The 72089-nt window shown below is 41.8% G+C and overlaps 1 protein-coding gene and 2 pseudogenes across 1 annotated transcript, besides 8 other annotated features; 1 reads left to right on the forward strand and 2 right to left on the reverse strand.

Moving 5' to 3' along the window:
• Nucleotides 22411-34792, reverse strand: Uba1y-ps1 (ubiquitin-activating enzyme, Chr Y, pseudogene 1; annotated as a pseudogene).
• Nucleotides 47663-48850, reverse strand: Sry (sex determining region of Chr Y). Its single transcript, NM_011564.1, has one exon. The coding sequence runs from the start codon at nt 48848-48850 to the stop codon at nt 47663-47665; it is 1188 nt and encodes a 395-aa protein (NP_035694.1).
• Nucleotides 48850-49674: a promoter, noted in NCBI's record as "promoter fragment defined by coordinates 7480-8304 on accession X67204.1". NCBI's record gives its function as "drives expression in gonads" and the evidence as "EXISTENCE:transgenic organism evidence [ECO:0001131][PMID:11784049]".
• Nucleotides 48850-50522: a promoter, noted in NCBI's record as "d2Sry-CRE 1.4 kb fragment spanning HpaI site to translation start codon". NCBI's record gives its function as "drives specific expression in gonads" and the evidence as "EXISTENCE:transgenic organism evidence [ECO:0001131][PMID:12492513]".
• Nucleotides 48850-52560: a biological region, named in NCBI's record as "Sry promoter region". NCBI's record gives its function as "regulatory_interactions: Sry".
• Nucleotides 49166-49185: a protein binding site, noted in NCBI's record as "mSRY WT1 site 1". NCBI's record gives the evidence for it as "EXISTENCE:protein binding evidence [ECO:0000024][PMID:18445271]".
• Nucleotides 49229-49248: a protein binding site, noted in NCBI's record as "GATA site B". NCBI's record gives its function as "positive regulation of promoter activity" and the evidence as "EXISTENCE:protein binding evidence [ECO:0000024][PMID:18445271]".
• Nucleotides 49339-49358: a protein binding site, noted in NCBI's record as "GATA site A". NCBI's record gives its function as "positive regulation of promoter activity" and the evidence as "EXISTENCE:protein binding evidence [ECO:0000024][PMID:18445271]".
• Nucleotides 49490-49628: a transcriptional cis regulatory region, noted in NCBI's record as "AccI fragment spanning -0.5 kb to -0.4 kb". NCBI's record gives its function as "promotes stage and tissue specificity of expression" and the evidence as "EXISTENCE:transgenic organism evidence [ECO:0001131][PMID:16182245]".
• Nucleotides 50439-52560: a DNAseI hypersensitive site, noted in NCBI's record as "region defined by coordinates 4593 to 6714 on accession X67204.1; contains two hypersensitive sites; the nucleotide coordinates are approximate for this feature". NCBI's record gives the evidence for it as "EXISTENCE:in vivo cleavage assay evidence [ECO:0001075][PMID:12589650]".
• Nucleotides 64374-72089, forward strand: part of Gm18798 (predicted gene, 18798) — a 9851-nt pseudogene continuing 2135 nt past the window's right edge.

Genomic DNA, 72089 nt, shown 5'->3' on the forward strand with positions numbered 1-72089 from the left:
CACATGCAATAATTTGTAGGTGTGTATGTGCTAATAGATCTACATAGAAAAGTGTAATATGCATCCTCATTAAAAATTACTGTTATATGATACCTGACAAAAATTTAAAGGAAGATTTGAAGTCTTTTTTTTTTTTTTACTGAAATAACAACTGGCAACACCATAATTTTATTGTCTAATATCATGAGGGAAGGCACCACCTGGACCCTGATAATTAAAAGTAGGGCTCTATAATCTGTGTCCAAGTATCCAATATTGGTTCTCAGGCCCTTGTAGATATGAAGATATGATTAATGCTTAAATCCATTACATAGAGTAGTGATATATTTACTTATGATATACACCCATTTTTCCTATATTTTATCTTAATATCTTGTTTGAACAGGAAGTTGCTATAGTGCCTAGACTGATGTCATATTTGGTAGCTGAAGTGATTCTCCTATGTCAGCTTCCTAAATATCTGGGACTACAGGCATGTACCACTACACGTGTATCTTCCCTATAATCCATGCCAGCTACAGGTCACTTATAAACAGCACCATGTAAATGGAATGTCAATAGCTTTTCTTCCTGATTGTTTAGAGAAGGATGAAAAAGAATTATACTTCTTCAGTGCAAACACCGTTTTCTAACACTTTCAGGTTGAATTGTAGATGGAGAACCTGCACATAAGAATCCTATCCCTACTTATGTTAGCATGGTTTCCTCTACTAAGATTAATAAGATTAATAAGGCTGAACAACACTTTCCCTTTGACTTTCTCCCTGTGACTTGTTAATACTGATGTAGCAAAGTTAATTTCTCTAACATTGCCTCTTACAAGTTGAAAGAACAAACGTTCTCTTTCCAAGGATCCTTTGGAAATCTTAGACAAGTTTAACCATGAGAGACAACATGAATTTTAAATTCATGTCATAGAAAAGCAATATAAAGTATGTTTTAGCACTTTATGATAAGAGCAGATTACTACCCCAAAACTGTCATTTTCACAAAAAGAAAACCAGTTCAAAATGGTCATTTTCTCAGAAAGGCAACCAGTTTTAAGGTTTGTTTTAATAAAATCACCAAATGTGTCTTTTGACTGTCTTACTAATAAACCCAATACAAGTAAGATAGTTTTGCCATTTTCAACTCTTAGTGGTTGTGATACAAGAACTGTACAAGATTAGTCTATCACTATCTCCTCATGGAGGGAGCCTGAGGTCTTATAGGCAGTTGAGCAGGATGAAAGCTCCCTCCCCTCCCTGAGAAATACAGGTGTTTAATTCTTGCTGAGGAGGAGGAAGTCAGTTACCTCAGTAGTTTAGACACTGGTAAGTTAACCTGTGGTACCACAAATAACTCTTTATGCTTTTTCTTACACATACAAAGAGACTAAATCAGGTTTGGCAAAATTTTAGTGCCTATTTGTGCTCCTCTTTTAGATTCCTTTTCCATAGACCTTTTACAGTTTTCTATAATGGTCAAATTTGTCATTTACCATTCTTCCCTTTTCACATTGTAGAGCAGCAAACCACTGTACTTTAGGGCACACACAGTATCTTTTCTTCCCATAAGATATCTTCCTAGCACTTAGAAGGCTGAGTGAAGCAGGAAAATTGCCACAATTTCAAGGCCAGTCTGGAAGACAGAAATCCAGCTCAGCCTGAGCTATACTGTGTGACTGTCTCAAAAATAATAAGCCTTATCATCTTGAGATTCCTAGTATAACTTCATTCACATAACTTTTAAGGAGCTTCTTGTGGTTCCCGAGATAAAGAAGACTGGTGGATAATTAGGAGTTTCTGTTCTTCCAACAGACTTAGTCGGTTTCATGGGCACACCTAGTGCATTCTTACACCACTTGTTGCCATAGCCACTTTCATAGCATGGCAGAAAACAGTGTAGTCATTTACAGACCCAAAGCTAGAACCTCTTTGTAGTGTGGGTGTTGGGTTTGACAGCCTATTCTCAGTATCCTAACTTACTTGGAAATTATCTTAAAAAGATACACTAAATATTTTGTCTTTAGTTCTCTAAAAACCTCAGAAATATTGATCAAAATAACAGACTGCAATAATTCAGCAGAACAAGATTCATTTTCTTTCAACATAAATTTATGCTTCTTATCATCTTAAATATTTGTTATGAGTAATTCTCATTCATTTAGTCATGAATATATATGTTTTTAGGAAAACAATTCTAAGAACTTAAAATGCATGTTTTGTATTATTATGTATAACATTGGCAAATTAGAGAAGACATGCTCATTCAGGTTAAACTCATGAATCTACTCCTATTTACTGACTATTTTAAAGATCAGAAACCTCCCCAGTCAAGATCTTAAACAGCTGTTCTGTATGCCATGACATTTTTAGTAGATATTTAACTGTATTAACTGATCTACTAATGAGTAGAAATCTGACAGACCAGATTCTCTGTTCCTTTTCACCTAATGACTCTATTCAATGTAAACTATGACTAAAATTAGAAAAATACCAAAACCCTAAAGTCAAATCCTTACCTCTTTCTACCAGTCATAGGAAATCATTTAATAGCTATGGTAGTGTAAGTCTGTAATCCCAGCACTTGGGAGTTGGATGCAGGAGGATCAAGGCCTTTGACTGTCCATAGCTACATGGTGAGTTTGAGGTCAGCATGAGTTATGTAGGACTGTCTCAAAGAAAGCTGTCCCCCACTATCAAACAGAAACATAAAGTTAGCATAAAGACATAAAAATAGTAAATATGAGTATTCTCTTGGCCCTCTGGATTCACCTGTACAAGCCAAGAAAGAAATTCCTGGACAGACCTTTCACCTTGGATAATGTGTACTTGTCAACAAGATCTGCCTTCTATGTGATTCTATATTATGTGACTCTATGGTCATTTTTTTTCCTGTGTTGCTAAGTGCTTAAAAGGCACTATTTCTTTAGAAAGGGTACAATCATGATACCTGTATATATGCTACTTATCTATTCACGAGGAAAATGGCAGATATAGCCAGTTTAGTAGGAGAATGTTGACCAGATATACTAAAATAAATATATAATTAGAAATAATTCTGTTTAACTATTTAGTTGAAGGGAGTACTATTGAAACCTGGATATCCATAGAGTTGCCTGTTTAGATCTGTATCCTAACAGCATATAGCCCAGAACTGGTAAGAAGCAAGGCTTAGACAATCACAGGAGTTGCCTTTCCCCAGACTTTGGAGATGGCAGCAAATAACTGTAAGAACCACCTCATATTTTAGTTGGAGGCAGTACAATTACTGATGACATGTTCTAATATAGTTAAAAAAATACTAATACGTGTGATTTAAATCTTTACCAGGGCCATTCTAGCCCCATCCTGGGACAAAAGCACAACACAGCTCAGAAAATCATGGTGATGCCATCATCAATGGTCAGACTTTAAATCTATCAATATGCTTTGAACTTCTCTCATCTTCTGGTCTTTTTAGATGGTGGTATTTGTGAGACATCTAAACAAACCGTAGGATTAGGAGCATGCTGTGTAGAGTTGGGAGTGAATATATAGACAGGAGAGATAAAATGGGAAGCATGTCAGATCCTTGTATAGCATGAGCCACATATCCTTGCAGCTGTGGTAAAAGATTCAATGCAGATTGCCAATACCCACTATGAGCACTACCCTAGCACACACTACAGTGCTTTCTTTTCTTTTTCAGGGTTTTTACCTGTGCCAGGGAATGTAGCTTGGGTACTCCTGGGTGGTGAGTGGAAGATAACATTCATTGGATCAGTGCAAAGCTAAGGGAGCTGGTAGTTAATAGGCAAAGCTTCAGACTACATCCTTCCAATGGATAACTAGGTACAGTCTAGATGAATTTCTGGATCACCAGGAGACATGAATAGCAGGCAGTATATCAGAGTAGTAACCAGCTTAATGATGCTTCTGTTGCTCTTGTGTCTTTCCCTCTTCTGCCTCCCATAAGTTCATTCTGCTTTCTTGGCATGCCTCCCAAATGAACATTTTTGTCTTAGACTGTGGTATATGAGAGGGGTTGTCTGAATAGAGATGATACATTGAGCCATGGCATGAACAACTGTGGAAATGGAAACCATCCAGGGGCAAATGTTGTAAGATCTACATAGTCTGTGAAAAAGTGAAAGCTTTTGCTTTCTAAAGGAGAGTGAATGGAGTTTTTCACTAAGCTGGAAGGGGGGCAATAAAGGGTTTATTTTACTTCAGAGTTTAATGAGAATTAACCAGAACACAGTTAAAATCATTTAAAAACCCTAAAAAACCCCTAAAACATTAAAGCAAAAACTAATACCCTTAAAAACCCTATAATTCTTAAGCAAACACTAAAAGAGCCATAAAACCCTCAAAATTTTTTTAAATTCTTAATAAACATTTGAAAAACTCCTAAAATTCTTAAAAAAAGAACCCATAAGAACTCTAAAAACACCCTAAAAAATTCTAAAGCGCCCCAAAATTTTAAAACTCTCCAAGAAGTCTAGAACCCTAAAAAGACCCGAAAAACCATAAGAAAAGAAAAACCTGAAGAAAACAACAACAACAACAACAAAACGCTATGGCCTTTAAAAATCCCCAAAACACTGAATAAAAGCCAAAATCATTTTAAAACTAAAACCTAAATCCCTAAAAAAATCCCTAAAATCCTTTAGAAAATGTTCTAAAGATACATCAAAACTCTGAACCCCCCCCATAAAACCCTGAAAATCCACCTAAAGAAATACCTACAAAACCCTAAAACCCTACATAAAACCTGAAACCCTAAAAAGGAAAGGGAAAACCCCTAAAGAAAACCTAAAATTATAAAAAAAACCCACAAGAACACAAAAAGCCCTTAAAAGACCTAAAACCCACAAAAAAACCTAAAGCCATAAAAAAAAAAAACACATAAAACCTAAAAAAAAATTCTAAAATCCTTTAAAAACCCTAAAAACCATAAAACCCTAAATACCTTAAAATTCTAGAAGTAGGGGCTACCTTGCCAGCAGAGTCTTGCCCAACACCCGCCAGGGCCCACACGGGACTCTCCACGGGATCTTAAGACCTCTGGTGAGTGGAACACAGCGCCTGCCCCAATCCAATCGCGCGGAACCTGAGACTGAGGTACATAGGGAAGCAGGCTACCCTGGCTTGATCTGGGGCACAAACCCCTTCCGCTCCACTCGAGCCCCGGGCTACCTTGCCAGCAGAGTCGCCTGACACCCGCAAGGGCCCAAACAGGATTCCACACGAGATCCTAAGACCTCTAGTGAGTGGAACACAACTTCTGCCAGGAGTCCGGTTCGAACACCAGATATCTGGGTACCTGCCCTGCAAGAAGAGAGCTTGCCTGCAGAGAATACTCTGCCCACTGACTAAGGAGAGTGCTACCCTCCAGGTCTGCTTATAGAGGCTAACAGAGTCACCTGAAGAACAAGCTCTTAAGAGTGACAACTAAAACAGCTAGCTTCAGAGATTACCAGATGGCGAAAGGCAAACGTAAGAATCCTACTAACAGAAATCAAGACCACTCACCATCATCAGAACCAGCACTCCCACCCCACCTAGTCCTGAGCACCCCAACACAACCGAAAATCTAGACCCAGATTTAAAAACATTTCTCATGATGATGATAGAGGACATCAAGAAGGACTTTCATAAGTCACTTAAAGAATTACAGGAGAGCACTGCTAAAGAGTTACAGGCCCTTAAAGAAAAGCAGGAAAACACAGCCAAACAGGTAGAAATCATTAAAGAAAAACAGGAAAACACATCCAAACAGGTGATGGAAATGAACAAAACCATACTAGAACTAAAAGGGGAAGTAGACACAATAAAGAAAACCCAAAGTGAGGCAATGCTGGAGATAGAAACCCTAGGAAAGAGATCTGGAACCATAGATGCGAGCATCAGCAACAGAATACAAGAAATGGAAGAGAGAATCTCAGGTGCAGAAGATTCCATAGAGAACATGGACACAACAGTCAAAGAAAATACAAAATGCAAAAGGATCCTAACTCAAAACATCCAGGAAATCCAGGACACAATGAGAAGACCAAACCTACGAGGATAATAGGAATTGATGAGAATAAAGATTTTCAACTTAAAGGGCCAGCTAATATCTTCAACAAAATAATTGAAGAAAACTTCCCAAACAAAGAAAGAGATGCCCATGATCATACAAGAAGCCTACAGAACTCCAAATAGACTGGACCAGAAAAGAAAATCCTCCCGACACATAATAATCAGAACAACAAATGCACTAAATAAAGATAGAATATTAAAAGCAGTAAGGGAGAAAGGTCAAGTAACATATAAAGGAGGGCCTATCAGAATTACACCAGACTTTTCACCAGAGACTATGAAAGCCAGAAGAGCCTGGACAGATGTTATACAGACACTAAGAGAACACAAATGCCAGCCTAGGCTACTATACCCGGCCAATTACCATAGATGGAGAAACCAAAGTATCCCACGACAAAAACAAATTCACACAATATCTTTCCACGAATCCAGCCCTTCAAAGGATAATAACAGAAAAGAAGCAATACAAGGACGGAAATCACGCCCTAAAACAACCAAGAAAGTAATCATTCAACAAACCAAAAAGAAGACAGCCACAAGAACAGAATGCCAACTCTAACAACAAAAATAAAAGGAAGCAACAATTACTTTTCCTTAATATCTCTTAATATCAATGGACTCAATTCCCCAATAAAAAGACATAGACTAACAGACTGGCTACACAAACAGGACCCAACATTCTGCTGCTTACAGGAAACCCATCTCAGGGAAAAAGACAGACACTACCTCAGAGTGAAAGGCTGGAAAACAATTTTACAAGCAAATGGACTGAAGAAACAAGCTGGAGTAGCCATTTTAATATCGGATAAAATCGACTTCCAACCCAAAGTTATCAAAAAAGACAAGGAGGGAAACTTCATACTCATCAAAGGTAAAATCCTCCAAGAGGAACTCTCAATTCTGAATATCTACACACCAAATGCAAGGGCAGCCACATTCATTAGAGACACTTTAGTAAAGATCAAAGCATACATTGCACCTCACACAATAATAGTGGGAGACTTCAACACACCACTTTCTTCAAAGGACAGATCGTGGAAACAGAAACTAAACAGGGACACAGTGAAACTAACAGAAGTTATGAAACAAATGGACCTGACAGATATCTACAGAACATTTTATCCTAAAACAAAAGGATATATCTTCTTCTCAGCACCTCACAGGACCTTCTCCAAAATTGACCATATAATTGGTCACAAAACAGGCCTCAATAGATACAAAAATATTGAAATTGTCCCATGTATCCTATCAGACCACCATGGCCTAAGACTGATCTTCAATAACAACATAAATAATGGAAAGCCAACATTCACGTGGAAACTGAATAACACTCTTCTCAATGATACCTTGGTCAAGGAAGGAATAAAGAAAGAAATTAAAGACTTTTTAGAGTTTAATGAAAATGAAGCCACAACGTACCCAAACCTATGGGACACAATGAAAGCATTTCTAAGAGGGAAACTCATAGCTCTGAGTGCCTCCAAGAAGAAACGGGAGACAGCACATACTAGCAGCTTGACAACACATCTAAAAGCCCTAGAAAAAAAGGAAGCAAATTCACCCAAGAGGAGTAGACGGCAAGAAATAATCAAACTCAGGGGTGAAATCAACCAAGTGGAAACAAGAAGAACTATTCAAAGAATTAACCAAACGAGCAGTTGGTTCTTTGAGAAAATCAACAAGATAGATAAACCCTTAGCTAGACTCACTAAAGTGCACAGGGACAAAATCCTAATTAACAAAATCAGAAATGAAAAGGGAGACATAACAACAGATCCTGAAGAAATCCAAAACACCATCAGATCCTTCTACAAAAGGCTATATTCAACAAAACTGGAAAACCTGGACTAAATGGACAAATTTCTGGACAGATACCAGGTACCAAAGTTGAATCAGGATCAAGTTGATCATCTAAACAGTCCCATATCACCTAAAGAAATAGAAGCAGTTATTAATAGTCTCCCAACCAAAAAAAGCCCAGGATCAGATAGGTTTAGTGCAGAGTTCTATCAGACTTTCAAAGAAGATCTAATTCCAGTTCTGCACAAACTATTTCACAAAATAGAAGTAAAAGGTACTCTACCCAACTCATTTTATGAAGCCACTATTACTCTGATACCTAAACCACAGAAAGACCCAACAAAGATAGAGAACTTCAGACCAATTTCTCTTATGAATATCGATGCAAAAATCCTCAATAAAATTCTCGCACACCGAATCCAAGAACACATTAAAGCAATCATCCATCCTGACCAAGTGGGTTTTATTCCAGGGATGCAGGGATGGTTTAATATACGAAAATCCATCAATGTAATCCATTATATAAACAAACTCAAAGACAAAAACCACATGATCATCTCGTCAGATGCAGAAAAAGCATTTGACAAGATCCAACACCCATTCATGATAAAAGTTTTGGAAAGATCAGGAATTCAAGGCCCATACCTAAACATGATAAAAGCAATCTACAGCAAACCAGTAGACAACATCAAGGTAAATGGAGAGAAGCTGGAAGCAATCCCACTAAAATCAGGGACTAGACAAGGCTGCGCACTTTCTCCCTACCTTTTCAACATAGTACTTGAAGTATTAGCCAGAGCAATTCGACAACAAAAGGAGATCAAGGGGATACAAATTGGAAAAGAGGAAGCCAAAATATCACTTTTTGCAGATGATATGATAGTATATATAAGTGACCCTAAAAATTCTACCAGAGAACCCCTAAACCTGATAAACAGCTTCGGTGAAGTAGCTGGATATAAAATTAACTCAAACAAGTCAATGGCCTTTCTCTATACAAAGAATAAACAGGCTGAGAAAGAAATTAGGGAAACAACACCCTTCTCAATAGTCACAAATAATATAAAATATCTTAGCGTGACGCTAACTAAGGAAGTGAAAGATCTGTATGATAAAAACTTCAAATCTCTGAAGAAAGAAATTAAGGAAGATCTCAGAAGATGGAAAGATCTCCCATGCTCATGGATTGGCAGGATCAACATTGTAAAAATGGCTATCTTGCCAAAAGCAATCTACAGATTCAATGCAATCCCCATCAAAATTCCAACTCAATTCTTCATCGAATTGGAAGGAGCAATTTGCAAATTTGTCTGGAATAACAAAAAACCTAGGATAGCAAAAAGTCTTCTCAAGGATAAAAGAACTTCTGGCAGAATCACCATGCCAGACCTAAAGCTTTACTACAGAGCAATTGTGATAAAAACTGCATGGTACTGGTATAGAGACATACAAGTAGACCAATGGAATAGAATTGAAGACCCAGAAATGAACCCACACACCTATGGTCACTTGATCTTCGACAAGGGAGCTAAAACCATCCAGTGGGAGAAAGACAGCATTTTCAACAATTGGTGCTGGCACAACTGGTTGTTATCGTGTAAAAGAATGCAAATTGATCCATACTTATCTCCTTGTACTAAGGTCAAATCTAAGTGGATCAAGGAACTTCACATAAAATCAGAGACACTGAAACTTATAGAGGAGAAAGTGGGGAAAAGCCTTGAAGATATGGGCACAGGGGAAAAATTCTTGAACAGATCAGCAATGGCTTGTGCTGTAAGATCGAGAATTGACAAATGGGACCTAATGAAACTGCAAAGTTTCTGCAAGGCAAAAGACACCGTCAATAAGACAAAAAGACCAACAACAGATTGAGAAAGGATCTTTACCTATCCTAAATCAGATAGGGGACTAATATCCAACATATATAAAGAACTCAAGAAGGTGGACTTCAGAAAATCAAATAACCCCATTAAAAAATGGGGCTCAGAACTGAACAAAGAATTCTCACCTGAGGAATACCGAATGGCAGAGAAGCACCTGAAAAAATGTTCAACATCCTTAATCATCAGGGAAATGCAAATCAAAACAACCCTGAGATTCCACCTCACACCAGTCAGAATGGCTAAGATCAAAAATTCAGGTGACAGCAGATGCTGGCGTGGATGTGGAGAAAGAGGAACACTCCTCCATTGTTGGTGGGAGTGCAGGCTTGTACAACCACTCTGGAAATCAGTCTGGCGGTTCCTCAGAAAATTGGACATAGTACTACTGGAGGATCCAGCAATACCTCTCCTGGGCATATATCCAGAAGATGCCCCAACTGGTAAGAAGGACACATGCTCCACTATGTTCATAGCAGCCTTATTTATAATAGCCAGAAGATGGAAAGAACCTAGATGTCCCTCAACAGAGGAATGGATACAGAAAATGTGGTACATCTACACAATGGAGTACTACTCATCTATTAAAAAGAATGAATTTATGAAATTCCTAGCCAAATGGATGGACCTGGAGGGCATCATCCTGAGTGAGGTAACACATTCACAAAGGAACTCACACAATATGTACTCACTGATAAGTGGATATTAGCCCAAAACCTAGGATACCCAAGATATAAGATATAATTTGCTAAACACATGAAACTCAAGAAGAATGAAGACTGAAGTGTGGACACTATGCCCCTCCTTAGATTTGGGAACAAAACACCCATGGAAGGAGTTACAGAGACAAAGTTTGGAGTTGAGATGAAACGATGGACCATGTAGAGACTGCCATATCCAGGGATCCACCCCATAATCAGCATCCAAACGCTGACACCATTGCATACGCTAGCAAGATTTTATTGAAAGGACCCAGATGTAGCTTTCTCTTGTGAGACTATGTCGGGGCCTAGCAAACACAGAAGTGGATGCTCACAGTCAGCTAATGGATGGATCATAGGGCTCCCAATGGAGGAGCTAGAGAAAGTACCCAAGGAGCTAAAGGGATCTGCAACCCTATAGGTGGAACAACATTATGAACTAACCAGTACCCTGGAGCTCTTGACTCTAGCTGCATATATATCAAAAGATGGCCTAGTCGGCCATCACTGGAAAGAGAGGCCCATTGGACTTGCAAACTTTATATGCCCCAGTACAGGGGAACACCAGGGCCCAAAAGGGGGAGTGGGTGGGCAGGGGAGTGGGGGTGGGTGGATATGGGGGACTTTTGGTATAGCATTGGAAATGTAAATGAGCTAAATACCTAATAAAAAATGGAAAAAAAAAGAATGAAAAGAAAAAAGAAAAAAAAAATTTTAGAAGTAATCAAGAACCTTCAAAAAACCTTAAAAACAAACCTCAAAAAAACCTAAAGACCGTAAAACAGAAAAAACACAAAAAATTTTAAAACCATAAAAACCTTAAAGCCCTAAATAATTCTAAGGCCTTCAAAAACCTCCCCAAAGAACCTGAAAACTCTAAAAACTAAAAAAACCCAAAACAAACCTAAAACCTTAGAAAAAGTAAACCCTCAAAAACACTAGAATCTTTAAACAAACACTAAAATAGCCCTAAAAACAAAAACATAAAACAAAACAAAACAAAAAACCCTAATACTTAATAAGCAATTAAAAAACAAAAAACCAAAAAACCTAAAATTCTAAAACAAAACAAAACAAAACAAAACAAAACAAAACAAAACAAAACAAAAAAACCCTATAAGCCAGGCAAGCATTCAACTCACAGACATCATCCTGCTTCTGAATGCTGGTATTAAAGGGGAATAACACCATACTTGGCTCTTTTTGTTTGTTTGTTTGTTTGTTTACTTGTTTATTTGTTTACTAGAGGATTTTAAACAATTATCTCTATGGTGTGTGTGTGTGTGTGTGTGTTCCAAAGAGGTCATCAGATTGTCTAGAACTAGAATTGCAGGTGGTTGTGAACCACCATGTGAGTGCTAGAAATTGAACTCAGGCCTCTGCAAAAGCAAACAGTGTTCCTAAGCAGTGAGCCATCTCCTCATTCCCTTCTGCTTGCTCTAATCTCCACTTCACTGTTCATCTTGTCCAGATATGTCTTTAATTCCTACTTCTTCTGTCTGTTTTAATTTGGTGAATTCCCCTTTGCTTTTCTCTTTTTTCTCCAATTACTTCACCAATATTCTGCATTTCCTTTTGTTTTGGAAGATTCTCACCTCATCTTAAATCCAGACTTTAGGGCAGGTATTTAAATTTCTTGCTGGTGGTTCTGACAACGGTTTCCTCTTGATGTCACCATTAGGGGACTGATTTTTCTCCTCTGCTTCTCATTTGGTGAATGGTCATGGTGTAACAGTGATTTCCATTTTGACCTCATTTGTCTAAGATGTCAGCATGCCCTGCTTATAGACTGTGGTACAACAGCTGTTTAACTTCCATAACTTTATAACTTTTTTGTGATGTTTTGATTTTCTTGGTTTGCCTGATTGAATGAAGGGGATTATTCCTCCAGACAGGACTAGTAGTTCTCAATCTTCCAAATGTTGTGATTCTTTAATACAGAGCTCCCCAACCATAATGTTATTTCATAAAGACTTCATAACTTTAATTTTGTTATAGTCATGAATTGTAATGTAAATATCTTATAAACAAGATATATGATATGTAACCTCTGTGAAAGGGTTGTTTGAGCACTCAGAGGAGTCTAAACCCATGGTTTGAAAACCACTAATCTGGACACAATGGGGCTACCCTTATCAATGTAGATTGTTTATCCAGTGTTGCTGGGCAGAAGTCTCCATCCCTTGAAGGCAAAGGGTGTTCCAAGAACAGGCTTCTTCCGAGTCCCCAAACCTGTGTCCACACCTATACACCTTGCTGATGATCACTGATGTATCAGAAGACCATACTTAGCAAATTAGAGTAATACTGTTTTCTTTTACATCCTAGAAAATGGGGATTCTAAAAATGGTTCCACTAGCTAAAAGCAGTGGCTGGTGCTCTTCCTAGGGATCCCTTACATAGTGTCCCTTTATATCCCCAAGGCCAACATTAGATAGCTGAGTTCCTCCTAGATGGTACCTCTCTGATCTATACTCACCCTCTATGCGGCTTTCTTTCATGAAGAACACACATGATAACACTGAACCCATCTCATCTTCAGTCAGAACAAATAGCCTAATTATTTTCCCCATATGGCCCAGTTGCTCAGGATTCTGAGACATAATCATACATGTTGTATTGACAAACAGAATGACACTGATTGGCTAGTATATAATGAAGCATATTTTTTATGACTTCTTTTCAGGAGCCTGGAAATTCAAGATGAAGACACCATCAGCAGATGAAGGAATTCTTGTCAGATGTTGTCATCACAGAAGGGATCCAATGGGCTAGAAAGACAAAAGAGGGAGCCAAACTCCCTTTCATAATTAAACCTTTTCTATAACAGCACTATTGATTTTTTATTTGTTGGTCATATCCCTCCTGACCCAATCATTTACTTCCAAATATATTCCCACCTGGGAATTAATCTTCAGAAAATTACTTTGGGGGAAACACATTCAAACAAGAGATGAAGGTGAATATTTCAACATCTATAGTAGTGTGGGGGTATTATTCTTCCTACCTCATGTACCCTTAAGATCTCTAGCTACCTCCTTCCCTGTGATAGTCTAGCAGCTCACTGACTGACATGTGTTTTTGATGATTAATGATATACAAAGACTGAAGCAGCTTGCCATATCCTGTCACCCATATCAAGCTCAAAATAGCAACAGCCATATGTGAGTAGAAAAATACAAATAAATTTTATAGTGTCTTGAAGCTAAAATCCCCAATTTAATCAAAACATTTAGACTTGTTACTTTATACCAATGTGCTTTAAGTGTACAAGTCACTGGGCTTTGTGGTGACTCTGCACAGGTTTATAGTGTACTTTAACCATCTTTAATCTCCCCACTATTCTTCATTTCCATCTGCTCACCCCTCCCCCCTGCTGCTGCCCTTACTTTTCCAAAATACATCCTTTTATTTAATGTCCCTTATTAAAATTATAATTTCACAATTGCTATTTTGAGGTTCGCTTGTTTCACCTAACATGTTGTATTTTACAGTTCCATCCATTTTTTTCCCTGAAAACAACTCTTCACTATTACACATAGATGAGAAATACATTAATACATCTCTCTCATTTTTTAAGCCATTCATCCAGTGGTTGACATTTAAAGTTACTCCATAGCTTGTCTATTTCACACAGTGAGACAATCAACATTTGTGATATGGATGTGTAGTGGTCCTTGTTAGATTTTTTTGTCAACTTAACTCAACTTGGGAAGATAGACCTCAGCAGATGAAGAACTGCCTCCATCACATTGGCCTGTGGCCACATCTGTAAGGAATGATCTTTTTTTGATGGCTGATGTGGAAGAGTCTAGCCCACTATGGGTAGCATCATCCCCTATGAAGAGGATGTACAGAGTGTGGTGTTGGGTGTGGAGGGGACTGAAAAGAATTTTTTTTTTTGAAGAACTGAAGATCTATGTGGCATGAACAATTAAAGTGCCCTCTAATTTGTAAGTAAATTCCATATTTACCTGTGTCCAGAATTCTGTCTACCCATATTTCAAAAGTAAAATTACCTCATCTATTTCATCCTGTTTTACTGCATTTAATCTACGAAATTCCTTGTAACCAGAAATGCTAGTAAATTTTAAAGACCTTTAATATGACTGGTAGATATCAGGTTTGTTTAAGTTTATCTCAATTTTGTAAGCAGGCCCAAGAGCTAATTTTTCCTCGTAGTTTGCAAAGAATCCATAATTCATGATTGCCATTGGCTTCAATACAAGTATTTAATCCTGTCAAATTCCAGCTTTGTTTGAATAAAAATGGTCCTCCTCTAACTGTGGGTTTTCATAAAGAGAATTTTGGTGTGCTATCCTGTGTGCTGCCTCAAAGAGTCTGGTAACATTTCTGATTCGAAGAACAGCTTAAAGATAACCAAAGGAAAGATTGGAACAGGGAAAATGACCACCAAGGATGTTGGTGAGTCAGAAACCAAAGACTTTCACAGAAGGAAAACAAAAACAAAACAAAACAAAACAACAAAACAAAGCACAGACATACAAGAAAAACGATTCAAGAGTGATCTACTTGGGCAGAATGTGACTCAGGTCATCAGGCCATTTCGGTAGGGATTTTATTTTGGATATCTAGGAGGCCATATGAAAAGGGAAAGCCTAGATGCTGAAAGTTACTGAGTGAAACTAGGGAAGGAACCAACCTGAGAGGGGTTCTATGATGTAAGCTGAGCTAGGGTGGTGTCACAGAGCACTGGCCGGAGGTTGCACATCTTTTCCACTTGGGGACGCTAGAATCCCTTGAAGGTTGGTTGAATATCTTCGCAGTGGTGTGTGAAAGCCAGGACAGCTCCTGAACCACAAAGTTGTTCAACAGGCTTTTAGTGCCTGGCCTGTTTCAGAAGACAGAATCTTGACGAGTAGCACATTTTTTGGGTAAGTACATTTATGAAGTAACTGGGACCCTCATAGCTACAGAAAGCTAAAAGTTTTCCCTCCTACAGTGAGTAACTGTACATTCTAATTTCTCCCATGTTTGGGAGCTAGGCAGATGGATCGTCTAGGTTAGTCGATCTCCTGATATCCTGATATCCTTGCTAACAATATCTAGTTCACAATTCCACTAAAATGCCAAAGCTCCTCTTTGTCCGTGTGCATTTTAGAAAATATTAGTTCTAAATGGCTGATATTGCCTCAACTTGTTGAGTTCTTATTGAGTTCAGAGATGCAATGGCTTCACCAAATAATTCTGAGGCTGGGTCAGGAGACACAATAGAGAAGGCCAGTGGTGTGCTGAAGATATTTGCTGGCCCTTTAAGTTGAAAATCTTCATTCTCATCTACTCCTATTATCCACAGGTTTGATCTTCTCATTGTGTTCTGGATTTCCTGGATGTTTGAGTTAGGATCTTTTTTCCATTTTTCATTTTCTTTGATTGTTGTGCCGATGTTCTCTATGGAATCTTCTGCACCTGAGATTCTCTCTTCCATCTCCTGTATTCTGTTGCTGATGCTTGAATCTATGGTTCCAGATTTCTTTCCTAGGATTTCTATCTCTAGCGTTGCCTGATTTTGGGTTTTCTTTATTGTGTCTTCTTCTATTTTTAGGTCTAGTATGGTTTTGTTCATTTCCATCACCTGTTTGGATGTGTTTTCCTGTTTTTCTTTAAGGACTTCTACCTGCTTAGTTGTGTTTTCGTGTTTTTCTTTAAGGACTTGTAACTCTTTAGCAGTGTTCTCCTGTATTTCTATCCCATCCTGCGGGATTCAGTTATTTGTGGGTGTGAGGGGGACCGCAAACCTGGAAGGAGATGGGAGGAAGAAAAAGAGAAATAGGAGACCAGGAAGGGTACCTATCGAGGTCTCGTTTATTATGCTGAGGTGCCTTCTTTTTAAAGCATACATCGAGGGAATATGGGAGGGGTCGAGGGAGAATTATACAAAGAACAAAGAAGTGGGCATCTGCTGACATGGGGGCCGAAGTCAGGCGCCAGGCAGTGGGCACTCTGCATCCTATCTCCGGAACATAGATCCTCCTCGACAGCCTTGGGGTGTCAGGCTGGGCTCAGGCGTGACTCATGTCCTTGGATGCCATGGAAACTCAGGAAGAGATAGGGAAGAGGGGACTATAATTCAGCTTTTACAGCCTCAGGTGCCAGGAAGGGAATAGGGAGGAAGGGGGTGATAACCAGCTCTTAGCACGAGGCCATTTGGCCTGTTAGGGAGATTGTGAAGGGCTCACTTTCTCACGGGATGGTCTCTGACATCTCCCCCTTCTGAATTAAATATAATAAGGCCACAGTTAACTGAGGTGATCAAATAATCTTTTCATCCTTAGATGAGTGGGCATTACCATGGCTGGGGGGACATTGACCCGATTCCTCCCATGGGTGCTGTCACAGACCCACACTTGTGGCTCTTGGTATCTTTTGGGGAGGGGAGGCAGAGCCTTAGAAAAATTCTTTACTTGTAATTGAAACTAGATACCAACATCCGTCCAAACCGGGTTTGTCTCTCAGGGAACTCAGAAACAGTCTATTTGGACCCTCCCCTGCAATACTTAGTTTGCACCCATGCTGGGCCCATACGGGATTCGTATTTATCACGAAGCAGCATGCACAGTTCTGAGTTCTGTGCAGCTCCCGTAGGAGAATTGTCAACCTCAGACTCAGTAAGGCCTCTACAAGAAGTATGCCAATTGTAACACCACAATTTGTGGCTCTTAAGCTATTGTAGGAGCTGGAGGTCACCCTTTTTCATCCCTATTGTCTCCAAAGCCTGAGAAACTAAGGGGACTCTGCATTAGCAGCAAGGGTGGAAAACTGGAGACGTGTTGTTGTTTCTGCCTCAGTGGGAGGAGGATCTTCTTCGTCTGAGTCCTGGATATCCAGCTGATGGTAGTGGACTGCAACTGCCTTACTTAAAGCAGCTTCAATCTGTGACTTAACAAAACTGGTTAATTTTCTAAAGGCCCAGGGGCCAAAAGACAAAAGCAGCAAAATACCCATGAAAGGTCCCAAAAGTGTGGGAAGTAAGGTGGTGACCCAAGGAGAAGTAGAAAACCAATTTTTATACCAATATTCTTGTTTCTCTCTGTTGCATTTTCTCTCTTCTAAACTAGCTCTAACTTTGTCTATGCTATCTTGAACTAAGCCAGTCTTGTCAGAGTAAAAACAACACTCTTCTAACATCTGAAATTTCTGTTGTTGTAGCCTTAATATTTGTTATATCCTGTCTTATTGTTGAGACCACTACTTCTAAGACATTAACCTTTGCCTCCAATTTTTTATCTACAATAAGTTGCTAATATTCTTATGCATATCATTAACAAAATGATCAGTATGCAGCTGTTGATCTAAAGCTGTGGTAGATATTGAAGTTAAAATTGCAATTAAAGCAGTAAATCCTAAAATTGCTCATTTGACCTTTTTCAAGTTTGCATTCCCGGATTTTTAAACCAAGGATCATTTCCTAATTCTAACAGGCAGCAAAACATATGTAAGTCTCTAACAAAATCATAACAGCAAATTCCTTATCTAAACTAGGATCTACACGATTAGTTAATTGACAACAATTACAATGAATATGAAAAGACTTGTCAAGATTGGTGATCTTAACTCTTAAAATTATCTAACAATATAGCATATATGTAAGGTACAAAAGCTTTCACAGCTATAGGGGAGTTGGCCTGAATGGCCAAAAACAGTGTCTCTGATGAAATCTTGTTAAATACACTGTAGCAGTCCCTCTGCCTCACGGCATTATTTATAGTTGTCCTCAAGTGGACACCAGGTTGGCTCTCCTTGCTGTAGCCCATGGCGAAGATAGGAAGTTTCTTCATCTTGTTTGTGAGTGGCTGCTCTCCCTGATTCCTCTTTTTTTGTGCACTCAACACAGCTTTCTTGTCATCACTGCCAGGGCACTCATGAACTCACAGGTCAGTCTGTCAAACGAATCATTCTGGAAGCTAACATGCTTTCGCAGTATTCTGTAGAAAAAACAAACACTGCCCCCCTTTCCCCATAATAACCTTCTGTTCAGGATCATGCCATGCGTCAATAAGTGGATCCTTTTCATCTCACCTAGACATGATTATGTCTAGTTTTAAGATACTATGAGGCATCTATTAAGTTCTTTGACATCTGAATTTCAAAATTCTTAAAAATAAAAGTATGATTTAAATAATGTGCATGGGGGTATAATTTTTCAAAATTCTTAAAAATAAAAGTATGATTTAAATAATGTGCATGGGGGTATAATTTCTCCCCTATTTTGTTTGTTTTTAAGAAGATAGAATTTTTAAAGTTCTATAATACCTTGTCTTTGAGAATTATTAAATTGTTGACAAAACCACTTAAATACTGGACTGTTATAGTCGGTTTTAATATAACATGGGCAGTGACTAATTAAACTTTCAATTGTTTCTCTTGAAGAGAGATTGTAACTAGAATGCTTGAAAAGTTATTATAGTCACATGTGTATAATATATTTATTTATTAATCAGAAATAAGATAAAGTGTTTAAGTTTTTTTCTGCGAATAACTATCTTCTAGAGAAAAACAGCTTGATCAGTAAGTCTAAAACCCAAATAATTATAAGGATCCTGAGTTTGTATCTTTTTAGGAGCTATCTGTAATCTTTATCAGTTAAAGCTTTATGTAAACCTCTATAACACAAAAGCAAATCCTGGGGGTCTTTTTCAGGCAACCCAGGACAATTTCTTAACTGCCCAAAAACAACCTTCTTAAAGGAACAGTACTTTTTCTTATAAGTTGCATAAGCAATTGCAAGCTCTGAGATATAATATTGACTATTAATAAACAAAGTAAAGTTTGATTGTTCAACATTTTTAAACACCATCTACAGTACACAATTTAATTATCTGTGCTGAAAAAGAATAAGCATGTAATTCAATTCACATATACTTTTCTCTCATATAAAGGCTATTTTAAACACAGTAAATGGGATGCATGCATGCATGAATTTATAGAAGATATAGGAGCATGAATAAAAACAATTTTTAACTTATCTATGGAATAATGATTATCAATTTTACTTAATATGATGGTATATGCAATAGATCAAACTTCAATATTCTGCAATAACCAAATTAATGGCTGTTTGGAACAAGGAAAAGACACTTATGCATATAAGCAAACTCTGTACACTATAACTTTATATAAAGTAGGCAAGTCAAATCGCAATGTCTTGATAAATTTCACACCTTGATTGACCTTTTATAAACTTTGAATTTAAATTTTATTTAGAACAACATCTGGCTAGGTCTGTAACAAGGCTCTAAGAAGTGCCACACAAGCCGCGCTGAGGCTGCTTCCCTCGGAGCTCAGCCTCAACCCAAATGCAAACTTTTCTCAATCTGAACACTCTGCCAGAGTCCTGGCCCAAAGATTGTCCCTATTTTGAAGTATCCTTAAAGACCTGTTTTCTTGTGTTTGTTCATGTTGTTTAGAATGACTCCAACCCTGAGTTCCCAATTTTAAGCTAACTTTCTGTTACAAGCAAAAGGCTGCCTGCCCCTTTAAGAGCTCCATTTGCAATCGGCCCTCAGCGGGGCTTTTTCAGCTGTACTTGACTCCCAGCCACAGTGCAGTTAACTTATCAGTTTGTGCTGTGCAAATTGAGACTGCTTTTTAAACAAGTTAAACTAAATCAAAGGATGGACAGCCAGCAGATAAAGTTTTAACCATTTATATTTTTCAACATGAAACACAGAACAACAATCATTCAAACAACAAAACAAAAACAAACATGAATTGACAGACCTATGGGCAATTTGGTGCACCAAAAATAGACAATAGACAGACAGGGAATAGAACTTGATGTCTCAAAAGGACCCCGATATCCTAACCAGAGCTAAGAATATCTCCATAAGAGCCAGAGAGGAAGCAGGATGTCTCCCGTTTTCCTTCTGTTCCTAGGAGAGCTCTGAAATATCTTACTTTTATTTTCTCTCTTTTTTGCTAAAAGATCCCAAACAGGGGATAACTGCTTTTCTAAAACTTATTTTCTCTCTCTCATGTTCAGAGTCTACTTCCTTATCTCCTTCTTCTGAGAATACTGCCAGAGAAGGGAGAGGAGGCACAGTGGCTGCTTCTGATAGTTACTCCTCAATAAGAAAAGACAGTTGCAGGGACCACATCGGGTCAGAAAAGACAGTTGCAGGGACCACATTGGGATCCTCATTAACTAGTTTATCATTTAAATCTCTACCTACTTTTGACCATTTTTTACAATGTATCTCTGCTTCATCTATAATAACCATGGACATACCTGGTCTATGAAAATAAAAAGTCTATCTAATCTTTCTTTTTAACTCGTACTCCTCTTTCCCTGAGAGCTATCTTTAAACCTTTGATGAAGGCTGCCTCTTTAGATAGCTTATTTCCCATAACCTGAAGTGGAATTGACTCAACTCACCAAGAACTTCTCACTCTTCTGTGAGCAGCAGAAGGTGTCCTTCACTACTTCTAAATTCTTGGGGTCGTGACGAACTTCTCAGGAACCTCCACGGATAGGAAGTACGATCTGGACCTCGTCCCACGCTGGACACCACTTATCCCGTCCTGTGGGATTCAGTTAGTTGTGGGTGCGAGGGGGACCGCAACCTGGAAGGAGATGGGAGGAAGAAAAAGAGAAATAGGAGACCAGGAAGGGTACCTATCGAGGCCATTTGGCCTGTTAGGGAGATTGTGAAGGGCTCACTTTCTCTCAGAGAAATATGTCTCTGACATATTTCTTTAAGTGAGTTATTAAAGTCCTTCTTGATGTCCTCTACCATCATCATGAGATATGCTTTTAAATCTGGGTCTAGCTTTTTGGGTGTGTTGGGGTGCCCAGGACTGGGTGAGGCGGGAGTGCTGCATTCTGATGATGGTGAGTGGTCTTGACTTCTGTTAGTAAGATTCTTACGTTTGCCTCTTGCCATCTGGTAATCTCTGGAGTCAGTTTTTATAGCTGTCTCTGGTTAGAGCTTGTTCCTTTTGTGATTCTGTTAGTCTCTATCAGCAGACCTGGGAGACTAACTCTCTCCTGAGCTTCAGTGGTCAGAGCACTCTCTGCAGGCAAGCTCTCCTCTTGCAGGGAAGGTGCCCAGATATCTGGCATTCAAACCTGCCTCCTGGCAGAAGTTGTGTTCCACTCACCAGAGGTCCTAAGATCCCGTGGAGTGTGCTCTGTGGACCTTGGGGGTGTCTGCTGACTCCGCGCCTAAGGTGGCCCAGTCGAAAAAGGTTTTCAAGGATGGTGAGGTGGTAGAGAATGGGAGAAGTTATTCAAGGGGCAAAAGAGTTTAGTTTTGTAAGATGAAGACGATAGAGCTGGGCAAAGTGATTTAGATTAAGTTCACAGGAGATAGAAACTAGTTAATGGAAAGAAATGTCAAGCAAGGGGAGAGGGGAGAGACACACTGTTATGAACAGTGAATGAAGGAAGGGAAAGTCTGAAAGGAAGATTGTTGGTCAAATATCACTCAGGAGGAGACAACTACTCTGAAAGGGAAACTGAGGAACTGTATCAACTTGGGAGATTTGTACAAGAGAACAGATTCCTCAGGGAGATCAGAAGAGAAAACAGAGTGTGTGACACAGGAGTGCAGAAATCGAGGTGTGCTTTAAGCAGATACAGAGAGGACAGGAACACAGAGGGAGAATAGAGGTGACCTGTTACCAAGGAGACAAAGCAGCAAAGGTATCAAGACACCCAAAGGACAGGGAGCAGTCAGGTTCTTTTTGCATGAAAGTAAATAAATCAAGAAGAAACAAGAAGGGGAATTCTATAAAGTCCTCACACAAGGAAGGGGATGAACCATTTCCATAAGTCCATATTGCAGAGAAATGAGATACAGAGCTTTTGTTTGTCCACCCATCAACCCTTAAGCACAGACTACGTAAATCTCAGAAATATAGTGAAAATCCTGGCCAGTGGCAAACACCATAGGGAAGGCTGAGCAGGACAGAACACAAACAGATGACTGCTGAACGAATGGTGAAGCATTCTCACTGATGGTGGTGGCACTGGTACTCTGCAGCTCCTGCTCAGAAACATGGATCCTGATGCCAGACTTGGGAGCAAACTTGGGGACCGGCAGAGACTGCAGGAGTTTGGCCACCACAGCACAGTCCTGGGACCCTCCTAGTCCGTATATCTGAGCAAACAGGTTGGCAGCAGCCATCACATAATCCAGATGCAGGGGCTGAAAGAAAGCCATGGCAAAGGAAAGTCAGCTTAACAACCACAGGTTAAGAGTAGAGAGACCCACTTCCCACATACCCACCTGGGAGATCCCAAGGACACTTACATTGTTTATGTCAAAGGTGAGCAGATGTGGACAGCGTTTTGGTCCTGACCAGAAAAGTGATCCAGAGCTTGTAAGCTAGGAGAATGCAAACGCATGAAGAGGACCCAGGGAGAAGCACTCTCAGGCAGTCCTCAGGCCAAGAAGCCTAGGTTCACCATTCTTGGGAAATTCACGATGAGTCAAACACACGGCAAGTTCAACTTACCAATTTATATGAGGCAACACTAAGAAATGCAAGTTAGTCCTTTCTAAACACCCACAAGCCACCTACTTCACAGATATGGCTTACGAAGACATTAGGCACGTCACAATCCAGTGTCAAACACAGCTGGGACTTGAAACCCACGGATCACTGCATGCTTAACTGTAAAATTTCTCACTTACAACTACAGCCCTCAAAGAGAACTCAGCTGTGACTCAGCCCACAAGTGCACCTGGGAAGGAAACTAAGCCCCTTGCCTGGCTGACTGAAGTAGGAAAACACAAATCCTTGCACCAAGTACTGGCCTACACCTTGCCTTGAGGTGCCTGTGGCAGCTAGACTGCCTGGAAGAAGCCATGTACAGACAGAGGACAGTAAGCATCCAATTTCCTGAAAATGTGCTCAGCCAAATAAATCCACCAAGTATGTAATACCTGAGCTGGAGGAAAGTTGTGCAACAACTGCTGGATGTTGTGAGAATACTCGGCGTGTCAGTGCTGGTAGGCCCAAGTCACACAGTCGTCGGCCCAAGTCTGTGGCCTCTGCAGGACCAGGCTGCAGTGTATGGCCTCCAGTACTTACAAAGGCTGGGTGCCAGCTAGCTGCAGTGTCTGCTCCATGAACTTGGGGTCCCTATCCAATACAAAGACCTGGATTACTTCAGAGGCCTAGAAGTAAAGTTTCTGTGCAAGCCTTCTTTCTCCAGGGAAAATGTCAATCCTGACCATTTTCCATCATCCTCCACCAGCATAAGGCTCAATCAACCACTAGTTATCCAAAGCATCCACCGTGGATGTGCCTGAGGAGAGCAGACAAGGATGCCTTTGTTGACTGCCTTCTGTCCACTGTTGGTTTGTCTGTTACTTACGTGAGGTATTGGTTAATATTTTCAGCTGACTGCTTGAAGAGCTCTTCAAACTCATCCCGAGCTCACTACAGTCAGAGCAAACAAATGCATGTCAGCAATAGCCAAACAAACAAACAAAAACAACAACAAACAACAACAACAACCCCAAAAAACCCCTTCTTGTACACATTAGTGAGACAACCAGTTAGTAAAGACTGTTCTGGGTGAAGACTGTGTTAACCTGTACAATAAGGATACCCACGTGTTCCAGACCAGAGGCCATACTTTGCAGCCAAGTATGTATGTGTGAGAATCTGGAATGTTCGTGGCAATACAGGTGTGATGTGCTTGGATTATAAGAAAGAGAGACAGAAAGGAAGAAGTCACACTTAAAAGAACAATGACCCATTGGCAGTTACTTTTAGTACTGGGCAGAACAGTACCCAGGTCTCAACAGGAATTCCTCTAGTTTGTTGTTGTTGTTGTTGTTGTTGTTGTTGTTGTTGTTTTGTCCCCACCCCACCCCACCCCCCCGCCCCCCAAGGTTTCTGAGAACTAGGAGGTCACTGCAGAAATGGTCTGGGGCATGTACACAGACACTGGACCATACAGGTTCTAAATTCTAACTCTCACACATACTTACCTGCTTTTATGACCTATTGCAGTGGAATAAAACTCCCCTGTAGCCAGCTGGTTGTTAAGTCTCTGATGTAACTAGCATTTACACTCATCAAATTTAGTGTGTGAGCACATGCATACTGCAAGACTGAGTATGGTGCCAAGTACAAACCCACTGCTAAAAATTTTACCAAAGTATATTAACAGCCCATATCCAGCCTAAGTGCTTTACAAAATCTCCATGGTAGGTATTACTTCAATGCACATTTTGCAGATGAGGAATCTGAGGACCAGATAGGTCTCCTCCTACAAAGTTACCGAACACATTCTAAAACCTTTTGTGCCTCTCTGTCTGCTGTGCAGACTCAGAGACATTTTATAACTTTGAACAAGAAACAGGATAAAGTAATTTGGTTGGAACTCTCCAGTCCCTTCCTTCCTGATCTCCACCTCCTTGCAATGGCCTCAAAGTACTGACACTATGAGCCTAGGAGCAAACAGAAACTAAACAACCCACCACCCAACCTCCCTGGGCCCCATTGAACTGGAAGAACACAAGCAGAACTAGGCTATGGGTTTAGTTTCCAGTAGAGCATTCATTTTGTCCAGCCAGAGGACACACAAGATTATGTACTTGACAACACAGTCAGACGTCACACTGAAAAACCAGTTGTTTTAACTTTTAACTTAACACTTTGGGTAAGAGTTTAGCACACCAAAAATGCACTTACTATTACAGGTAATTTAGAAAATCAGCAGAGACAACAATAGCTGATTTGTGTAGCAAAAAGCATTGCTTATGGATCATTCTCACTGTTCAGACACAAGTCCAACTGATGTTCTCTTTAACTCTTTTGAAATTAGAAGGTAAGGTTAATTATGGTACTTAAAATGTTTTCCATACAATATAGTTTGATTGTATTTTTTTCCTTCTGCCAACCCCTCCCAGAACCTCCTAAACTCCCCAGCCTCTTAACTCACGTGCCATCTCTCAAGAAAACACTATAAAAAGTAGAACCCAAAAGAAAGAAAGAAAGAAAGAAAGAAAGAAAGAAAGAAAGAAAGAAAGAAAGAGAGAGAGAGAGAGAGAGAGAGAGAGAGAGAAAGGGAGGGGGGAGGGAGGGAGGGAGAGAGAGAGAGAGAGAGAGAGAGAGAGAGAGAGAGAGAGGAGAGAGAGGAGAGAGAGAGAGAAACCCACCAGCAAGACAAATAATACCAAAACAGAAGTGCACAAGAAAAAACCTGAGGTCCACCTGGCCACCTTCTCCCAAGCATGGAGCCTACCCTGGAATGAGGTTGATAGATGCCATTAACATCCCATTGTAGACATTGGTTTTGTTTGTTTGTTTGTTTGTTTTTATATTTGTTTTTGTTTTTTTCCTTTTCTGAGCTTGGTTAGAACTGGAACTTTGTGTGGACTTCCCCTTCCTTGTGTTGGGATTTTGTCTGGCTTAAACTTGTACAATTTTGAGTGCTGTCAACCAGAAGTGGATGACCCCAAAGAAACCATGTCTGATACATAGATACACACTTGGGCTGATACACATACGATTGATATAAAGACATGGACGTGTTGTGGATACAGAACACATCAAAAACTAGAAATCTGTAGCATGAGACTGGCAAAGGCTCAAGGACCTAACCCTTCCACCTCCCATTCCTCCCAAGGTTGATCACCTGCAGAGTGTGCTCAATGGCATTAGGGAAGATCTTCAGTGAGCAGATGGGGATGGATTTCTCAGGTGGGTTCTGGCTTGAGCTGTAAGATTCTGTCAAGAAGGGAACAACAACCTGCATGTTGCCCTTGGTGCCCAGCATGCCTGATTCCAGCAGAGGCTTATGATAGCAAACACAATGGAGGTCCACGTATAATCCTTCAGGGAGATGGGAAGAAATGGCAGATGAGTAGCAGGCAAGCTTACCTAAGACAGGGACACAGGTCAGCTTGGTCTACAGAGTGAGTTCCAGGACAGCCGAGGTTACACAGAGAAACCCTGTCTCGAAAAACCAAGGCAAGACAGGAACACAAGAACCTCATACATACACTCTATCCTGCTCTTGCCCTCCTCACTCAACTCCAAACTTAGAAGCATCCACATTGTCTAGGGCATTGGCCACACCATCCAGCTTTTGAAAGAAGTCATCATCATACATGTGTTCTGTCTCCAGGCCTACTTGATTCTGGTGGCTGAATACCCAGTGTGTGGATTTATGTCATGCACTACTGCAGCAGCAGTCTCAGACTTTAATTTCTGGGTGGGAATATGAAAAACAGAGCTGTTTCCCACACACTGAGGTGACCAAAGTCCACAGAGATATCCCACGATTTATCTCATAAAAGGTTAGGCTCAAAGTCAACCAGGCTGGAACAGTGCCAATACCATCCGGCTGAGCACAACAGATATTATAAAGGACATTAGAATGCTCTTTTATGACAGCTACATTTCTATTAATTCATAAAATTCTGTCTTCTTTTGCTTTAAGGATTATAAAGGAAGGGCTGGAGGGATGGCTCAGCAGTTAACAGCACTGACTGTTCTGCCAGAGGTCTTGAGGGTTCAAGTTCCAGCAAACACATGGTGGCTCACAACCATCCATAGTGGGATCCAAAGCCCTCTTCCAGTGTGTCTGAAGACATTGACAGTGTACTCAAATATATAAAATAAATAAACCCTTTTTTTACAAAAAGGATTATAAATGATATTTGGCACCACACAATATTTTGAGTACTAAAACAAGAAACAAGGTCAGAACGGCTACTCTACTTTCAATTAATGACATCCAGAGTAACCAGAATAAAACCACAGACAGACTGAGACTCCTCTGGTTCTACTTTCACTTGTGGTATAAATGGGTTGTAGCCTCCTCCACCTAAGTTCTGTTCTTTAAATATCACACACCCAAATGTCATATCTTCCCTCAGGCTTCTACTACTTTTGCATGGTCAACTGTCTGCCCACATACTGGTACTGTTTCACCATGGATAGCTCCATTTCCCTAGGAGAAAGCCTTCATAAGCACTGAAAACAAGCCCTCCTGACATTTTCGAATTGCTACTTCTCTGTTCCTCTTTACTTCTCTTACACGTTTGAGATTCTAACATTAGCCATATGCCACTTACTGCAACAGTAGGCCAACATGGTCAAGCAAGAGTCTCCCAAGAGCTTTTGGGAGTATAGATCATAAGCACCACAACTTCTTATGTTAGAATCTTAAGCAGAATATTTAAAAGTGTTAGTGCACTTAACACACTAGGTCAAGAACAGGTGAGCTAAGCGTAAGCATTTACCAGCAAAAGAAAAAAAAAAAAAAAAAAACAGAACACCCCTGAGGACTCAGACTATACTCACATCTTATAAATATGTTTTAGGTTACATACTCTCTTACAACAGCTGAGTGTATGTGCCTGTATATATGTATGTGTACACACAAGTACAGGTGTATATAGGCACACACAGCATATATGCAATATGTAGTACATGTATGAATGAGTGAGATCCTAGAGTACTAGTAGTACTAGTCCATATACACTATGTGCAGCTCTCTTCCTTTTTTTTTTTTTTTTTTTTTTGGTCATCAGGTTCTAGTTATCTGGAAAGCAGCTTCCCAGCTTCCCTGAACGGGCTTCCTAAACATATGGAAGAAATTTGTCCTTTCCACTGATAGAGCAATCTGGGAGGGGAAAGACAAACAGTATTTGATGCCATTTAAGTTATTATTGAGTCTTACAGACTCAGTGTTACAGGAGGAGGACACCAAAATGCAACCAGGAAGCCTCTCACTTGCTCCAATCTTCCCACTAGAGAAAGCCAGGAGCATTTCTTTTGTTACCTTATGTTTTCTAAATCTAGAGTCTAGGATGCTTGATGAAAAATAAAGCAAAGAAAAGATGAATTATCAACAAGACAGTCAAGGTAACACTGACCTGTAGGGAATGCCCAGCTATGCCTCTATTACCCATCTCACTCTGTCATATCTGCAATGCCCAAGCATCCAAGCTTAGGTGGGGAGGAAAAATAGGCAAATGAAAAAATTGTGACACATAAAAATGTCTATTGGCCTCACTCCTGAATGTCTGAAAAAAAGGAGGGAACTAAAGGGGGAGAAAATGTAAAAATGTCTATTGACCTCACACCTGAATGTCTGAAAAAAAAAGGAGGGAACTAAAGGGGGAAAAATGGAAAAAAAAAATCCTGAGTGCCAGGATTACAGGTGCATGCCATCATCCACAATGGCACCTTTCTTACAAACAGGTTATATTGACAGAGTCCAAGAGTGGAGGGCTACAAAACATACAAAAAAAAAAAAAAAAAAAGGGAGTCTTTGTTCACCTCTCATCACTGATAAGTTTCAGCTCATGCATGCAGAAAGACTTCCTAGAAAACAGACATCACCTTGAGTACTCAGCATCACACTCATTCAAGTCTGGACAATACAAAGGAGTTGATACCAGGGTTATCTAGATAAATCTTTTAGGAGTAAAGTTCAGCATGCTAAGACAACTGAAGCCAGCATTAAACATGTAAGACTCACAAGTACCTCACTTCTATCAAACGTGTTATAAAACATCATGCTACTTTGACTGTGGCTGATCTCACTCATCTCACTTTAGTTATCTGCAGGTGTCTTAATTTAAGGGATATCATCTCTACAGAAGCTTTGTTATCTCACACCTTTGCTGGGACTCACTGTCTTTGGCCTGCACACACAAACTGCTGTGTTTTAAATTACTGTAGACTCCCCTCCTAAACTCTTCCATCACTGCCACACTGTCTTCATACATTGTCTCAATGAGGCAGTTTGGACGACCGAGGTGAGCCCCCATCAGGATCCATCTTTATCTGTTTCCTCCAACCCCCAGTGTAGCAGTTACCTCCATGTGCTGCCTTCCTGACTGCATAACAGCATTTTGAATAGTTATTCTAAATTTAAACTCAGCCATAACGATCACAGAGCAAGGGCTCTTACAAACTGAGCCGTCTTTCCAGACATTAGTCTACCAGAAACCAGCTTACCCATCACACACACTAGAAAGGACCTAGTCACTCTGTCCTTTTAGAGCTTAAAAGAGAAAATCTAATTGTCTAAAATAAAACCAAAAACGGGGGAAGAGGGTGGGAGCAAGTCAAAAGGGAATGAACCAAGGAATAAGTGGTGTGCCTGACAATACTCGAGAATCAGTCCAGCGTCACAGAAAGGGATGGTGCACTGGAGGTGGGAGACACAAGTAAGGCCCTGTTCTATCAAGGCATGGTGGCTTTAATCCCAGCATTCAGGCAAGAGGGCAAAGACGAGTTGGAGACCAGCCCAGTCTGCTGTGAAAAGTTCCAGAGTGACCTCTTGGCTTCTAAGGCAGCCCTTATCAGCCAACCTTCCCTGTGTTCTGTGCTATCACTTCTCACCCTCCTTCCCCAGGCTTCCCTTACCCAGAACTTTGATCTCTATGGGACCAATGCCATTGAGTACACTCATGCCCTGAACTTCTGTGAAAGAGATAACGTCACCACTTTCAAATCCATGCTGGGAGTCATCCAAGCAGGTGACAATCCCTGGATTCTCCTGGTTGGGGAAAAAGCAAAAAGAAGATTAAGAGTTAAGCTTCCCACAGTGTGGCATGCTTATAGTCGCACCATCCTGGAAGCTGAGGCAGAAGGTTTATCCTGTATTCAAACCAACCTAGCCAAACCTCCTAGCTACATTACGGAGAATGTCTGAAACACACACACACACACACACACACACACACACACACACACACACACACACACACACACACACACACACACACACACACACACACACACACACACACACACACACACACACACACACACACACAGACACACACAGACACAGACACGCACGCACGCACGCACGCACGCACGCACACACGCACTCACGCACGCACGCATGCACGCACACACACACATGCACGCATGCACCCACGCACGCACGCACCCATGCACGCACGCGCATGCACACAAACCAAAAACAAAAAATCCACCATCACCAAAAAAAGTAAAAGAACAAAAGAAAAAACAGAAAAAGAAAAAGAAAAAGAAAAACTTTCCAAGATTTCAAGGGCAGGCAACTAGTGTTTAATTTCCCTCACTGATAGGCTACTGACTAGGTTATTTCGTGACAGATCCCAAGTCCAACTGTTGGGTGGGGACAGGGGAAGGGAACGAAAAGGGGGAAAAGGAAAAGAATTTAAAAGAATGTGAGGGAATGGGAAAGGATTGGAAAGGAATCCTCAAGACAAAGGAAAGGTGGGAAAGGAAGGAGAGCAGAGAGAAAAGGAGGTTCAGAGAACAGGAAAAGGAAGGGAAAAAACAAAAGAAAACAATTACTACCTACCTCCTCTGCATGAGAACATAAGGGGCTGGCCTCCTTACCTTAGTGATCATTGAAACCATGGCACTCAGTGCCTGTTCCCAATTTGAATCAGTGAGAAACATTTCCTCTCCAAAGACACAGAAGAGTTGTCTAGGGAAGGAGGCAAAGGGAGTGATGCTTTGGACCAAGCACAGGGCCTTCCAGCACTCAAGGTACTGGGACAGATCAGGTGACGTTCACACCACACAGGAAAATAATGAAAAATCATTTCAAAACTGGTTGGTGGAGGAGGACATGAAGGCTTGGGAGTCTCTTGGCCTATGTTTGGTAGAAGTTAGACAAAGGCAAGCACTCACCCAACTAGGCCCGGAGTGTCTGCTACTACCAGCTTGATTCCGTGGCTGTGGCAGAATTCACCCACCTGCAGCTGATATTCCAAAGGAGTGTTGGTAAGAACCACTACCTGTAAAGAATAATAGGCCCAGGTTTGGGGTGGAGTGAGAGAATAAAAAAGCTGACAGAAGTGAGGGAGAAGGGTGAAGAATCCAACACCCAGGCTCAGCTGGCATAGCCTTTTGTCACATGGACACACAAGTCTCAATGGGCATCAGGTATAACAAGGGTCAGAGAACAGTTTTTAAAAAACACTACCAACTACAGGAATAAAGCAGTGCTAGACAAACAAGGTGTGGAGACCAGCTAAGTTCATTTATCTGGTAAAAATAGACAGCTGGCTACCTACAGCCAGGTTCTATCCATCAAGAGTGGACTGCCCAGCCAGTCTGGGTTTCCTCTCATTATACTCACTCACACAAGGTGTACAAATATTATACAAGCAGGTGCTGTGCTCCATTCAGTCTCACTATAACACAACACCTTTCTGCAAGAGAATCTGCCCCTCTGGGGAGCTCTACCTGCTACCTACATCTCCTAGTTTTCCCAGAACCAGATCTGACACAAGGTGCCAGCCTAAATGGCAACAAACCTGGGAGAATAAGACATGGGAATACTCCAGGGTACCTGAAAACCACTAAGGAACTCCTCAATTAGAGGCCCTGTGTAGGCAAACACAGGAATATAACTGTTGAGTTCAGCAAAGCATTGTTGGGATATATCAGCCCAGTTTTACCAATATCTTCATCAAATAGGCAGAACTATGAAAAGGGGGTAGGAAGATAACACTGAAACACATGCAGTGCACACGCTGGAGCCTAAGCAAGGACAAGCCAAAAGGAGATACCTGGGAAGACAGAGATGCCCACTGGGCAGTGCCCTGGTCATGGAGAGTGACAGCCTTGACCCCACCAAGGATGATATTCTTGGCAATTTCCACACCCAGACCCTGCAGGCCTGATATCAGTACACTGGAAGCCTGGAGATGCTTCACTGCCTCATGGCCTAGTACATACCTGTCAGCAAAGAACTCTAGGTTAGGGTCTGCCCCACTCTGTGCCTTCTTTCAATCTCCATCTCCTGTCCTGGGTACACAGCTGGCAGGAGTAAAGGCTTTCATCTACGTCCATTTCCTTGTTTTTTTGACATTTCCTAAAGATGAGCAGAGAGTTCCAGAGGAGATAAAATAGAAATGAGACTGAGACATTTGGAAAGACAGAGGTACTTCATCACCCCCACTGGTTGTTTCCATCCTTACAAACGTCATACTCATGTTGGTTGGCCCTGGGGGCACGCCAAACATCACAGAATAGGTAGGAGGCCAACTAGAATCCAGACTAGAGTCAGGTCCAGACACTTTGCGTTTCTTGGACAGGACTGAGCTGGACATCTGAAGAAATGGGGAGGATCACAGCTGAGGCTCTGTGGCAGGAACATTCTCTTCAGAAAGATTTTCTCTCTCTCTCTCTCTCTCTCTCTCTCTCTCTCTCTCTCTCTCTCTCTCTCTCTCTCTCTCTCTCTCTGTGTGTGTGTGTGTGTGTGTGTGTGTGTGTGTGTGTGTATGTGTTTAATGCTACCCTTCTCTGACAGAGAAGGCACTGAAGATAATCAAACTAATGCAGCTCTTAACGGTCAGTGCAGAGGATAAAAAAAAAAAAAGTGCTTGTGCACACAGATAAGCACTAGAGAAGCCTGAAAAGTTAAGCAAGCACACAGGCATCCTTCAAAGGAAAGAGATGTTTACCTTCCTTTCTCCTGGAATGCTGGGCATCAATGTAGTTTACACCCTGGTGACATTTTGCTGTCTGATGAGTCAAGCTCCACCCGAAACCATAAGAAACTATGTTTCGCTTATCCCAGAACATTTCCCTCTAAATCCTGGACATTGCTTCTAGGCCATAAAACCCATTCTTAAGAGGGATGTGACTGTACTTATCAACAGCCTCAGTGGTTCCTATGCTATCTCAGGGTCAGGGCAATGGTAACATGCCCACGCATGCGCACACACACACACACACACACACACACACACACACACACACACGTGCACTCACACTCACATATGCTTGCTCGCTCATCCTCATGTCTGCCTCTGTCAACCTCTCTAAGCTCTAAATCTTTGGCCCTATTCTGAATCAATAATACCCATCCTTGTGAAAGAAGCCAGGGTGTTCTTTGTAAAGAATAGCAATGTCTTAAATTTGCTGTGCACTTGGGACTGAATTATTATTAGAATGAACACCTCTAAAATTGTGCCGTGCTTAAATATGGCTAAACTTTGGCTGATGATCTGGGTCAGACTCCGGAAGTCTGGGTCCAAGCACCAGTTCCAGTATCAGGCTGATCCCAGTTTCACTCTTGGTCATCCTGATGATAAAGTTTACCTGCCTGCTGTAAAGCATGGTAGATCAGAAGTTTAAACGTTTTCACCCAAAAGAATCAGTGAACAGACACTGCTTAGAACCCAAACTGAAACTGGGTATCTCTAAACAATAAAACAGAATCCCACATTATATACACTGCTTTTTGAAGCTAGAGGTAAGGGAAGGGCCAGTGAAAGGATGAGAACTATGGAGGCCCTGGCAAAGCAGACCAGGAGAGTTACAGCAGATGGATTATGCACTCCAACAATTCTGGTCCAGTTCTTTGGGAAGTTCTTCAGATAACTAAAGTTAATCTGTTCAGAGAGTCCAGGGACCATGGGAAGGTGGCGTTTATACCACAATGGCAGATGAGTCTAAGCGCACTCACACAAAATGTCTACAGACTGGCCCTAAGACATCTTTTCAGGGTGGCATGTGGGCACTTAGTTCTCTGACTTGAAATCCATCTCACAAGACAGATCTCATATCAAACATTATGTCTACACTGGACAAGAGGTACAGGCAATCCATGATAAAGATGGCAAACCCAGGTGAATCACTCCGAAATTTATGTCTCAAATTCTAGTGCCCTTTTCTAGGAAAATAATAGCCCAACAAAACAGAACAAACAAGAAACCCCAAAACACACACAACCCAAAGAAAACCCACAAATAAACGAAACAGCAATTGTAGAATTTGTCCTTTGTTCTATTTTTTATCCTAACTAACTCTATTAACTGCACAAATTAATAACATCCCATATCTCACTTCCTATATGCCCCTGCTGACCAACATACTATGACTTCTGCACACCAAAAGGCTTTCAGAGGAGCCTATGTGGCTGACCTACTAAAAATCGAGGAAAACACTTTATAAAACACTCGGTCATGGAGGGGGTGTTGTCCCTGGGTAGAAAGACTGGACACCCAAGACTGGAGGCCCAGCCTAACACTGCCCTCGGTCGCGCCTCTCCTCCCCACCCCCTCGCTCCCCAATTCTGACTACACAGCTATGAGAAACCACTGCCTACCTGCCTGTTGCCCCTGAACCCAGGACAAGGACATCAAACTGAGCCCCTTAATCTGATCCGAATCCTTTCTCTGTACTATTCCACCGGGCCGCCGTACCAACAAGCCCTGCTCATTCGGCCCAATGGCTCCCGAGGCCCCCACCACAGAGGTCCAGATTGTTAACAATATTGGTGCCTGTGTGCGCTCCCTGCCCCTCTCTTCGCACCTCCTCTTCCTCGAGGATCCGGTCCCAGAACAGAGCAGCCTCCACCTTCAAGTCCCTGGCCAGCAGCCAGTTTCTCTCGGGAAACTCCTTCTGTTGTAAAATTGATGTGTTGTTGCACAAGGCGTGCTTGAATACATAAGTAGATATAAGGGACACAGAGAAGGCAGGAGACGTTCAATTTTAATGTAGTGAAGAGAGAGGTGTTTCAGTTTGTTCTTGTTTGATTGGTTTAATTTTTTCCATTTACTTAAAATAGTTCCTTTTCTCACTTAATCTATCCTGATTATGGCATCTCCTCCCTCTACACCTCCCAAGACCTGCATACCTTCTGTCCCTTCTGGATTCCCTTCCTTTCTGTCTCTCATTGTAAAAGACCAGGCTTCTAATGAATAATAATGAAATATAACAAAATAAAATTTACTAAGATAAAACAAAAACTATCACAGAAAGAAAAGAAACCAAGAGAAGGTACAAGAATCAGCGACCCACTCATACATACACTCACAAGTACCATAAAAACACTAAACTGAAACCTATAACATATACACAGAGGACCTGGTGGAGACCTACAGTGGCCCTGTACATCCTACATCAGTCCCTGTGAGTTCCTATGAGCTTTGCTCAGTTAATGTAGAGAGCCTTGTTGTTTTTCTTTTCTCCATCCCCTTTGACTCTTACAAGCTTTCTACTTCCTCTTTCATGAGGTTCCTTGAGGCCAGACAGGAGGATTGGATGGAGACATCCCATTTAGGGCTGAGTGTACCAAAGCCCCTCTCTGTCTCTCTCTGTCTCACTCTGTGTCTCTGTCTCTCTCTGTCTCTCTCTCTCTCTGTCTATCTCTCTGTCTCTCTCTGTGTCTCTCTCTGTGTCTCTCTCTGTTTCTGTCTCTCTCTGTCTCTCTCTCTCTCTGTGTGTCTCTGTCTGTCTGTCTCTCTCTCTTGCTCACTCTCTGTCTCTGTCTATCTCTGTCTCTGTCTCTCTGTCTCTGTCTCTGTCTCTGTCTCTGTCTCTGTCTCTGTCTCTCTCTCTCTCTCTCTCTCTCTCTCTCTCTCTCTCTCCATAATATCTGGCGATGAGTCTCTTAATTTTTTTTTCTCATCTGCTGCAGGAGGAAGCCTTGATGGCTTAACAAATCCATATGAGTACAGCAAAATATCTTGTTTGTTTTTTTTGTTTGTTTGTTTGTTTTCTGAGACTGTGTTTCTCTGTGTAGTCCTGGCTGTCCTGGAACTCACTTTGTAGACCAGGCTGGCCTCGAACTCAGAAATCTGCCTACCTCTGCCTCACAAGTGCCTCACAAGATTATAGGCGTGGGCCATCACCGCTTGGCAGCAAAATATCTTAAGCAGTAATTTCATTGGTCTCTTTTGAATTTTATTTTTTTATACTTCGGTAGTGTTTGCTTGTAAGACACTGGGTTATTTAGTGTCAACTTCTTGGTCACCCACACAGTGTCGAATATAGGTCTCATGCAGGGGGCCCCAAGTCAAATCAGATATTGGCTAGTTATTAACTCAAATTTGTGACACACTACTGCAGCATGTCTTGTAGGTAGGATAGCATTATAAACCAAAGGGTTTGTGGTTGGTTTGGTATTTACCTTCTTCTGGCCTTCAGGTACAAACAAGCACACATGAGTGAGCAGAGTCTCAGCTACAGGAGAGAAACGATACAGGAGAGAGCTCTTTTCAGCACATAGCTGAACTACAGATGTGGAAACAGATGTAAGCACTATTCATAAGTGCTGAAACATCAAAATATTAAGTTTGCTTAATCGCCTAAGCAGTAGTCCAGTGTCAGGAAACAGAATGAGACAAGCAAAATGGCTCAGAGAATCATGGGACCCATCCCTGATCAACCAAACTCTTTGTTTAAATGTGAAAGGCAACTTTCCAGCAAAAGGGTAGGGAAGGAATCCCAGGCACATGAATGTGGGACATGGAGCTTTACATCAGCTGCAAATGGGTTACAAGAGGCCATCGTTAAAAATAGCATACCCAGCACTCAGGAGGGAGAAGCAGGCAGATTTCTGAGTTTGAGGCCAGCCTGGTCTACACAGTGAGTTCCAGGACAGCCAGGGCTACACAGAGAAACCCTGTCTTGAAAAAACAACCAAACAACCAAACAAAATAGTGTAATGTACCTGTCCCTCAGTCCACTCGTAAGCATCCATGATTTGAAGAACAATGATAACCCAGACTCAAGTAGTATGTAAACACAAAGAGAGTTTTATTCTGCAGAAGTGCTGTGTTCTGGGGTCTCCTATTATCAAGATTCCTTCAAGTAAATCTGCATACCTAAATTAGTACATTATGTAGGAAATGCTTAAACTTCAAAGAAAATGGAGTGTTGGTCCATTCATTTAAGGAAGAAAACAAAAGCAACAGGAGATAAGGTTGTATAATTATGGAAAGAGGGTATAATGAAAGCAGGGTCAGGGTGTGTGTGGGGGGGTGGGAAGTACAAACTTAGGAACTTCTTTGCTATATCCTCCCCTTTCCCTGATTGTCTTTCTTTTTCTCCTCCCTGTCCAGCTTCTTTCTCACTGTATGCCCTCTTGTCTCTCCGTGCTATGTGTCTGAAAACAACCAAAGAGCCTCTCTCTCTCTCTCTCTCTCTCTCTCTCTCTCTCTCTCTCTCTCTGTGTGTGTGTGTGTGTGTGTGTGTGTGTAAGACATTATCTGAAATATGTCATCCTAAATTCATCAACTATTCCATGTTAGAAATCTTCCAGTGGCAGATCCTGATGGATTCTGCAGCCAGAACTCTGTTCCCAGGCCTACATCCTATCCACCTTGCTTCCCTAGTCCAAAAGGAAGTACCCTCCTCCTCTTGCCTTCCTTCTTCCTGTGTCAGACCCAGAAAACCTGCCTCATCCTCATCCAGTGATTGTCTTCTTGCCGTCATTATTATTTAATCAATTCAATTAAATTAATCAGTTCCACTATATACTATATAGGTAAAAAACAGCCAAAAGAAAAATTATGCATGGCGCTTCATGTCTAATCATGTTAACAGGATGCTCACACACATAAAGAGTAAAGGGGGCTCTTGTTCAAACTCTCTCAAATATTATTACTCCAGCATCATAGCTTTAACAGGGCTCCCACAGCTAAATTCTTTTAGATGATGTAAACATAAATTTAATTATGATTGTGACATGAACCAAACAAAACTAAGTGTCTGTATGTTAAGTAAATCATAAAGATTGGTTTATGTTATTTGCAAGGTTCGCCTAGGGGCTCTCAAGCCTATTGGTTTTGCAGTTTGTACACAGGTAATATTAACTTGCTTCATAGCACTGTGGGTGGAAGGGGTTCAGTTTTCTCTTAATAAGGTAATGCACCACAATACTTTCATAAATTCTGTCATCAGAATTGCAGTGAGGCCTGCTTAAAACATAGCTGTACTTGTTAAATGTTATTATTCCTTCAAAAAGGAGGAGATAGGCAAGGTCATTGGCTCTTCACCTGAGTATCTTGTCATTCCTCCCAACTGGCTGTATGTGATTACACCCTAATTATATAAGGCCACAAGGTTTTCTGGATACACAGGCTAAAACAGGGAGGATCCACCCAAAAAAAGCCTTGAAAAATAGTTAGATATACTGAGTAAAGGCCCCAAGTATTGCCTAATCTTTTCCAAGGGGAAAATGTTCTTATAACAAATGATGACTCTGCCTACTACTTTATGTCTCATGGTACTTAAAATGTTTTATTCAATATACATATATCTCAAATATACTAAAATACATAAACCACACACAGAGACACAGAGAAAAGTATCTTCAAATATGCAAAAATAATGATGGGTGCCTATCTCTCTGAATACTGCCCCCACCTTCTTGGTTCTTGTTAACCTAAAAACCTACAACAAAAAATTTAGTAATTAAATATCTATATAATGTAATCTTGTTTTGCGATACAATGCCATGTATACATTCCCATAGTTATAATAGTCAACACATGTTAACAAAATATGACGGAAAGATGTATGTCTAATCCCTTGTATCTTTGTTAACTTTGTTAAGCTTTAGCTATTTAGAGGCGCTGAGTCACCTAAAAAGCTGTGATCATTTACAGAAGGATTCATAGAAAGAAATGGGTTTCCTAGTCTCTATATATTGTATGTAATCTATAGTTCAAGTTTATTTTGATTTTAAAAGAGCTTCAGTTCAAAATGATAACTTTTAAGATTCAACAGAGATGAAATTATAAAACCCTAGTCTCATGAAAATTAGTTATTGTACATTCTTGAAGACATTTAAGCCATACAAGTTAGTGGTCAATCTCCTTATTAATGATCAAGTTCTTTAATGTACTCAGAACTGTTTGTATTCAATCTAATGCAAATTTAACTTATTGACAGAGACAAGCTAGGCAGGAGGGACAAACTCCATCTCCCATTATATAGTCTTCTGTACATGTTTTCTAGGTTAAGCCTGAAGCAAGTATCTCAAACAAGTTAAAAATAAGCTTACTCTCTTTAATGTAAACTAATATTCCAAATTAGGATACTAAAATCAAAACCAAACTGGTTGTGCAAAAAATAAATGCTTGGGTAAAATGGGCTTCATTGACAATACACTAGCATAGGCAGATTTCCTTAGGCCCAAGAAGTTCCATTGTATGGAGCAGAAGAGTAAGTCCCATGCCAGCATCATTGCAGGATAAGGATGCCTGGGAAGATAGGATGTCAAAGACTGGCTGATTCCCTCTTTCTCTGTCTAGGCCTGACCAGCTCTGGCTGTTGTAGACCTGTGCAGCTCCTGCCCCATAGAGGATCTATGAGTCTGCACACACATCATACATGTCCCAAAAAAATAGAGTCGAATATGAACTACTCTGGCCTCACTGTCTCCTACACTGACATATGAGGATGCTATAAACAGTGGAACCTGGTACCTAAGCCTACCCCTGGACTGGTATGGGACCTGCATGCTAGTTCAACTGACCATGCCCTCTTCTCTGCCTTTCAGTTCTTCATTTTAATAAAAGCTAATTTTATGGTTCACACCTGTCTTAGTTAGGGTTTGACTGCTGTGAACAGACACTACGACCCAGGCAGGTCTTATAAAGGACAACATTAAATAGGGGCTGGCACACTGGTTCAGTCTATTATCATCAAGGCAGGAACATGGCAGCATGCATGTTTTGGTGGTAGGGGAGCAGCAAGCTGGGAAAATGCGTGCAAGCATCTAACTGGAAATCTACTGTGGTCTGTAACATAATTGCCTGGTCCTGGGAGTTATATCATAAGCTTAACTTCTGCTCTCCTCTGCATTGGTGGTCTTTGGTCAAGGGCTGGGCTTGTAACCTGGACTGCAGGTTTTTTGGGGAAATAACCTAGAGATGCTGGTTTTCTTGAGGGTGTAACCTGGAAACTCTGGTCTTGGTGGGGATTAGCCTAGAGACTGGAGCTTGGCTCAGGTTTTGTTGGGAGGCAACTTGGAAACTAATGCTAGGTATCAGCCTGTTAGTTTACCTGAGTTCAAACTTAGGTCAGGTTCTCTAAAATGGAGTCTGAACTTTAAAAAAATAATGGCATCTCAAGTCAACATGGTAGAATCTAGAAGACCTGTGAGAGGTGATGGTTTATCTAAACATGTGGGTGGAGGTTCTGCAACTTCCTGACAAATGGCACATATGTCATGAACTGGGGATCCCGTAGAACAGAGGGATAAGGCCTTAGTAGAATCAGCCCTCTGGAGAGTATGGGCCAGAATGTGAGGTGAATTCCAAGTGAAGTCAGAGGAGTCAGGGGGCTGTTCTTCCCTCTGCCTGTGCTGGTTGGGCAGGGGCCAAGGCTGACCCTCCTTTAGAGGAAGAAGGGTGTGCGGTGGTGAGGCCTGTAAGAAAAAAGTTCTCATCCAAACAGAGGGCCTCTCCACCAGGTATTGCCACATGGTGATGTATGGCACTTGGTCCAGGTGGCCCCAAGTATTCACCCAAAAAATGATGGGGAGATGGAAAGTCCCCTCCTCAGATCATAGGTGGGCCACTCATTCCTGCAAAAGATGGTTAGTTTGTAGGGACAACCAAGCAGACCCACGTCTTCTATGACTCTGTCAAAGTCCTTAAAATGGTTCAGGATCAGGTCCAGTGCAGTGCTTTATGCCTTTCCATCCTAGGAATTAAAAAAGAAAAAAATTGTACAAGAGGACAAAAAGCACAAACAAAATACACACAAACACAAAAGGACATTCCCAGAAAACCAAAACCAAAACCAAAAGGCTATCTCACATGGTCTTCCTCCCTGCTCATGGGAGGCCCATAGACCCACAGCCAGTTCAGGATTCAGATGAGAACTAGCAAGTTCTCCTGCTTCTGGTAGGGAATCTGGGAGAGTCTTCCATTACCCCTGGCCAGGTAACTATGAGTCGGCCTTGATCCTCTTGGCCTTCTGATTAAAACGGAAACAGAATTAACGGAGAAATAGAAACATAGATATGGAAAAGATGAAACAAAACCAGGCACCTGGACTTACCAATCAGACAAAGCCTCCACTCTCGGGGGTTGGGGGGGGGGGTACTAGAGTGAATCACAGAATGAGCACCCAAAAGTAAGGGTCCATGATTCACTGAAGAATGATACCCCAGACTCAAACAGTATGTAAACGCAAAGGTTGTTTCATTCTCCCAAAGTCCTGCATACTGGGATCTCCCATTAAGATAGAGAGACACCAGAGTGAGTTAGGCCTGATTTAATGTGCACTCAGGGGATTCCTGGCTAGGTGACCTTATCCTACTCTATCTCTCAGGGACATTCCAGAACATTACCTGGGTGTGAGGGCTGGAAACTGTTGCTGACCCACTGTCCTTACTTTAGGCCAAGTGGAGGAACATTTTGTGATTAGTTGCTTAAGGCCTGGGTTTTTAGGCATAATCCCCTGAACTGCCTATTTGAAGCCTGTCATGGAGTCAGCCTGTCTCATCACATTTAAGTACACTTAAGCTTCATGCTGCCAAAATATTGACACCTCTCACTGCTGTTCCAATAAACCACTGTCAGCCTGATGAATTTGAGTCTGTCTGCCTCTCTGCCTCATTTTTCTTATGTTCCTCTGCAATCATTCAAATGGAAGCACACACACTCTCTGAGCACATTACATAGGCTAATGGTTACTTAAGTGACCTAGATCTCTGGCCTCTTGTAGCCTCTGCTTTCTTATGAAGGCAATTTCAGCTCCTGGGACTTCATTAGTACTCTCTGTCAGCCCAGCTTCATCACAGTTTGCTCAGCTGTCCTTTGAGTCCTCCCCATCCATCTTCCTAAGACTCTTCCTCGGACCTCTTCTTCAAGAGTCTCTGATCCTCAGGATAAGAGAGCTTTTTCCATTGGATTGCTATCATCACACACCCAAATTGTGCAGGACAAGGTAACTGTCCATCCTGGTCTGACTGAGAGGTGCCCTGACCAGATCCCAGAAGCTGTGGGAGCTTCTCATTCCTTCTCTGGATCACAATGTCCTGGAGGTTCTAGGCACCTCCCAGTTCTTGACTGACATGACAAAGTCCCACCATCGTCTTATGAGTATTGGGGTGCCACATCGGGCTCATTTTCATCTTTGCCAAAAACTTAGGAGGCAGTGGGATAAAACACCCTACCAGTCCTGCCTGATATGTCAAATTTAAGCCAGACTTAAAGATGGACTCTAAAACTCTGTCTTAGTCCACCAAACACAGTTATCCACTCGAATGTAGCCACATTCTCAGATAATGGCCACATTTTTAAACTTTCAATTTTAAGGTCTTCAAAACCTATGATAAGTTTCTGAAAGGAAATGACAAAGGGCCTGGGCCCACTTCCTGATCCACCCACCTGAGACAATCATTCCCTCACCCACTAACCACTAACCCCTCCCTATCTTTTATCCACCTACCCCCCCCCCAACCCCAGTTCATTTTAAGCCTTCTCAACCTGGCCACTCAGCTCCAAGTTGTAAGATTATAAGTAGGCCCAGAACCCAAGCTTAACAGAGCTGGGAGGGAAATTGCAGATGAATTCCACACTGAGGCCTAATGCCTGCTGTTTCTTCTGTGTCTCAAAGCCTGCTCTTCCTACCTGAAATAGGATAGTCCTTTTTTCCCCCTTGGTACTTCTTTACCTTATTACCACACCAAGACTTAATACTCTTGCTTTTATTTCTCCTTTCAGTTACCTGTTATGCCTTTCAGATTGTCACCCTCTATCTGAATTCATGTGTGTGTGTGTGTGTGTGTGTGTGTGTGTGTGTGTGTGTGTGTGTGTGTGTGTGTGTGTATGTGTGTGTGTGTGTGTTTGTGTGTGTCTTTTTGTGTGTGATGTGTGATTGGCGATTGTCTTTGCTTTGTACACACACTTTACTTTGCACACACACACACACACACACACACACAGAGTGTTTATTGATATGTAAATCACTGGATTCAGTTTACAGAGATTCAGATGTCGTTTGGAATATGATAGCTGCTAGCAGTACATGTTGCTTGTTCAGCTTTGCTTCCTGATTCAGATGTGTGCCCACTGTTGCTTTAGGTTGCTTCAGGCCTGCCTAACCACACCACCTCCTACATCCAAAGTCTCAGCAGGCACCCCAGGCCTGGCATCTCTCACGAATGGTACAGTTCTCAATTCCAGAATCCCTCACCACTAACCCTACATGGATTTGGAGGAGTTAGCAAGAAAGGCCTCCTACATGGGGCAAAGGACTGGCCAGTGATTTGTCCTAGACAGAGGCAGGCTCTAGGTCAACATACTTCTCACACCTGCATTCCACACCTCCTGACCTTGGACAGCTAACACTGATCTTTTCTCAGAATGTCAGGGAAAGCAGAAGTCTGGAATCTCCCACGGATGGGAAGTGCAAAAGTCCCCCTGCAAAATTGAAGGTCACATAGGCTAATAGAACTGTCCAGGTCCTGGGCTACATAGACCTAGGGACCCTGGGTGTTTCCTCTATGCCCATCAGCCTCCCTCTTCCCAAAATGGTCACAAATGTCAATCATGCTCTTGATTGCCTTCTCAGCACAGAACAAGTGCCAGCCTCATTTGGGTGACTGGTGGCCCCTCCTCCTTGCCCTGTTTCCCCACAGCAGCTCTCAGACAAGAGGTTCATGGGTTTTGTCCTGAGGACACCTGGCTGTTCTCTATCTTGCCAACTCTCAACCTGGCATGACCCCCTCCTGCTCTTAATATCAAAGCTGTGCATAGAGCAAGCACCCAGGCTTTCCTAGAAATGCATCCTGTGTCACAATGGAATGAAGCTGTCAGGGCCTTAAATGTCTTGACTTGGTTGAGCAGAGGTTATATGCAGATCTTTCTCGCGGGAATACACACTCCTTCTGTTTTGTTGACCTCCATAAATACTTTATGTTCCAATTTTAAATGCTCACTGGCCATCACCTGAACAGATTTCCTCTTTCCCTTTCCACATAATGAGTCTCATGATTTTCTTTCCCAACCTCACTGTATTTGGAAATCAAAGTTTGCCAACACTAATGTTTTAGAAATCCTTTATTAATGGCATTTGAATTATTCCTAAAGATGAACAACTGAGAATGACATAATCACAAGCTATGATTCTGGCTCAGTAAGTAAGAGCACTTGGACTTCATTTAGAGCTTTCTATTATCTTTGTAACAAGCAGGCATTGAAGCCAGGTGCTATGTAAGCTTTCCAGAAGAACAGTATCCCAGGGAATACTTTTTGCTAATGGTGTGTGTGTGTGTGTGTGTGTGTGTGTGTGTGTGTGTGTGTGTGTGTGTGTGATGGCAATTGTCTTTGCTTTGCTTTCAATTGCAAGTATCAGAGAGCAAACAACCTCATAGTCCCTGGTCAGTAGGGAGTTAGCATCCAGGGAACAACAACTTCATATTTCAGAGATAAAAGAAAGTTCTTTAGTTAAACCAAAATCAACTAATACCAGTTTAATTTTATAGTTTGTGTCATTAAATGTTTTGAAACCCTGGACATATTTTTGTTCAAAAGGCAAAAATAATGCTCCTTGTCACAAATCCAGAGTTTCAATATACTCTTTGTGGGAATACAAAACAAAACAAAAACAAACAAACAAACAAACAAAAAAACAAGGATACTTCGTATTTACATTGTCCTTTATCCTGTCTAGTTTAGATTTTCAGTGAAATCTCATGCAATTTGCTTGCAACTCTCCTCCTTAATATGTTTGTTTGCTCTAAAACATTAAAAGTTGGGTGGTAGGACAAAGTATTTCAGGACTCCTTGAGCTGTCCTGTTCTGTAAGCCCCGTCTTCACCATTGTTCTAGAAGTTTCTCCCAGATATTGGTGCTGTGGTCAGTGCCTTGGTTTGGATTTCTTGGTGTGGCCCATGAAAAGTGCATAGCAGGAAGTATCAGCAGAGGTATGTGTGTAGGGGGATGGCATCTAACAAAAGAACAGCATCTCATGAGCTCTCCAAGAATAGCCACCAATCCCAGCACTCACCTCTAAGCAGATAGTCGAGTGAACATTCTGGAGAATGCTAAAGGTATATAAATCTTAGGCAGAACACTGCTTGCAAAATTCAAGCCAGAATTAACTCGAAAGCTCTCTTGCACAAGGATACTCTGTGCACAAAGATGAAGGAGAGAGAGGAGGAGGAAGAAGAAAGAGGAGGAGGAGGAGGAGGAGGAAGAAGAGGAGAAAGAAAGAGGAGGAAGAAAGAGGAGGAGGAGGAGGAGGAGGAGACAGAGGAAGATATGTAGCAAGTAGGTACAGGTGAAAAAGAGGAAGCCTGTGGAATGCCAAAGGATCAATGAGGTCCTTGTCCTGTATCTATGGCTCTCTGCATACAATTCACACAGAGGAGAATAAAATCCACAAATGACATGGAGAAACAATAGCAGAAACTCTCCAGAGAAAGAGACATAAGCACCCATTGGGATGGATATATTTGTATTCATTTGTGTTAGAAATCTATCCAAAGGCTTATAAAGTCTTATTGATTGTTGGCATTGAAATGGTGCTGAAACATACCCTTAAAAGAAAAACTAACCACTTAGAAGTCCAGTAGTGCCAGCTAACTGTTCCATTGAATTCTAGAGAACAGTCTTTTAACTGATTTACAGAAAACAATACATGTAAGTTACTGTTCACAATACATAATTTTGAAAATCAACTAAAACTCAAAGGTCTTAAGACCATGTAGAACAGTAGTTTAATTGTTTCCAAGAGTTCAATACATCAGATAATACACCATGTTGTTGTATAGTATTTAGTGTATAAGATGTCACAGTTGAGGCTCCTTGGCTGCTATTTTCTTCCAACCTATGTTTTAGAGTTGACAGGGCTACATAATCAATTCAAAAGTTCATGGGTAACAGAGTTATTATGAGGGAAGCATCGAGGGAGATTAATGTGATGAAATTGGAACAGGCTAACTGAAGGTCTGGGTATGTAACATGGTGTTAACAAGCCTATGTGTAGTTCCTTGGTCTTTCTTAAAGAAACTGTTGCAGGGGTTGCTGTGTACACTCTTTATGTCTCTTTAAACTTGTTTGTAAGAACAAGAGTGGGTAACTTTGAACCATTCCTTAGCTTAACAATCTGGCAGTTGAGTTAATGTGCAGATGGCCATTCATTCATCCCACATATACTTGCCCTCCCCTTCACCTTTTGTTTTATTCCAATCATTTTGTATATGTGGTGTCTTAAGTGTTGGTACATCCACTTAGCTTGACTATTTGTCCATTTTGTTTCTGATTCTTAGCTAGCCCTTGAAAACACAGCTTTGCTGTATGTCAATAAAACAGTCTATTCTTTAGAGATAGATAATAAAAGAGAAGCAAAATGTGACTCCTTATGCATAAAGGCTTATTTTACCAAAAGATATAGAGAGCTCATAGCATAGTTCATAGAACAACTGGGCTTTGCACATTGTGGAGGAGAACTAAAATGTCATACACACACACACACACACACACACACACACACACACACACACTCACAAGACTTTACATACTCATGATGTAGTTTTGTGTGCTAGAGAGAAACCCTGATAAACAGAAAGATGCATTTGATCAACAAAGGAGTGTTTTGCATACTAAAGAGACACAGCCTGTGTTTTCACAGTATTAAGTTTGGTATGTTTTTCAAAGATGAGTATTGAAGACTTACAGATGGTTTGCATGGTGATGCTGTAAGGAAATGACAGCCAGCCCTGACCCGATGGCACTGTGTTTTTGCCTGCTCAGAAATGAACTACTGCATCCCAGTCATTAGAATGCTCAACCTGAATGATTATATACATACCTACATATTATATATATATATACACATATATATATATATATATGTCTCCGGTGGTGGCTAAAGAAATTTAACATGCAGCCAGGCATCTAGTAAGAGTCCTTGACCTTTGCCTTGGGATGCCTGGGAGATCCTATTGGCCAAAGAGTAAGATAAGAATAGGCTAATAGGCTGTGAGGAATTCACAGCTGTCTTTGTTCCTGTAAAACCTGATTATCTGTGGAAAAGGGGATGAAATGGTCTTTTATTACTACATAACAGGAATGAAAAGAATTTTCTTGCCCAGCTGGATATTTGTCATTACAATGTGTCATTCTGATGTTTCCTTTAAAACTCCAGCTTACTCACCCCTAGCCCCCACTTTAGCATGGCATGCTGTATTGACCACAAAGCTGTTTGCTGTCTTTGTGCTAGCCTAAGAATAAATGCATTTCATCTAAATTGGATCTGAGTGTAAATCTCTGGTTTCTTCTGTGGATTAAATGCCACAACAATGCAACTAGTACTATGTTAAACAAAAACTATGTAGAAGCATTTCTAAGCTTTCTCCTTCCTTACACACTACACATCTTTACACACATTTTAGAACCCAAAAGGAAGGAGCAGGACCTTTTTCATGACAGGAGAAAAGTCAGTATCTAAACCAACTAGGAATCTCAGACTTAAAAATCATAGCAAGGGGGAGTGTTGGCATAGGTAGGAGAAAAGGCCAGTGTCATGAGACTGCCAACCACAGGGCTGTGCTGAGGTGCTCCTGGTATGGTGTATGCTCACCAGTGATGTCAGCTGTTAGTAAGTAGGTAAGCTGCTGGTCGTGGAACTGCTGCTGCTGCTGCTGCTGCTGCTGCTGCTGCTGCTGGTGGTGGTCATGGAACTGCTGTTGCTGCTGGTGGTGGTCATGGAACTGCTGCTTCTGCTGGTGGTGGTCATGGAACTGCTGCTTCTGCTGGTGGTGGTCATGGAACTGCTGCTTCTGCTGCTGCTGGTGGTGGTGGTCATGGAACTGCTGTTGCTGCTGGGGGTGGTCATGGAACTGCTGCTTCTGCTGGGGGTGGTCATGGAACTGATGCTGCTGCTGCTGGTGGTCATGGAACTGCTGCTGCTGCTGCTGGTGGTCATGGAACTGCTGCTGCTGTTGGTGGTGGTGGTGGTCATGGAACTGCTGCTTCTGCTGGTGGTGGTCATGGAACTGCTGCTGCTGCTGCTGCTGCTGCTGCTGCTGGTGGTCATGGAACTGCTGTTGCTGCTGGTGGTGGTCATGGAACTGCTGCTCCTGGTGGTGGTGGTGGTGGTCATGGAACTGCTGTTGCTGCTGGTGGTGGTCATGAAACTGCTGCTTCTGCTGGTGGTGGTCATGGAACTGCTGCTGCTGCTGCTGCTGCTGCTGCTGCTGCTGGTGGTGGTCATAGAACTGCTGTTGCTGCTGGTGGTGGTTATGGAACTGCTGCTGCTGCTGCTGCTGCTGCTGCTGCTGCAGGTGCCCAGTGGGGATATCAACAGGCTGCCAATAAAAGCTTTGCTGGTTTTTGGAGTACAGGTGTGCAGCTCTACTCCAGTCTTGCCTGTATGTGATGGCATGTGGGTTCCTGTCCCACTGCAGAAGGTTGTACAGTTTTGTTGAGGCAACTGCAGGCTGTAAAATGCCACTCCTCTGTGACACTTTAGCCCTCCGATGAGGCTGATATTTATAGTTTGGGTATTTCTCTCTGTGTAGGATCTTCAATCTCTGTGCCTCCTGGAAAAAGGGCCTTTTTTCGGCTTCTGTAAGGCTTTTCCACCTGCATCCCAGCTGCTTGCTGATCTCTGTATTTTGCATGCTGGGATTCTGCTGGGCCAACTTGTGCCTCTCACCACGGGACCACACCATAAATGCATTCATGGGGCGCTTGACATGGCCCTCCATGCTCTCTAGACAATTGTCACCAGTCCCAAAACTTGTCTCTTCTTCAGAGTTTAAGATATCATGTGGCTGTAGGGCTGAACACTAAAAATCAAGATCTGAAATGCTGAACATAATGGAAGAATTATGATTGCAACCAAAAAGACAGAGATGTGATGCAAAGAGAAACAGACAGACAGACAAAGACAGACAGACAGACAGAGACAGACAGAGACAGACAGATACAGAAGTCAAAACTTAAAGTGTAAGAGCTAAAAGCCACTGACCAAAATGTGCTTGTAACAAAGATTTTAATATTTAACGTGTGTAAGAAAATATTTATCCCTCCTCCTTCAGGACCTCCCTAGTCCAGCCCAACTAATCTACTTTGAAGCCATCTCATGAACCTAGATACTGTCAAGCAAAACCCCTCAAGTTTGTGAATGTTAGAGACTGCACTTTCACACTCCTTAAAAATATATCGCTTTTTCTTTGATCATTCTGTCACAACAAGTATTAAGATACAAAGAACATACTGATGAGTTCTTTTGCCCTGTAACGTACCTAATGTTTAGGATGGACTAACGTGAGAAATTAACGAGCTTGCAAAAGTAGTGGAAAGGGTTAAAAATGATAAGCATGGAACCTATCATTAGTATCATAGTCTACTACGGCAGGCAGCATGGAAAAAACTAAGAAATAGTCTGTTCTGGCTCTATAGCCCAGTATAAATATCTACACCATAAAAGAACTTTTGCTTCCTTTCTTGGTCATATCAATGCATCATAAAAGTAATGTATACAAATTTCTTACATAATAGCAAAAATTCTTTCATGGTAAAAATCATCCAGGTTGAGCATTCTAATGACTGGGATGCAGTAGTTCATTTCTGAGCAGGCAAAAACACAGTGCCATCGGGTCAGGGCTGGCTGTCATTTCCTTACAGCATCACCATGCAAACCATCTGTAAGTCTTCAATACTCATCTTTGAAAAACATACCAAACTTAATACTGTGAAAACACAGGCTGTGTCTCTTTAGTATGCAAAACACTCCTTTGTTGATCAAATGCATCTTTCTGTTTATCAGGGTTTCTCTCTAGCACACAAAACTACATCATGAGTATGTAAAGTCTTGTGAGTGTGTGTGTGTGTGTGTGTGTGTGTGTGTGTGTGTGTGTGTGTGTGTGTGTGTGTGTGTGTATGACATTTTAGTTCTCCTCCACAATGTGCAAAGCCCAGTTGTTCTATGAACTATGCTATGAGCTCTCTATATCTTTTGGTAAAATAAGCCTTTATGCATAAGGAGTCACATTTTGCTTCTCTTTTATTATCTATCTCTAAAGAATAGACTGTTTTATTGACATACAGCAAAGCTGTGTTTTCAAGGGCTAGCTAAGAATCAGAAACAAAATGGACAAATAGTCAAGCTAAGTGGATGTACCAACACTTAAGACACCACATATACAAAATGATTGGAATAAAACAAAAGGTGAAGGGGAGGGCAAGTATATGTGGGATGAATGAATGGCCATCTGCACATTAACTCAACTGCCAGATTGTTAAGCTAAGGAATGGTTCAAAGTTACCCACTCTTGTTCTTACAAACAAGTTTAAAGAGACATAAAGAGTGTACACAGCAACCCCTGCAACAGTTTCTTTAAGAAAGACCAAGGAACTACACATAGGCTTGTTAACACCATGTTACATACCCAGACCTTCAGTTAGCCTGTTCCAATTTCATCACATTAATCTCCCTCGATGCTTCCCTCATAATAACTCTGTTACCCATGAACTTTTGAATTGATTATGTAGCCCTGTCAACTCTAAAACATAGGTTGGAAGAAAATAGCAGCCAAGGAGCCTCAACTGTGACATCTTATACACTAAATACTATACAACAACATGGTGTATTATCTGATGTATTGAACTCTTGGAAACAATTAAACTACTGTTCTACATGGTCTTAAGACCTTTGAGTTTTAGTTGATTTTCAAAATTATGTATTGTGAACAGTAACTTACATGTATTGTTTTCTGTAAATCAGTTAAAAGACTGTTCTCTAGAATTCAATGGAACAGTTAGCTGGCACTACTGGACTTCTAAGTGGTTAGTTTTTCTTTTAAGGGTATGTTTCAGCACCATTTCAATGCCAACAATCAATAAGACTTTATAAGCCTTTGGATAGATTTCTAACACAAATGAATACAAATATATCCATCCCAATGGGTGCTTATGTCTCTTTCTCTGGAGAGTTTCTGCTATTGTTTCTCCATGTCATTTGTGGATTTTATTCTCCTCTGTGTGAATTGTATGCAGAGAGCCATAGATACAGGACAAGGACCTCATTGATCCTTTGGCATTCCACAGGCTTCCTCTTTTTCACCTGTACCTACTTGCTACATATCTTCCTCTGTCTCCTCCTCCTCCTCCTCCTCTTTCTTCCTCCTCTTTCTTTCTCCTCTTCTTCCTCCTCCTCCTCCTCCTCCTCTTTCTTCTTCCTCCTCCTCTCTCTCCTTCATCTTTGTGCACAGAGTATCCTTGTGCAAGAGAGCTTTCGAGTTAATTCTGGCTTGAATTTTGCAAGCAGTGTTCTGCCTAAGATTTATATACCTTTAGCATTCTCCAGAATGTTCACTCGACTATCTGCTTAGAGGTGAGTGCTGGGATTGGTGGCTATTCTTGGAGAGCTCATGAGATGCTGTTCTTTTGTTAGATGCCATCCCCCTACACACATACCTCTGCTGATACTTCCTGCTATGCACTTTTCATGGGCCACACCAAGAAATCCAAACCAAGGCACTGACCACAGCACCAATATCTGGGAGAAACTTCTAGAACAATGGTGAAGACGGGGCTTACAGAACAGGACAGCTCAAGGAGTCCTGAAATACTTTGTCCTACCACCCAACTTTTAATGTTTTAGAGCAAACAAACATATTAAGGAGGAGAGTTGCAAGCAAATTGCATGAGATTTCACTGAAAATCTAAACTAGACAGGATAAAGGACAATGTAAATACGAAGTATCCTTGTTTTTTTGTTTGTTTGTTTGTTTGTTTTTGTTTTGTTTTGTATTCCCACAAAGAGTATATTGAAACTCTGGATTTGTGACAAGGAGCATTATTTTTGCCTTTTGAACAAAAATATGTCCAGGGTTTCAAAACATTTAATGACACAAACTATAAAATTAAACTGGTATTAGTTGATTTTGGTTTAACTAAAGAACTTTCTTTTATCTCTGAAATATGAAGTTGTTGTTCCCTGGATGCTAACTCCCTACTGACCAGGGACTATGAGGTTGTTTGCTCTCTGATACTTGCAATTGAAAGCAAAGCAAAGACAATTGCCATCACACACACACACACACACACACACACACACACACACACACACACACACACACCATTAGCAAAAAGTATTCCCTGGGATACTGTTCTTCTGGAAAGCTTACATAGCACCTGGCTTCAATGCCTGCTTGTTACAAAGATAATAGAAAGCTCTAAATGAAGTCCAAGTGCTCTTACTTACTGAGCCAGAATCATAGCTTGTGATTATGTCATTCTCAGTTGTTCATCTTTAGGAATAATTCAAATGCCATTAATAAAGGATTTCTAAAACATTAGTGTTGGCAAACTTTGATTTCCAAATACAGTGAGGTTGGGAAAGAAAATCATGAGACTCATTATGTGGAAAGGGAAAGAGGAAATCTGTTCAGGTGATGGCCAGTGAGCATTTAAAATTGGAACATAAAGTATTTATGGAGGTCAACAAAACAGAAGGAGTGTGTATTCCCGCGAGAAAGATCTGCATATAACCTCTGCTCAACCAAGTCAAGACATTTAAGGCCCTGACAGCTTCATTCCATTGTGACACAGGATGCATTTCTAGGAAAGCCTGGGTGCTTGCTCTATGCACAGCTTTGATATTAAGAGCAGGAGGGGGTCATGCCAGGTTGAGAGTTGGCAAGATAGAGAACAGCCAGGTGTCCTCAGGACAAAACCCATGAACCTCTTGTCTGAGAGCTGCTGTGGGGAAACAGGGCAAGGAGGAGGGGCCACCAGTCACCCAAATGAGGCTGGCACTTGTTCTGTGCTGAGAAGGCAATCAAGAGCATGATTGACATTTGTGACCATTTTGGGAAGAGGGAGGCTGATGGGCATAGAGGAAACACCCAGGGTCCCTAGGTCTATGTAGCCCAGGACCTGGACAGTTCTATTAGCCTATGTGACCTTCAATTTTGCAGGGGGACTTTTGCACTTCCCATCCGTGGGAGATTCCAGACTTCTGCTTTCCCTGACATTCTGAGAAAAGATCAGTGTTAGCTGTCCAAGGTCAGGAGGTGTGGAATGCAGGTGTGAGAAGTATGTTGACCTAGAGCCTGCCTCTGTCTAGGACAAATCACTGGCCAGTCCTTTGCCCCATGTAGGAGGCCTTTCTTGCTAACTCCTCCAAATCCATGTAGGGTTAGTGGTGAGGGATTCTGGAATTGAGAACTGTACCATTCGTGAGAGATGCCAGGCCTGGGGTGCCTGCTGAGACTTTGGATGTAGGAGGTGGTGTGGTTAGGCAGGCCTGAAGCAACCTAAAGCAACAGTGGGCACACATCTGAATCAGGAAGCAAAGCTGAACAAGCAACATGTACTGCTAGCAGCTATCATATTCCAAACGACATCTGAATCTCTGTAAACTGAATCCAGTGATTTACATATCAATAAACACTCTGTGTGTGTGTGTGTGTGTGTGTGTGTGTGTGTGCAAAGTAAAGTGTGTGTACAAAGCAAAGACAATCGCCAATCACACATCACACACAAAAAGACACACACAAACACACACACACACACACACACATACACACACACACACACACACACACACACACACACACACACACACACACACACACATGAATTCAGATAGAGGGTGACAATCTGAAAGGCATAACAGGTAACTGAAAGGAGAAATAAAAGCAAGAGTATTAAGTCTTGGTGTGGTAATAAGGTAAAGAAGTACCAAGGGGGAAAAAAGGACTATCCTATTTCAGGTAGGAAGAGCAGGCTTTGAGACACAGAAGAAACAGCAGGCATTAGGCCTCAGTGTGGAATTCATCTGCAATTTCCCTCCCAGCTCTGTTAAGCTTGGGTTCTGGGCCTACTTATAATCTTACAACTTGGAGCTGAGTGGCCAGGTTGAGAAGGCTTAAAATGAACTGGGGTTGGGGGGGGGGTAGGTGGATAAAAGATAGGGAGGGGTTAGTGGTTAGTGGGTGAGGGAATGATTGTCTCAGGTGGGTGGATCAGGAAGTGGGCCCAGGCCCTTTGTCATTTCCTTTCAGAAACTTATCATAGGTTTTGAAGACCTTAAAATTGAAAGTTTAAAAATGTGGCCATTATCTGAGAATGTGGCTACATTCGAGTGGATAACTGTGTTTGGTGGACTAAGACAGAGTTTTAGAGTCCATCTTTAAGTCTGGCTTAAATTTGACATATCAGGCAGGACTGGTAGGGTGTTTTATCCCACTGCCTCCTAAGTTTTTGGCAAAGATGAAAATGAGCCCGATGTGGCACCCCAATACTCATAAGACGATGGTGGGACTTTGTCATGTCAGTCAAGAACTGGGAGGTGCCTAGAACCTCCAGGACATTGTGATCCAGAGAAGGAATGAGAAGCTCCCACAGCTTCTGGGATCTGGTCAGGGCACCTCTCAGTCAGACCAGGATGGACAGTTACCTTGTCCTGCACAATTTGGGTGTGTGATGATAGCAATCCAATGGAAAAAGCTCTCTTATCCTGAGGATCAGAGACTCTTGAAGAAGAGGTCCGAGGAAGAGTCTTAGGAAGATGGATGGGGAGGACTCAAAGGACAGCTGAGCAAACTGTGATGAAGCTGGGCTGACAGAGAGTACTAATGAAGTCCCAGGAGCTGAAATTGCCTTCATAAGAAAGCAGAGGCTACAAGAGGCCAGAGATCTAGGTCACTTAAGTAACCATTAGCCTATGTAATGTGCTCAGAGAGTGTGTGTGCTTCCATTTGAATGATTGCAGAGGAACATAAGAAAAATGAGGCAGAGAGGCAGACAGACTCAAATTCATCAGGCTGACAGTGGTTTATTGGAACAGCAGTGAGAGGTGTCAATATTTTGGCAGCATGAAGCTTAAGTGTACTTAAATGTGATGAGACAGGCTGACTCCATGACAGGCTTCAAATAGGCAGTTCAGGGGATTATGCCTAAAAACCCAGGCCTTAAGCAACTAATCACAAAATGTTCCTCCACTTGGCCTAAAGTAAGGACAGTGGGTCAGCAACAGTTTCCAGCCCTCACACCCAGGTAATGTTCTGGAATGTCCCTGAGAGATAGAGTAGGATAAGGTCACCTAGCCAGGAATCCCCTGAGTGCACATTAAATCAGGCCTAACTCACTCTGGTGTCTCTCTATCTTAATGGGAGATCCCAGTATGCAGGACTTTGGGAGAATGAAACAACCTTTGCGTTTACATACTGTTTGAGTCTGGGGTATCATTCTTCAGTGAATCATGGACCCTTACTTTTGGGTGCTCATTCTGTGATTCACTCTAGTACCCCCCCCCCCAACCCCCGAGAGTGGAGGCTTTGTCTGATTGGTAAGTCCAGGTGCCTGGTTTTGTTTCATCTTTTCCATATCTATGTTTCTATTTCTCCGTTAATTCTGTTTCCGTTTTAATCAGAAGGCCAAGAGGATCAAGGCCGACTCATAGTTACCTGGCCAGGGGTAATGGAAGACTCTCCCAGATTCCCTACCAGAAGCAGGAGAACTTGCTAGTTCTCATCTGAATCCTGAACTGGCTGTGGGTCTATGGGCCTCCCATGAGCAGGGAGGAAGACCATGTGAGATAGCCTTTTGGTTTTGGTTTTGGTTTTCTGGGAATGTCCTTTTGTGTTTGTGTGTATTTTGTTTGTGCTTTTTGTCCTCTTGTACAATTTTTTTCTTTTTTAATTCCTAGGATGGAAAGGCATAAAGCACTGCACTGGACCTGATCCTGAACCATTTTAAGGACTTTGACAGAGTCATAGAAGACGTGGGTCTGCTTGGTTGTCCCTACAAACTAACCATCTTTTGCAGGAATGAGTGGCCCACCTATGATCTGAGGAGGGGACTTTCCATCTCCCCATCATTTTTTGGGTGAATACTTGGGGCCACCTGGACCAAGTGCCATACATCACCATGTGGCAATACCTGGTGGAGAGGCCCTCTGTTTGGATGAGAACTTTTTTCTTACAGGCCTCACCACCGCACACCCTTCTTCCTCTAAAGGAGGGTCAGCCTTGGCCCCTGCCCAACCAGCACAGGCAGAGGGAAGAACAGCCCCCTGACTCCTCTGACTTCACTTGGAATTCACCTCACATTCTGGCCCATACTCTCCAGAGGGCTGATTCTACTAAGGCCTTATCCCTCTGTTCTACGGGATCCCCAGTTCATGACATATGTGCCATTTGTCAGGAAGTTGCAGAACCTCCACCCACATGTTTAGATAAACCATCACCTCTCACAGGTCTTCTAGATTCTACCATGTTGACTTGAGATGCCATTATTTTTTTAAAGTTCAGACTCCATTTTAGAGAACCTGACCTAAGTTTGAACTCAGGTAAACTAACAGGCTGATACCTAGCATTAGTTTCCAAGTTGCCTCCCAACAAAACCTGAGCCAAGCTCCAGTCTCTAGGCTAATCCCCACCAAGACCAGAGTTTCCAGGTTACACCCTCAAGAAAACCAGCATCTCTAGGTTATTTCCCCAAAAAACCTGCAGTCCAGGTTACAAGCCCAGCCCTTGACCAAAGACCACCAATGCAGAGGAGAGCAGAAGTTAAGCTTATGATATAACTCCCAGGACCAGGCAATTATGTTACAGACCACAGTAGATTTCCAGTTAGATGCTTGCACGCATTTTCCCAGCTTGCTGCTCCCCTACCACCAAAACATGCATGCTGCCATGTTCCTGCCTTGATGATAATAGACTGAACCAGTGTGCCAGCCCCTATTTAATGTTGTCCTTTATAAGACCTGCCTGGGTCGTAGTGTCTGTTCACAGCAGTCAAACCCTAACTAAGACAGGTGTGAACCATAAAATTAGCTTTTATTAAAATGAAGAACTGAAAGGCAGAGAAGAGGGCATGGTCAGTTGAACTAGCATGCAGGTCCCATACCAGTCCAGGGGTAGGCTTAGGTACCAGGTTCCACTGTTTATAGCATCCTCATATGTCAGTGTAGGAGACAGTGAGGCCAGAGTAGTTCATATTCGACTCTATTTTTTTGGGACATGTATGATGTGTGTGCAGACTCATAGATCCTCTATGGGGCAGGAGCTGCACAGGTCTACAACAGCCAGAGCTGGTCAGGCCTAGACAGAGAAAGAGGGAATCAGCCAGTCTTTGACATCCTATCTTCCCAGGCATCCTTATCCTGCAATGATGCTGGCATGGGACTTACTCTTCTGCTCCATACAATGGAACTTCTTGGGCCTAAGGAAATCTGCCTATGCTAGTGTATTGTCAATGAAGCCCATTTTACCCAAGCATTTATTTTTTGCACAACCAGTTTGGTTTTGATTTTAGTATCCTAATTTGGAATATTAGTTTACATTAAAGAGAGTAAGCTTATTTTTAACTTGTTTGAGATACTTGCTTCAGGCTTAACCTAGAAAACATGTACAGAAGACTATATAATGGGAGATGGAGTTTGTCCCTCCTGCCTAGCTTGTCTCTGTCAATAAGTTAAATTTGCATTAGATTGAATACAAACAGTTCTGAGTACATTAAAGAACTTGATCATTAATAAGGAGATTGACCACTAACTTGTATGGCTTAAATGTCTTCAAGAATGTACAATAACTAATTTTCATGAGACTAGGGTTTTATAATTTCATCTCTGTTGAATCTTAAAAGTTATCATTTTGAACTGAAGCTCTTTTAAAATCAAAATAAACTTGAACTATAGATTACATACAATATATAGAGACTAGGAAACCCATTTCTTTCTATGAATCCTTCTGTAAATGATCACAGCTTTTTAGGTGACTCAGCGCCTCTAAATAGCTAAAGCTTAACAAAGTTAACAAAGATACAAGGGATTAGACATACATCTTTCCGTCATATTTTGTTAACATGTGTTGACTATTATAACTATGGGAATGTATACATGGCATTGTATCGCAAAACAAGATTACATTATATAGATATTTAATTACTAAATTTTTTGTTGTAGGTTTTTAGGTTAACAAGAACCAAGAAGGTGGGGGCAGTATTCAGAGAGATAGGCACCCATCATTATTTTTGCATATTTGAAGATACTTTTCTCTGTGTCTCTGTGTGTGGTTTATGTATTTTAGTATATTTGAGATATATGTATATTGAATAAAACATTTTAAGTACCATGAGACATAAAGTAGTAGGCAGAGTCATCATTTGTTATAAGAACATTTTCCCCTTGGAAAAGATTAGGCAATACTTGGGGCCTTTACTCAGTATATCTAACTATTTTTCAAGGCTTTTTTTGGGTGGATCCTCCCTGTTTTAGCCTGTGTATCCAGAAAACCTTGTGGCCTTATATAATTAGGGTGTAATCACATACAGCCAGTTGGGAGGAATGACAAGATACTCAGGTGAAGAGCCAATGACCTTGCCTATCTCCTCCTTTTTGAAGGAATAATAACATTTAACAAGTACAGCTATGTTTTAAGCAGGCCTCACTGCAATTCTGATGACAGAATTTATGAAAGTATTGTGGTGCATTACCTTATTAAGAGAAAACTGAACCCCTTCCACCCACAGTGCTATGAAGCAAGTTAATATTACCTGTGTACAAACTGCAAAACCAATAGGCTTGAGAGCCCCTAGGCGAACCTTGCAAATAACATAAACCAATCTTTATGATTTACTTAACATACAGACACTTAGTTTTGTTTGGTTCATGTCACAATCATAATTAAATTTATGTTTACATCATCTAAAAGAATTTAGCTGTGGGAGCCCTGTTAAAGCTATGATGCTGGAGTAATAATATTTGAGAGAGTTTGAACAAGAGCCCCCTTTACTCTTTATGTGTGTGAGCATCCTGTTAACATGATTAGACATGAAGCGCCATGCATAATTTTTCTTTTGGCTGTTTTTTACCTATATAGTATATAGTGGAACTGATTAATTTAATTGAATTGATTAAATAATAATGACGGCAAGAAGACAATCACTGGATGAGGATGAGGCAGGTTTTCTGGGTCTGACACAGGAAGAAGGAAGGCAAGAGGAGGAGGGTACTTCCTTTTGGACTAGGGAAGCAAGGTGGATAGGATGTAGGCCTGGGAACAGAGTTCTGGCTGCAGAATCCATCAGGATCTGCCACTGGAAGATTTCTAACATGGAATAGTTGATGAATTTAGGATGACATATTTCAGATAATGTCTTACACACACACACACACACACACACACACAGAGAGAGAGAGAGAGAGAGAGAGAGAGAGAGAGAGAGAGAGAGAGGCTCTTTGGTTGTTTTCAGACACATAGCACGGAGAGACAAGAGGGCATACAGTGAGAAAGAAGCTGGACAGGGAGGAGAAAAAGAAAGACAATCAGGGAAAGGGGAGGATATAGCAAAGAAGTTCCTAAGTTTGTACTTCCCACCCCCCCACACACACCCTGACCCTGCTTTCATTATACCCTCTTTCCATAATTATACAACCTTATCTCCTGTTGCTTTTGTTTTCTTCCTTAAATGAATGGACCAACACTCCATTTTCTTTGAAGTTTAAGCATTTCCTACATAATGTACTAATTTAGGTATGCAGATTTACTTGAAGGAATCTTGATAATAGGAGACCCCAGAACACAGCACTTCTGCAGAATAAAACTCTCTTTGTGTTTACATACTACTTGAGTCTGGGTTATCATTGTTCTTCAAATCATGGATGCTTACGAGTGGACTGAGGGACAGGTACATTACACTATTTTGTTTGGTTGTTTGGTTGTTTTTTCAAGACAGGGTTTCTCTGTGTAGCCCTGGCTGTCCTGGAACTCACTGTGTAGACCAGGCTGGCCTCAAACTCAGAAATCTGCCTGCTTCTCCCTCCTGAGTGCTGGGTATGCTATTTTTAACGATGGCCTCTTGTAACGCATTTGCAGCTGATGTAAAGCTCCATGTCTTAGATTCATGTGCCTGGGATTCCTTCCCTACCCTTTTGCTGGAAAGTTGCCTTTCACATTTAAACAAAGAGTTTGGTTGATCAGGGATGGGTCCCATGATTCTCTGAGCCATTTTGCTTGTCTCATTCTGTTTCCTGACACTGGACTACTGCTTAGGCGATTAAGCAAACTTAATATTTTGATGTTTCAGCACTTATGAATAGTGCTTACATCTGTTTCCACATCTGTAGTTCAGCTATGTGCTGAAAAGAGCTCTCTCCTGTATCGTTTCTCTCCTGTAGCTGAGACTCTGCTCACTCATGTGTGCTTGTTTGTACCTGAAGGCCAGAAGAAGGTAAATACCAAACCAACCACAAACCCTTTGGTTTATAATGCTATCCTACCTACAAGACATGCTGCAGTAGTGTGTCACAAATTTGAGTTAATAACTAGCCAATATCTGATTTGACTTGGGGCCCCCTGCATGAGACCTATATTCGACACTGTGTGGGTGACCAAGAAGTTGACACTAAATAACCCAGTGTCTTACAAGCAAACACTACCGAAGTATAAAAAAATAAAATTCAAAAGAGACCAATGAAATTACTGCTTAAGATATTTTGCTGCCAAGCGGTGATGGCCCACGCCTATAATCTTGTGAGGCACTTGTGAGGCAGAGGTAGGCAGATTTCTGAGTTCGAGGCCAGCCTGGTCTACAAAGTGAGTTCCAGGACAGCCAGGACTACACAGAGAAACACAGTCTCAGAAAACAAACAAACAAACAAAAAAAACAAACAAGATATTTTGCTGTACTCATATGGATTTGTTAAGCCATCAAGGCTTCCTCCTGCAGCAGATGAGAAAAAAAAATTAAGAGACTCATCGCCAGATATTATGGAGAGAGAGAGAGAGAGAGAGAGAGAGAGAGAGAGAGAGACAGAGACAGAGACAGAGACAGAGACAGAGACAGAGAGACAGAGACAGAGATAGACAGAGACAGAGAGTGAGCAAGAGAGAGAGACAGACAGACAGAGACACACAGAGAGAGAGAGAGACAGAGAGAGACAGAAACAGAGAGAGACACAGAGAGAGACACAGAGAGAGACAGAGAGATAGACAGAGAGAGAGAGAGACAGAGAGAGACAGAGACACAGAGTGAGACAGAGAGAGACAGAGAGGGGCTTTGGTACACTCAGCCCTAAATGGGATGTCTCCATCCAATCCTCCTGTCTGGCCTCAAGGAACCTCATGAAAGAGGAAGTAGAAAGCTTGTAAGAGTCAAAGGGGATGGAGAAAAGAAAAACAACAAGGCTCTCTACATTAACTGAGCAAAGCTCATAGGAACTCACAGGGACTGATGTAGGATGTACAGGGCCACTGTAGGTCTCCACCAGGTCCTCTGTGTATATGTTATAGGTTTCAGTTTAGTGTTTTTATGGTACTTGTGAGTGTATGTATGAGTGGGTCGCTGATTCTTGTACCTTCTCTTGGTTTCTTTTCTTTCTGTGATAGTTTTTGTTTTATCTTAGTAAATTTTATTTTGTTATATTTCATTATTATTCATTAGAAGCCTGGTCTTTTACAATGAGAGACAGAAAGGAAGGGAATCCAGAAGGGACAGAAGGTATGCAGGTCTTGGGAGGTGTAGAGGGAGGAGATGCCATAATCAGGATAGATTAAGTGAGAAAAGGAACTATTTTAAGTAAATGGAAAAAATTAAACCAATCAAACAAGAACAAACTGAAACACCTCTCTCTTCACTACATTAAAATTGAACGTCTCCTGCCTTCTCTGTGTCCCTTATATCTACTTATGTATTCAAGCACGCCTTGTGCAACAACACATCAATTTTACAACAGAAGGAGTTTCCCGAGAGAAACTGGCTGCTGGCCAGGGACTTGAAGGTGGAGGCTGCTCTGTTCTGGGACCGGATCCTCGAGGAAGAGGAGGTGCGAAGAGAGGGGCAGGGAGCGCACACAGGCACCAATATTGTTAACAATCTGGACCTCTGTGGTGGGGGCCTCGGGAGCCATTGGGCCGAATGAGCAGGGCTTGTTGGTACGGCGGCCCGGTGGAATAGTACAGAGAAAGGATTCGGATCAGATTAAGGGGCTCAGTTTGATGTCCTTGTCCTGGGTTCAGGGGCAACAGGCAGGTAGGCAGTGGTTTCTCATAGCTGTGTAGTCAGAATTGGGGAGCGAGGGGGTGGGGAGGAGAGGCGCGACCGAGGGCAGTGTTAGGCTGGGCCTCCAGTCTTGGGTGTCCAGTCTTTCTACCCAGGGACAACACCCCCTCCATGACCGAGTGTTTTATAAAGTGTTTTCCTCGATTTTTAGTAGGTCAGCCACATAGGCTCCTCTGAAAGCCTTTTGGTGTGCAGAAGTCATAGTATGTTGGTCAGCAGGGGCATATAGGAAGTGAGATATGGGATGTTATTAATTTGTGCAGTTAATAGAGTTAGTTAGGATAAAAAATAGAACAAAGGACAAATTCTACAATTGCTGTTTCGTTTATTTGTGGGTTTTCTTTGGGTTGTGTGTGTTTTGGGGTTTCTTGTTTGTTCTGTTTTGTTGGGCTATTATTTTCCTAGAAAAGGGCACTAGAATTTGAGACATAAATTTCGGAGTGATTCACCTGGGTTTGCCATCTTTATCATGGATTGCCTGTACCTCTTGTCCAGTGTAGACATAATGTTTGATATGAGATCTGTCTTGTGAGATGGATTTCAAGTCAGAGAACTAAGTGCCCACATGCCACCCTGAAAAGATGTCTTAGGGCCAGTCTGTAGACATTTTGTGTGAGTGCGCTTAGACTCATCTGCCATTGTGGTATAAACGCCACCTTCCCATGGTCCCTGGACTCTCTGAACAGATTAACTTTAGTTATCTGAAGAACTTCCCAAAGAACTGGACCAGAATTGTTGGAGTGCATAATCCATCTGCTGTAACTCTCCTGGTCTGCTTTGCCAGGGCCTCCATAGTTCTCATCCTTTCACTGGCCCTTCCCTTACCTCTAGCTTCAAAAAGCAGTGTATATAATGTGGGATTCTGTTTTATTGTTTAGAGATACCCAGTTTCAGTTTGGGTTCTAAGCAGTGTCTGTTCACTGATTCTTTTGGGTGAAAACGTTTAAACTTCTGATCTACCATGCTTTACAGCAGGCAGGTAAACTTTATCATCAGGATGACCAAGAGTGAAACTGGGATCAGCCTGATACTGGAACTGGTGCTTGGACCCAGACTTCCGGAGTCTGACCCAGATCATCAGCCAAAGTTTAGCCATATTTAAGCACGGCACAATTTTAGAGGTGTTCATTCTAATAATAATTCAGTCCCAAGTGCACAGCAAATTTAAGACATTGCTATTCTTTACAAAGAACACCCTGGCTTCTTTCACAAGGATGGGTATTATTGATTCAGAATAGGGCCAAAGATTTAGAGCTTAGAGAGGTTGACAGAGGCAGACATGAGGATGAGCGAGCAAGCATATGTGAGTGTGAGTGCACGTGTGTGTGTGTGTGTGTGTGTGTGTGTGTGTGTGTGTGTGTGCGCATGCGTGGGCATGTTACCATTGCCCTGACCCTGAGATAGCATAGGAACCACTGAGGCTGTTGATAAGTACAGTCACATCCCTCTTAAGAATGGGTTTTATGGCCTAGAAGCAATGTCCAGGATTTAGAGGGAAATGTTCTGGGATAAGCGAAACATAGTTTCTTATGGTTTCGGGTGGAGCTTGACTCATCAGACAGCAAAATGTCACCAGGGTGTAAACTACATTGATGCCCAGCATTCCAGGAGAAAGGAAGGTAAACATCTCTTTCCTTTGAAGGATGCCTGTGTGCTTGCTTAACTTTTCAGGCTTCTCTAGTGCTTATCTGTGTGCACAAGCACTTTTTTTTTTTTATCCTCTGCACTGACCGTTAAGAGCTGCATTAGTTTGATTATCTTCAGTGCCTTCTCTGTCAGAGAAGGGTAGCATTAAACACATACACACACACACACACACACACACACACACACACACACACACACACACACAGAGAGAGAGAGAGAGAGAGAGAGAGAGAGAGAGAGAGAGAGAGAGAGAGAGAGAGAGAGAAAATCTTTCTGAAGAGAATGTTCCTGCCACAGAGCCTCAGCTGTGATCCTCCCCATTTCTTCAGATGTCCAGCTCAGTCCTGTCCAAAAAACGCAAAGTGTCTGGACCTGACTCTAGTCTGGATTCTAGTTGGCCTCCTACCTATTCTGTGATGTTTGGCGTGCCCCCAGGGCCAACCAACATGAGTATGACGTTTGTAAGGATGGAAACAACCAGTGGGGGTGATGAAGTACCTCTGTCTTTCCAAATGTCTCAGTCTCATTTCTATTTTATCTCCTCTGGAACTCTCTGCTCATCTTTAGGAAATGTCAAAAAAACAAGGAAATGGACGTAGATGAAAGCCTTTACTCCTGCCAGCTGTGTACCCAGGACAGGAGATGGAGATTGAAAGAAGGCACAGAGTGGGGCAGACCCTAACCTAGAGTTCTTTGCTGACAGGTATGTACTAGGCCATGAGGCAGTGAAGCATCTCCAGGCTTCCAGTGTACTGATATCAGGCCTGCAGGGTCTGGGTGTGGAAATTGCCAAGAATATCATCCTTGGTGGGGTCAAGGCTGTCACTCTCCATGACCAGGGCACTGCCCAGTGGGCATCTCTGTCTTCCCAGGTATCTCCTTTTGGCTTGTCCTTGCTTAGGCTCCAGCGTGTGCACTGCATGTGTTTCAGTGTTATCTTCCTACCCCCTTTTCATAGTTCTGCCTATTTGATGAAGATATTGGTAAAACTGGGCTGATATATCCCAACAATGCTTTGCTGAACTCAACAGTTATATTCCTGTGTTTGCCTACACAGGGCCTCTAATTGAGGAGTTCCTTAGTGGTTTTCAGGTACCCTGGAGTATTCCCATGTCTTATTCTCCCAGGTTTGTTGCCATTTAGGCTGGCACCTTGTGTCAGATCTGGTTCTGGGAAAACTAGGAGATGTAGGTAGCAGGTAGAGCTCCCCAGAGGGGCAGATTCTCTTGCAGAAAGGTGTTGTGTTATAGTGAGACTGAATGGAGCACAGCACCTGCTTGTATAATATTTGTACACCTTGTGTGAGTGAGTATAATGAGAGGAAACCCAGACTGGCTGGGCAGTCCACTCTTGATGGATAGAACCTGGCTGTAGGTAGCCAGCTGTCTATTTTTACCAGATAAATGAACTTAGCTGGTCTCCACACCTTGTTTGTCTAGCACTGCTTTATTCCTGTAGTTGGTAGTGTTTTTTAAAAACTGTTCTCTGACCCTTGTTATACCTGATGCCCATTGAGACTTGTGTGTCCATGTGACAAAAGGCTATGCCAGCTGAGCCTGGGTGTTGGATTCTTCACCCTTCTCCCTCACTTCTGTCAGCTTTTTTATTCTCTCACTCCACCCCAAACCTGGGCCTATTATTCTTTACAGGTAGTGGTTCTTACCAACACTCCTTTGGAATATCAGCTGCAGGTGGGTGAATTCTGCCACAGCCACGGAATCAAGCTGGTAGTAGCAGACACTCCGGGCCTAGTTGGGTGAGTGCTTGCCTTTGTCTAACTTCTACCAAACATAGGCCAAGAGACTCCCAAGCCTTCATGTCCTCCTCCACCAACCAGTTTTGAAATGATTTTTCATTATTTTCCTGTGTGGTGTGAACGTCACCTGATCTGTCCCAGTACCTTGAGTGCTGGAAGGCCCTGTGCTTGGTCCAAAGCATCACTCCCTTTGCCTCCTTCCCTAGACAACTCTTCTGTGTCTTTGGAGAGGAAATGTTTCTCACTGATTCAAATTGGGAACAGGCACTGAGTGCCATGGTTTCAATGATCACTAAGGTAAGGAGGCCAGCCCCTTATGTTCTCATGCAGAGGAGGTAGGTAGTAATTGTTTTCTTTTGTTTTTTCCCTTCCTTTTCCTGTTCTCTGAACCTCCTTTTCTCTCTGCTCTCCTTCCTTTCCCACCTTTCCTTTGTCTTGAGGATTCCTTTCCAATCCTTTCCCATTCCCTCACATTCTTTTAAATTCTTTTCCTTTTCCCCCTTTTCGTTCCCTTCCCCTGTCCCCACCCAACAGTTGGACTTGGGATCTGTCACGAAATAACCTAGTCAGTAGCCTATCAGTGAGGGAAATTAAACACTAGTTGCCTGCCCTTGAAATCTTGGAAAGTTTTTCTTTTTCTTTTTCTTTTTCTGTTTTTTCTTTTGTTCTTTTACTTTTTTTGGTGATGGTGGATTTTTTGTTTTTGGTTTGTGTGCATGCGCGTGCGTGCATGGGTGCGTGCGTGCGTGGGTGCATGCGTGCATGCGTGTGTGTGCGTGCATGCGTGCGTGCGTGAGTGCGTGTGTGCGTGCGTGCGTGCGTGCGTGCGTGCGTGTCTGTGTCTGTGTGTGTCTGTGTGTGTGTGTGTGTGTGTGTGTGTGTGTGTGTGTGTGTGTGTGTGTGTGTGTGTGTGTGTGTGTGTGTGTGTGTGTGTGTGTGTGTGTGTGTGTGTGTGTGTGTGTGTGTGTGTGTGTGTGTTTCAGACATTCTCCGTAATGTAGCTAGGAGGTTTGGCTAGGTTGGTTTGAATACAGGATAAACCTTCTGCCTCAGCTTCCAGGATGGTGCGACTATAAGCATGCCACACTGTGGGAAGCTTAACTCTTAATCTTCTTTTTGCTTTTTCCCCAACCAGGAGAATCCAGGGATTGTCACCTGCTTGGATGACTCCCAGCATGGATTTGAAAGTGGTGACGTTATCTCTTTCACAGAAGTTCAGGGCATGAGTGTACTCAATGGCATTGGTCCCATAGAGATCAAAGTTCTGGGTAAGGGAAGCCTGGGGAAGGAGGGTGAGAAGTGATAGCACAGAACACAGGGAAGGTTGGCTGATAAGGGCTGCCTTAGAAGCCAAGAGGTCACTCTGGAACTTTTCACAGCAGACTGGGCTGGTCTCCAACTCGTCTTTGCCCTCTTGCCTGAATGCTGGGATTAAAGCCACCATGCCTTGATAGAACAGGGCCTTACTTGTGTCTCCCACCTCCAGTGCACCATCCCTTTCTGTGACGCTGGACTGATTCTCGAGTATTGTCAGGCACACCACTTATTCCTTGGTTCATTCCCTTTTGACTTGCTCCCACCCTCTTCCCCCGTTTTTGGTTTTATTTTAGACAATTAGATTTTCTCTTTTAAGCTCTAAAAGGACAGAGTGACTAGGTCCTTTCTAGTGTGTGTGATGGGTAAGCTGGTTTCTGGTAGACTAATGTCTGGAAAGACGGCTCAGTTTGTAAGAGCCCTTGCTCTGTGATCGTTATGGCTGAGTTTAAATTTAGAATAACTATTCAAAATGCTGTTATGCAGTCAGGAAGGCAGCACATGGAGGTAACTGCTACACTGGGGGTTGGAGGAAACAGATAAAGATGGATCCTGATGGGGGCTCACCTCGGTCGTCCAAACTGCCTCATTGAGACAATGTATGAAGACAGTGTGGCAGTGATGGAAGAGTTTAGGAGGGGAGTCTACAGTAATTTAAAACACAGCAGTTTGTGTGTGCAGGCCAAAGACAGTGAGTCCCAGCAAAGGTGTGAGATAACAAAGCTTCTGTAGAGATGATATCCCTTAAATTAAGACACCTGCAGATAACTAAAGTGAGATGAGTGAGATCAGCCACAGTCAAAGTAGCATGATGTTTTATAACACGTTTGATAGAAGTGAGGTACTTGTGAGTCTTACATGTTTAATGCTGGCTTCAGTTGTCTTAGCATGCTGAACTTTACTCCTAAAAGATTTATCTAGATAACCCTGGTATCAACTCCTTTGTATTGTCCAGACTTGAATGAGTGTGATGCTGAGTACTCAAGGTGATGTCTGTTTTCTAGGAAGTCTTTCTGCATGCATGAGCTGAAACTTATCAGTGATGAGAGGTGAACAAAGACTCCCTTTTTTTTTTTTTTTTTTTTTGTATGTTTTGTAGCCCTCCACTCTTGGACTCTGTCAATATAACCTGTTTGTAAGAAAGGTGCCATTGTGGATGATGGCATGCACCTGTAATCCTGGCACTCAGGATTTTTTTTTTCCATTTTTCCCCCTTTAGTTCCCTCCTTTTTTTTTCAGACATTCAGGTGTGAGGTCAATAGACATTTTTACATTTTCTCCCCCTTTAGTTCCCTCCTTTTTTTCAGACATTCAGGAGTGAGGCCAATAGACATTTTTATGTGTCACAATTTTTTCATTTGCCTATTTTTCCTCCCCACCTAAGCTTGGATGCTTGGGCATTGCAGATATGACAGAGTGAGATGGGTAATAGAGGCATAGCTGGGCATTCCCTACAGGTCAGTGTTACCTTGACTGTCTTGTTGATAATTCATCTTTTCTTTGCTTTATTTTTCATCAAGCATCCTAGACTCTAGATTTAGAAAACATAAGGTAACAAAAGAAATGCTCCTGGCTTTCTCTAGTGGGAAGATTGGAGCAAGTGAGAGGCTTCCTGGTTGCATTTTGGTGTCCTCCTCCTGTAACACTGAGTCTGTAAGACTCAATAATAACTTAAATGGCATCAAATACTGTTTGTCTTTCCCCTCCCAGATTGCTCTATCAGTGGAAAGGACAAATTTCTTCCATATGTTTAGGAAGCCCGTTCAGGGAAGCTGGGAAGCTGCTTTCCAGATAACTAGAACCTGATGACCAAAAAAAAAAAAAAAAAAAAAAAAGGAAGAGAGCTGCACATAGTGTATATGGACTAGTACTACTAGTACTCTAGGATCTCACTCATTCATACATGTACTACATATTGCATATATGCTGTGTGTGCCTATATACACCTGTACTTGTGTGTACACATACATATATACAGGCACATACACTCAGCTGTTGTAAGAGAGTATGTAACCTAAAACATATTTATAAGATGTGAGTATAGTCTGAGTCCTCAGGGGTGTTCTGTTTTTTTTTTTTTTTTTTTTCTTTTGCTGGTAAATGCTTACGCTTAGCTCACCTGTTCTTGACCTAGTGTGTTAAGTGCACTAACACTTTTAAATATTCTGCTTAAGATTCTAACATAAGAAGTTGTGGTGCTTATGATCTATACTCCCAAAAGCTCTTGGGAGACTCTTGCTTGACCATGTTGGCCTACTGTTGCAGTAAGTGGCATATGGCTAATGTTAGAATCTCAAACGTGTAAGAGAAGTAAAGAGGAACAGAGAAGTAGCAATTCGAAAATGTCAGGAGGGCTTGTTTTCAGTGCTTATGAAGGCTTTCTCCTAGGGAAATGGAGCTATCCATGGTGAAACAGTACCAGTATGTGGGCAGACAGTTGACCATGCAAAAGTAGTAGAAGCCTGAGGGAAGATATGACATTTGGGTGTGTGGTATTTAAAGAACAGAACTTAGGTGGAGGAGGCCACAACCCATTTATACCACAAGTGAAAGTAGAACCAGAGGAGTCTCAGTCTGTCTGTGGTTTTATTCTGGTTACTCTGGATGTCATTAATTGAAAGTAGAGTAGCCGTTCTGACCTTGTTTCTTGTTTTAGTACTCAAAATATTGTGTGGTGCCAAATATCATTTATAATCCTTTTTGTAAAAAAAGGGTTTATTTATTTTATATATTTGAGTACACTGTCAATGTCTTCAGACACACTGGAAGAGGGCTTTGGATCCCACTATGGATGGTTGTGAGCCACCATGTGTTTGCTGGAACTTGAACCCTCAAGACCTCTGGCAGAACAGTCAGTGCTGTTAACTGCTGAGCCATCCCTCCAGCCCTTCCTTTATAATCCTTAAAGCAAAAGAAGACAGAATTTTATGAATTAATAGAAATGTAGCTGTCATAAAAGAACATTCTAATGTCCTTTATAATATCTGTTGTGCTCAGCCGGATGGTATTGGCACTGTTCCAGCCTGGTTGACTTTGAGCCTAACCTTTTATGAGATAAATCGTGGGATATCTCTGTGGACTTTGGTCACCTCAGTGTGTGGGAAACAGCTCTGTTTTTCATATTCCCACCCAGAAATTAAAGTCTGAGACTGCTGCTGCAGTAGTGCATGACATAAATCCACACACTGGGTATTCAGCCACCAGAATCAAGTAGGCCTGGAGACAGAACACATGTATGATGATGACTTCTTTCAAAAGCTGGATGGTGTGGCCAATGCCCTAGACAATGTGGATGCTTCTAAGTTTGGAGTTGAGTGAGGAGGGCAAGAGCAGGATAGAGTGTATGTATGAGGTTCTTGTGTTCCTGTCTTGCCTTGGTTTTTCGAGACAGGGTTTCTCTGTGTAACCTCGGCTGTCCTGGAACTCACTCTGTAGACCAAGCTGACCTGTGTCCCTGTCTTAGGTAAGCTTGCCTGCTACTCATCTGCCATTTCTTCCCATCTCCCTGAAGGATTATACGTGGACCTCCATTGTGTTTGCTATCATAAGCCTCTGCTGGAATCAGGCATGCTGGGCACCAAGGGCAACATGCAGGTTGTTGTTCCCTTCTTGACAGAATCTTACAGCTCAAGCCAGAACCCACCTGAGAAATCCATCCCCATCTGCTCACTGAAGATCTTCCCTAATGCCATTGAGCACACTCTGCAGGTGATCAACCTTGGGAGGAATGGGAGGTGGAAGGGTTAGGTCCTTGAGCCTTTGCCAGTCTCATGCTACAGATTTCTAGTTTCTGATGTGTTCTGTATCCACAACACGTCCATGTCTTTATATCAATCGTATGTGTATCAGCCCAAGTGTGTATCTATGTATCAGACATGGTTTCTTTGGGGTCATCCACTTCTGGTTGACAGCACTCAAAATTGTACAAGTTTAAGCCAGACAAAATCCCAACACAAGGAAGGGGAAGTCCACACAAAGTTCCAGTTCTAACCAAGCTCAGAAAAGGAAAAAAACAAAAACAAATATAAAAACAAACAAACAAACAAACAAAACCAATGTCTACAATGGGATGTTAATGGCATCTATCAACCTCATTCCAGGGTAGGCTCCATGCTTGGGAGAAGGTGGCCAGGTGGACCTCAGGTTTTTTCTTGTGCACTTCTGTTTTGGTATTATTTGTCTTGCTGGTGGGTTTCTCTCTCTCTCTCCTCTCTCTCCTCTCTCTCTCTCTCTCTCTCTCTCTCTCTCTCTCTCTCTCCCTCCCTCCCTCCCCCCTCCCTTTCTCTCTCTCTCTCTCTCTCTCTCTCTCTCTCTTTCTTTCTTTCTTTCTTTCTTTCTTTCTTTCTTTCTTTCTTTCTTTCTTTTGGGTTCTACTTTTTATAGTGTTTTCTTGAGAGATGGCACGTGAGTTAAGAGGCTGGGGAGTTTAGGAGGTTCTGGGAGGGGTTGGCAGAAGGAAAAAAATACAATCAAACTATATTGTATGGAAAACATTTTAAGTACCATAATTAACCTTACCTTCTAATTTCAAAAGAGTTAAAGAGAACATCAGTTGGACTTGTGTCTGAACAGTGAGAATGATCCATAAGCAATGCTTTTTGCTACACAAATCAGCTATTGTTGTCTCTGCTGATTTTCTAAATTACCTGTAATAGTAAGTGCATTTTTGGTGTGCTAAACTCTTACCCAAAGTGTTAAGTTAAAAGTTAAAACAACTGGTTTTTCAGTGTGACGTCTGACTGTGTTGTCAAGTACATAATCTTGTGTGTCCTCTGGCTGGACAAAATGAATGCTCTACTGGAAACTAAACCCATAGCCTAGTTCTGCTTGTGTTCTTCCAGTTCAATGGGGCCCAGGGAGGTTGGGTGGTGGGTTGTTTAGTTTCTGTTTGCTCCTAGGCTCATAGTGTCAGTACTTTGAGGCCATTGCAAGGAGGTGGAGATCAGGAAGGAAGGGACTGGAGAGTTCCAACCAAATTACTTTATCCTGTTTCTTGTTCAAAGTTATAAAATGTCTCTGAGTCTGCACAGCAGACAGAGAGGCACAAAAGGTTTTAGAATGTGTTCGGTAACTTTGTAGGAGGAGACCTATCTGGTCCTCAGATTCCTCATCTGCAAAATGTGCATTGAAGTAATACCTACCATGGAGATTTTGTAAAGCACTTAGGCTGGATATGGGCTGTTAATATACTTTGGTAAAATTTTTAGCAGTGG

This window comes from Mus musculus, chromosome Y (genome assembly GCF_000001635.26).
Source record: "Mus musculus strain C57BL/6J chromosome Y, GRCm38.p6 C57BL/6J".
Lineage (NCBI taxonomy): Eukaryota > Metazoa > Chordata > Mammalia > Rodentia > Muridae > Mus > Mus musculus.

Bases quoted from the DNA above. Each gene is read 5' to 3' on its own strand.
- Sry (NM_011564.1), bottom strand. From the start codon at position 48,850: ATGGAGGGCCATGTCAAGCGCCCCATGAATGCATTTATGGTGTGGTCC.